The sequence below is a fragment of the Pristiophorus japonicus genome, chromosome 4 (assembly GCF_044704955.1).
Source record: "Pristiophorus japonicus isolate sPriJap1 chromosome 4, sPriJap1.hap1, whole genome shotgun sequence".
NCBI classification, from domain to species: Eukaryota; Metazoa; Chordata; class Chondrichthyes; family Pristiophoridae; genus Pristiophorus; species Pristiophorus japonicus.
This window is the reverse complement of record NC_091980.1, coordinates 31,182,903-31,254,991: the sequence shown is the minus strand read 5'-3', so window position 1 is coordinate 31,254,991 and position 72,089 is coordinate 31,182,903. Positions and strand designations below refer to the sequence as shown.

General features: G+C 43.4%; 1 protein-coding gene and 1 non-coding gene across 2 annotated transcripts; one reads left to right on the top strand and one right to left on the bottom strand.

The window, feature by feature from the left end:
• Window positions 1-13,327: 13,327 nt before the first annotated feature.
• sparc (secreted protein, acidic, cysteine-rich (osteonectin)) lies at window positions 13,328-42,063 on the bottom strand. Its single transcript, XM_070878080.1, has 10 exons — window positions 41,957-42,063; window positions 30,275-30,347; window positions 29,670-29,717; window positions 27,644-27,734; window positions 26,554-26,675; window positions 23,749-23,869; window positions 20,625-20,761; window positions 18,858-19,006; window positions 17,755-17,903; window positions 13,328-14,053 (listed from the first exon to the last, which is right to left on the bottom strand). Exons 2-10 carry the CDS (start codon window positions 30,329-30,331, stop codon window positions 14,025-14,027), a joined length of 903 nt encoding a protein of 300 aa, XP_070734181.1. The 5' UTR covers window positions 30,332-30,347; window positions 41,957-42,063; the 3' UTR covers window positions 13,328-14,024.
• Window positions 42,064-65,772: 23,709 nt separating this feature from the next.
• Window positions 65,773-65,845, top strand: trnav-cac (transfer RNA valine (anticodon CAC)). Its single transcript has one exon. It is a non-coding gene; the product is annotated as a tRNA-Val (tRNA).
• The last annotated feature ends 6,244 nt before the right edge of the window (window positions 65,846-72,089 follow it).

Below are 72,089 nucleotides of genomic sequence, written 5' to 3'. Positions count from 1 at the left end.
GAAATAGGTTTCAAAGTCTTTTTAGATAATGTTATTACCTGTTGGTAGTCAGGCCTAGGTTGCAGAGTGGAAACTTTTGATTCTTCGGTTTCTTCCTTGTGGAGTTTTGTTTCGAAGTTGGTCGATCACGGTGCTTTTGGTGGTACCACGTTGGCTGTGGTCGGTTGCTGCCGCGATGGTGATGTTCTTCCTTCCTTTTCGATTTCAGGACGTCGTGGTTGGAGAACCTAGTTAAAACTGCTGTGGTGGTGTTTCTCCCTTCTTGATCTCTATGATGCTATGCTGCTGTGTGCATACCTTCTGCTAAGCATCCTTAGCAGTGTCTTCTGAAGCAAAAGCAATAAGCATTGCATTGCCTTTGTTAAAGCAGGGCCCAGTTATACCTTTGGAGCTGTTCTAACCTTTGCGCCAAATCAGCCCCGATTCTTTGTTTAATTTTGGCAGGCCTGATATTTCTTTGTCATATTTTGGTGGGCCCATTAAAAGTTAACCTGTCTCGGATGTGTCAATCTTCTAAATCTGTTTTCTTGATGGGAATATTAGCTTTGGTATTTGCAATATCTGTCTGTGCTTGGATTTTTCATGCGGACTGAATGTGTTATTATGTATGTGCTTGAATGGTTTTCCAGATCAGGAAGATGGTTAGCTATCTCTGGGTTAATTGTTGCTATGTTAATGTCTCCTGGGGAGAAGGGTTTTCGAGTATCCACAATTCTCCAGACAATTTGCTTTAGTTTCCATACCCCAGAAAGCTTCAATACTCAAACTGGCTTCTTTGAAGGATAGTTCCTTTAGTTCTCAGCCCTGCCCACACAAACTCAATCTGCTTTGTAAAATCTCAAATTCGACTAAAGTTCGTAGTTTCTTCCATATGCACTTTAGGATCTCAAACTTTCTGGTAGATAGTTCCAAATTAAATTTCCTTTATAATGAGTCCAAACACTAGGGGGGTTCTGCTAAGAATTTTGCAATCCTTCAGACGGGGGCATCTCCAGCGCATGTGTCCACAACTGAGCAAGCGTGCTGCGGCACACCATGTGGAGGATGATGACCAGTATAGCGCAGATCTGAATATGGAATCCGAGATACCAGAGGAGGAAGTGTGTGGACTGTATTAATTCCTAACAAAGAACATAAGAACATAAGAACATAAGAATTAGGAACAGGAGTAGGCCATCTAGCTCCTCGAGCCTGCTCCGCCATTCAATAAGATCATGGCTGATCTGGCCGTGGACTCAGCTCCACTTACCCGCCCTCTCCCCGTAACCCTTAATTCTCTTATTGGTTAAAAATCTATCTATCTGTGACTTGAATACATTCAATGAGCTAGCCTCAACTGCTTCCTTGGGCAGAGAATTCCACAGATTCACAACCCTCTGGGAGAAGAAATTCCTTCTCAACTCGGTTTTAAATTGGCTCCCCCGTATTTTGAGGTTGTGCCCCCAAGTTCTAGTCTTCCCTACCAGTGGAAACAACCTCTCTGTCTCTATCTTGTCTATCCTTTTCATGATTTTAAATGTTTCTATAAGATCACCCCTCATCCTTCTGAACTCCAACGAGTAAAGACCCAGTCTACTCAATCTATCATCATAAGGTAACCCCCTCATCTCCAGAATCAGCCTACTGAATCGTCTCTGTACCCCCTCCAAAACCAGTATATCCTTCCCTAAGTAAGGTGACCAAAACTGCACGCAGTACTCCAGGTGCGGCCTTACCAATGCCCTATACAGTTGCAGCAGGACCTCCCTGCTTTTGTACTCCATCCCTCTCGCAATGAAGGCCAACATTCCATTCGCCTTCCTGATTACCTGCTGCACCTGCAAACTAACTTTTTGGGATTCATGCACAAGGACCCCCAGGTCCCTCTGCATCTCAGCATGTTGTAATTTCTCCCCATTCAAATAATATTCCCTTTTACTGTTTTTTTTCCCAAGGTGGATGACCTCACACTTTCCATCTGCCAAACCTTAGCCCATTCGCTTAACCTATCTAAATCTCTTTGTAGCCTCTCTGTGTCCTCTACACAACCCGCTTTCCCACTAATCTTAGTGTCATCTGCAAATTTTGTTACACTACACTCTGTCCCCTCTTCCAGGTCATCTATGTATATTGTAAACAGTTGTGGTCCCAGCACCGATCCCTGTGGCACACCACTAACCACCGATTTCCAACCGGAAAAGAACCCATTTATCCCGACTCTCTGCTTTCTGTTCGCCAGCCAATTCTCTATCCATGCTAATACATTTCCTCTGACTCCGCGTACCTCTATCTTCTGCAGTAACCTTTTGTGTGGCACCTTATCGAATGCCTTTTGGAAATCTAAATATACCACATCCATCGGTACACCTCGATCCACCATGCTCGTTATATCCTCAAAGAATTTCAGTAAATTAGTTAAACATGATTTCCCCTTCATGAATCCATGCTGCGTCTGCTTGATTGCACTATTCCTATCTAGATGTCCCGCTATTTCTTCCTTAATGATAGTTTCAAGCATTTTCCCCACTACAGATGTTAAACTAACCGGCCTATTGTTACCTGCCTTTTGTCTGTCCCCTTTTTTAAACAGAGGTGTTACATTAGCTGCTTTCCAATCCGCTGGTACCTCCCCAGAGTCCAGAGAATTTTGGTAGATTATAACGAATGCATCTGCTATAACTTCCGCCATCTCTTTTAATACCCTGGGATGCATTTCATCAGGACCAGGGGACTTGTCCATCTTGAGTCCCATTAGCCTGTCTAGCACTACCCCCCCTAGTGATAGTGATTGTCTCAAGGTCGTCCCTTCCCACATTCCTGTAACCAGCAATTTTTGGCATATGTTCTTATGTTCTTATGAGAGAAAGCAGGAAAGGGGTACTGAGGTGAATGATCAGCCATGATCTTATTGAATGATGGTGCAGGCTCGAAGGGCCGAATGGCCTACTCCTGCACCTATTTTCTACGTTTCTATGTTTGAACCAGGCATCGGAAAATTCACGGGAACCAAGGTGCAGATCCACGTGGACTCGGATGCAAGAGCCGTACATCATAAAGCTCGTGCGGTTCCATACATGGTGAGGGAGAAGGTCGAAATCGAACTGGACAGACTCCAGTGTGAAGGGGTCATATCACCGGTCGAATTTAACGAATGTGCCAGCCCCATTCTTCCTGTGTTGAAGAATGGTGGCACTGTCAGGATTTGTGGCGACTACAAGGTTACAATCTACAGAGTTTCGAAACTGGATCAATACCCGTTACTGAAGGCTGATGACCTGTTTGCAACACTAGCTGGGGGGAAGACGTTCACTAAACTGGATCTGACATTGACCTACATAACACAGGAGCTGGTCGAGACGTCGAAGAAACTTACATGCATCAACACACATAAAGGACTGTTTATCTACAACAGGTGGCCTTTCGGAATTCGCTCGGCTGCAGCCATATTTCAGAGGAACATGGAGAGTCTACTGAAGTCCATCCCTAGAACCGTCGTGTTCCAAGATGACATCCTGGTCACAGGTTGTGACACTGCCGAACATCTGAACAACCCGGATGAGGTTCTAGTGCGACTCAGACTTAAATGTGCGAAGTACGTCTTCATGGCACCGGAAGTCAAATTCCTGCTGCTGCAATTGAAAATTGCTGCTGACGGCATCAGGCCTGCGGACTCGAAAACCAAGGGCATCAAAAATGCACCCAAGCCTCAGAATGTGACGGAGCTGCGTTCATTCCTTGGTCTACTCAACTACTTCGGTAATTTCCTACCTAGATTGAGCACTTCATTAGAGCCACTGCACATGCTGCTAAGAAAAGGCGACAATTGTGTTTGGGGTGCGTCTCAAGACAGAACTTTTGAGAAAGCTACTAATCTGCTTTGCTCTAACAAGCTGCTGGTCCATTATGATCCACGTAAGTGTCTAGTATTGGCCTGTGATGCTTTGTCATATGGAGTTGGTTGCGTGCTCCAACAAGCTAATGAGTCGGGTAAACTACAACCTGTTGCATATGCTTCGAAAAGTTGTCAAAGGTGGAAAGAGCCTACAGCATGGTAGAAAAAGAAGCATTAGCCTGTGTGTATGGGGTTAAAATTATTCATCAGTATCTGTTTGCTCTTCAGTTTGAACTGGAAACAGATCACAAGCCACTCAATTGATTATTTTCAGAAAACAAAGGAATCAATACCACTGCATCGTCCCGCATCCAGAGGTGGGCGCTGACATTATCTGCCTATGATTATATCATTCGCCATAGACCTAGCACAGAGAATTGTGCCGATCACTGAGCCATTTGCCATTGCCCACACCGAAGATGGAGCCGCCACATCCTGCAGACCTACTGTTAGTCGTGGATGCTTTTGAAAGTGAAGGAACCCCTGTCACGGCTCAACACGTTAAGACCTGGACCAGCCAGGACCTGATATTATCGGTTGTGAAACATTGTGTCCTTAGTGATGATTGGTCTGCCATACCCAAGCAAATGGGTGATGAGACCAAACCTTACAACCATCGCAAAGATGAACTATCCATTCAGTCAGATTGTTTACTGTGGGGTAATCGTGTTGTTATGCCGAAGAAAGGCAGAGAGAAATTTGTACATGATCTATATAGCACTCATCCCAGTATTGTCATGATGAAAGCCATTGCCAGGTCTCATGTGTAATGGCCTGGAATTGACTCTGATCTGGAATCATGCATGCATCAGTGCAACACTTGCATGCAGCTAAGTAAAGCACCAGCAGAATCGCCGCTGAGCCTGTGGTCGTGGCCATCTTAACCATGGTCCAGGATCCACATCGACTTTGTAGATCCCTTCCTGGGAAAGATGTTTTTAGTTGTGGTGGATGCATATTCCAAGTGGATAGAGTGTATAATCATGTCATCCAGTATATCCACAGCTACCATTGAGAGCCTTTATGTCATGTTTGCCACTCATGGCCCGCCCGACATTGTTGTAAGCGACAATGGACCTTGTTTCACCAGTCTGGAGTTTCAAGAGTTCATGAAACTCAATGGTATCAAACATGTGAGGTCAGCACCATTCAAACCCGCATCTAATGGTCAAGCAGAGTGTGCTGTCCAAACCATCAAGCAGAGTATGAAACGTGTAACTCAAGGTTCACTGCAGACTCGCTTGTCACGCATATTGCTTCATTACAGGACAAGACCCCACACGCTTACCGGGATTTCACCTGCTGAACTATTGATGAAGAGAGGTCTTAAGACCAGGTTCTCCCTTGTCCACCCTGACTTAAACGATCATGTTTAAAACAGACGTCAAAGTCAGCAGTGATATCATGATCGCGCTGCCGTGTCACGTGACATTTCTGTTAACGATTCTGTGTATGTATTAAATTATGGTCAAGGTCCCAAGTGGATCCCTGGTACTGTTACGGCCAAGGAGGGTAACAGAGTGTTTATCGTCAAGCTCAAGAATGGGCAGACATGCAGGAACCATGTTGATCAGATAAAGCTGCAGCACATGGATGAACCGTAACAGTCTGAGGAAGACACAATCAGTGACCAACCAACCTACCCTCAGTCATCAGAGGACTCCACTGTCATCAATGAATCTGGACTTTCAATCCCTGACATGGTCATTGTCACTCCCATCAGATCGGCTACCCAGCCCCCAGTCATAACAGACTCAGAACACTCGCCCAAGGCTGGAGTTGAACTGAGACGATCAACTTGGGAGCGGAAAGCCCCGGAGCGTCTCAATTTGTAAAAAGACAGTTACTAATATCTTAAAGGGGGATATTGTCATGTATGTATGCTTGGGGTTACTAGCCACCAGGTGGCGCGACTATCGGAGGTCATTGGGATGTCCGTACATATGTACAGCCCGGGTATAAAATGCAAGCCATCATATAATGTGATCACTTTGGGCCCTAATAAAGCAGAGCCAGGTTTGTACCTGTGTTAGTTTACAGTATTCAGTCTATCAAGTTATTACATAAAAAAGAGTCTAGCTCACATAATAGAATAGATACAACACAAACACCATATGGTGTAGTTTACTGATGGCTCAGTGATTTTACCTAATGATCTGCTGAGCTATGCAGACCAGGGTCAGTCCCAAGTTTCTGGAATGTTAACTCATCTCAGTCAGAGTGGCAACAGGAATGCGACGTTAACTTGGGTTAGGCAGAGTTAACTTGATCAAGGTTCCTACTTCTGGTTGACTATGGGCTGGATTTTAAGGAGGAAGACGGATTGGGGGCAGGGCGGCGGGGCTCTGAGGCGGTCAGGGTTCCCGCAGACCCTGCCGACTTTAACGGCAAGGCCCGATTTGCATTTGAGGCCTCGGTTTCCTGCCCGCAGTCAGCCTGAGGAAGAGACTGCAGGTGGGTAGGCCTGTGGCACTAGGCCGCACAGAGGCTGAGGGTAAGGGGGGGTCAATGCAAGATCGTCAACATCGTGGTACTGGGGCCGTCAAGAAAAGATCGCTGACCGTGACACGGGGAAGGGGGGTGGGGGGGCGGGGAGGGGAAGTGGAGAGAGAGAAGATCGAGGACATCGAGAGACCAAGAAGGTGGGGGGAGGAGGGGGGGCATCAAGAGAAGATTGGGGACTAACCCATGCTCCAAACCCATCCATTTTTTATGTTAAAGTTCCCCCCTATCTGTTTGAAGCAAACATTTTGCCTCAATTTTAATTCTGGGTGGGCTTTGGGCAGGGTGGATGGAGAGGAAATTCCTCTGTTGCACAAATCAGGACCCAGGCTAGTTTAACTCCCAAACCTTGTTGACATGCCACTACTCCACTGCCCACCTGTTCTGGGCGGGATGTGGCTGAACAACGCATGGAGCAGAAGTCACTTGACTACCCACGGTAGGTGGTGAGATTGGTGTCCGGAAGTGTCTTGCAGGGATCCCACATTCGGGAAAGGGGGAGAGTGTGAGGCAGGATAAGCATAAACTTTCCTTGTGTGGCCCATAGGAGCACTTCTGCTCATCCTGACCCCACAAAGAAAGAAAAGGACTTACTTTTAGCGCCCTCTTCCAAAGGCTGATCCTCTGCTGTCCCAGGTTCACCTGGAGGGAAAACCAACGTAGCTACCAGGCACAGACCTGAGTTAAAATTGTGGGTGGGTCCTGGTGATGTCATTGGGCTCCGACATACATATGTCCAATGACAGCCCTACAACCTCCAAGATCTGTGCTCTCCTCCAATTCTGGCCTCTTGCACATCCCCGATTTTCATTGCTCCTTCAGCTGCCTAAGCTCCCTAAACCTCTCTGTCTCTCTATCTCTCTCTCCTCCATTAAAACTGTTGTATGTGCATGCCTGTTTACTGTGTGATGTCTATAACACTGTATGCAACATTGAATGTGCCCTTGTACTGTACACACCTTACCGGTACACTAGAGGGTGCTGTTGCTGGAGACCCAGGGGTTACCTGCACACGACAGGTAACCCAGTATAAAAAGGAACACACAGCTTGTTGGCAGGCACTCAGGAGCTGCTAATAAAAGACTGCAAGCCTGCAGAGTTTAAGACCATACCCTGCCTCGTGGAGTCATTACTAAAGGTGCCGACATACACTACAAAAATGCTCCTACCTGTTTGACCAAGCATTTGGTCATCTGTCCTAATATCTTGTTATGTGGCTCGGTGTCAATTTTGTGCCTATTATGCTCCTGTGAAGTGGGATCTTTTACTATGTTAAAGGCGCTATATAAATACAAGTTATTGTTGTAAAGAAGGATCCTGCCAGCTTTGGGTTGGTGAACTGGCCGCCTATGGATAGTGAGATCCTGGAGACTCCAGGGCAGATAAGTAGGGGCATTTTAACTGGCTGCTTGTGCAGTTTACCAGCCAGGCAAGGTTAAAATCCCCCCAATGGATGAAGGCAGGACTGACTCACACATGAACAATGGCCACTTGGTACCTGTGGTACGGTAATAATACCCGCCCTCCTGTATGGATCAGAGGCATGGACGATGTACAGAAGACACCTCAAGTCGCTGGAGATATATCACCAACGATGTCTTCGCACAATCCTGCAAATCCCCTGGGAGGACAGGCGCACCAACATCAGTGTCCTCGCCCAGGCTAACATCCCCAGCATTGAAGCACTGACCACACTCGATCAGCTTCGCTGGGCAGGCCACATAGTTCGCATGCCAAACACGAGGCTCCCTAAACAATTGCTCTATGCGGAGCTCCTTCACGGCAAACGAGCCAAAGATGGGCAGTGGAAAGGACACCCTCAAAGCCTCCCTGGTAAAGTGCGACATCACCACTGACACCTGGCCGAAGACCGCTCTAGGTGCAGAAAGTGCATTCGGGTGGGCGTTGAGCTCTTCGAATCTCAACACCACGTGTGTGAAGAGGTCAGGCGCAGGCAGCGGAAGGAGCATGCGGCAAATCAGTCCCACCCCCCTTCCCCCGATGAATGTCTGTCCCACCTGTGATAGGGTTTGTGGCTCTTGCTTTGGACTGTTCAGCCACCAAAGGACTCACTTTAGGAGTGGAAGCAAGTCTTCCTCGATTCTGAGGGACTGCCTATGATGATGGGGTGGTACTGTACCCCACCAAGGACTCAATGCCTTCAGAACAGAGATAAAATCATAACACAATACAATACATGAGAAATAACACAGACCCTGCACAGTGTATATCACGTCATGGTGCTAACAAATTGCACTGGTTTTAATGTTGCAAAGGAAGTTGCCAGTGCCAAGCTAGCGAGTTGAATTTTCCAGCCTAGGAAAAGTATCTATTCTAAGAATGTGCTTCAGTTTTAGACAAACAGACACAGGTGAGTCATTCACCAGAGGCTGCACAAAAAGAATACCAGCAATAGCTGTGGTTAGTGACACTTCCAAGGTTATAACCAAGCTGACACTGTGTGGTATGTTAGCCGCTAGTAACAGTGCTGAGAGCACAGCAACAGACTGCTTTATGGTACAAAGGAATAAATCACATGGCCAATTCAGAATGGCCCCTGCAGTATTGCTGTTTATTAGTATGCTGAATTTCACATTCCTTATCTTGCTCCAAAGGAATTGAAATGATTGCCTTGTGGGGGTGTTAATGAAACAATTGTTGGAATCATGTTTGCAGTGGATTTAATTTCATTATAGGTTGGCTAAGGGTGGTCTTCAATAGGTGGTCACTGCTGGCAACAAAGAAACCCTTGCGCCCTGTTCTAATAAGTTTATTTGCTTAAAAATTATTTAATTGAATGAGGTTTAATTACAGAAAAAGACAAACAGAATGTGTCTTTCGAAATCTGTCCCTGTGCAGATACAAAAAATCAAAGAGAATACAGAAGAGAAAAGGGGTTTGGGTCTTTTGTTCAAAAAAATATAAAATCATTGGTTACGTATCGTACGTAGCTTACGTAAACATACAAAATTCTTACAGGGCTTGACAGAGTAGATGCAGGGAGGATATTTCCCCTGGCTGGGGAGTCTAGAACCAGGGGTCACAGTTTCAGAATAAGGGGTCAGCCATTTAGAACTGAGACGTGGAGAACTTTCTTCACTCGTAGGGTGGTAAATCTTTGGCATTGCCTACCCCAAAAGGCTGTGGAGGCTCAGTCGTTGAGTATATTCAAGACAGAGATCGATAAATGTTTGGATATTAAGGGAATCAAGGGATTTGGGGATAATGCACTACAGCATTGGAGTGCTGCAAACACTGGCAATGGCTGCACAGAGGCAGAGGGCTGCACCCAGGTTTTCCAGATGCTTATGGAGGGAGTCCCAGCATGCAGGGAGGTCCTCTTCCATTCCGATGGATGGAAGAGACCTCCTTAGGAGAACAAAACAACCTGGTTGCAGATTGCACAGGAGGTCACAAGCAAGGATGTTGTCAGAAGGACTTGGGTGCAAACCTTCCAATATTCTCATTAGATCATGAACCATGAGTACAAAGCCACATTCACCTTCATCCACCTGTGTCTCTCATCATATCCAAATCACTCTGTCTTCCCTACCCTACTCCTGCACATCCTTACTCACCATATTACCTTGTACTTCCACCCATCCCTCTCTCTCTGTCTACATTATCACATCCCCATCTCACTAGCTACCCCTCACACTCATCCTCAACCTAGTGCAATCATACCACCTGACAACACACAAGGGTAGCTACTTGGGTGTTTTATCCAGTTTCATGTAACGTTTCTGTTAATCTGCTGTCAAACATTGAAACCTTTATTTTCAACATTTTCAGTTCTTGGGCAGATATGTGTGCGCCTTTGGAAGTGGCTTAGTGAGTTGCAGTGAGTGGTGAGACATAACGGTACCTCCTGCAATGGTGATGAGCGTGAAAGGAATGGCTTGGTCATTGTAGAGATGCTTTATGGTGTTGGTGTGCGGTGGTGCCAACCTGGCGCAACACATGGCAGCCAGGGTGTACAGTGTCAAGTAAAGTAAATCTGGCCATGGTGAGGCCATCCCTGGCCTCCCGGACAGCAATGTGCTTGGGTGCTGACGCCCTTTCTCCTGTACAGCATCAGGTCATTGCGAAGGTTGGTGTTGTTGTTGGTACAGCTGGTGTGCCTGGTGCTGCTGTGTTGGGGCTGATCGTGGTGGGATTCTGAGGGCCAAGGTGAGACAGTATAAAGGGCACCCATGTTGATGGAATAGATGGCAGGTGAAGTAGAGAGGACAGAAGCATTCTGTCAATGGTGAGAGAGTTCTTCCAATGAGGTGAGAGTGGATGTGGAAAAACTATAGAATTTGCGCTGGAAATGGACTGAGAAACAGCTTGTGGCTGAGGAAAGTGTTGATCTGTCAGGTGGGAGCTTTTACTGTACATTTGAAGCTGTCAAGTAATCAGCTGGAGCAATCGCCACTGAACTCCTGCCTCAGGTTGACAGACGTGGCCCCAGAACAGCATAGTTACTGTGGCCATGAAGTTAAAGTTAAAATGTATGTTTAAAAAGACTATTAAGGGTTTGTTGAGTACATTATAATGAGTTTAATTGGGTCACCCGCCACTGCCTGTCGGGTCTGCTCAGCGCTGACAGACCCGACATTGGGAAAGGTGCGTTACACTGGGTTCCCGACCTGCTGTCAACAAATAACGTTCCCAGCCGACCCTCCACCAATCCCGTCTACTGAAACCACCCCAGAAAATTCTGGCCAAGGTGTACAATATCAAGGACATATATTTTTATGCCCCATCATTGACAGCCATGCCTTTAGCTGTTTAGGCCTTACACATTGGAATTCACTCCCTGAACACCTCCCTTATTTGAGGTACAGTAGCTTAGTGGTTATGTTACTGCAGTAGTAATCCAGAGGCCTGGACTAATGATCCGGAGATGTGAGTGCAAATCCTACCACAGCAGCTGGGGAATTTAAATTCAGTTAATTAAATAAAACTGGAATTTAAAAAAAAGCTACTGTCAGTAATGGTGACCATGATTGTAATAACAATCCATCTGGTTCACTAATGTCCTTTAGAGAAGGAAATCCGCTGTCCTTACCTGGTCTGGCCTATATGTGACTCCAGACCCACAGCAATGTGGTTGACTCTTAACTGTCCTCTGAAATAGCCTAGCAAGCCATTCAATTGTACCAAACCATTACGAAAACATCACAAGGGCTTCAATGGTTCAAGAAGGCGGCTCACTTCCACCTTCTCAGGGGCAATTCAGGATGGATAATAAATGCTGGCCTTGCTAGCGACACCCACATCCCATGAACTAATAGTTTAAAAAAGTCTTTGAAGACCCTCCTTAAAACTCACAGCTTTGACAAAGTTTTTAGTCACCCTCCTAATATCTCCTTTGGCTTGGCATGATTTTTTCCTGATTATGCTTCTCTGAAGCACCTTGAGATGCTTTTCTGCGCTAAGTTCACTTCTTAAATGCAAGTTATTATTGTTACTGTAACTTGCAGCTGTGTGTACCATAAAAGCCATCTCTTACTGATTTCACAAACTTAATAAAAATTCTTCACATTGCTGACCCATCACTTTCCCATTTCCCTTGATTCTGCCATTTTGTAATTGGTCAGTTTTTGTTATGCCCATATTGTAGTGCTCTGAATGATTCATTCATTTGTTTGCAATTCCGCTTACATAAGAAGATTGACAGCCCTATTTACAAGAATATTGGTAACATCCCACTTATAGGAGAATGTTGTTTCAATCTTATGTGGCTTGGATTATCGTATAGTATAAATTATGCTCTGTATTGTTTATAATGCGATGCATAGTTTGTATCTTACTGTTGTTAGCATCATACAGTAATTTGTATTATACTGTGTACTAAGAGGAAATGTTTCCATTGGCTGAAGGGTTGATAACCAGAGGTCATAGATTTAAGGTGATTGGCAAAAGAACCAGAGGCGACATGAGGAAAACTTTTTTACACAATGAGTGGTTAGGATTTGGAATCCACTATCTAGGGTGGTGGATACAGATTCAATAATAGCCTTCAAAAGGGAACTGGATAAATACTTGAAGGAGAAAAAATTGCAGGAATATGGGGAAAGAGCAGGGGATTTGGGACTAATTGGATTGCTCTTCGAAAGAGCTGGTGTAGACTCAATGGGCTGAACGGCCTCCTTCTGTGCTGTATTATTCTATGGTTCTACTACAGCTTATACTGTACAATAGTCTATCCAGTATTGCACTGTGAACTTTACAGTTGGTATCGTACTGGACAGTGCCTTTTTTATTATATATTGTAGTTTGTATTGTTTGTATATGAAAAATTGGTACTGCAGTCTATGGTTCAGAAATTATTTTGTACCATATCATACCTTGTTGACATTGCAACATCCCAAGTTTGTATGGCATTGTACAGCTTATATTGTGTGAGATGCAATTTGTACTATTTTCCATAGTAAATTTAATTTGTATTGTATAATGCACAGGTTGTATCAGGCACAGTTTATATTGTACTGCATTGCACAGGATATAATAAAAAGGACTATATGGCACACTGTATAAGGCACAGTTGTTTTTGTACTGAATCATAGTTTATAATGCATAGTTACTGTCGATTGCATAAATCAGGCACTGCTTGCATGGTACTGTTTAGAATACAGTTTATATTGCACTGCACTCTGAATAGGTCGCATTATAATTTACAGTGGCATCTGTTGCATTGTACTGTGCATCATTAGAAAACAGAAAGTAATACTGCAGTGTAAATTGTTACTGCATTGCACTGTGCAATGTGGAGTTAAGAAGCACGGGTATGCAATATATTGTAGTACTGTTGTGTTGTTTTATTGCATTGTACAGTGAACAATTAAGAAGCACATAACAGAAAATATTTTAGCTCCCTGACCAGGTACAATGTACCAAAGATAAGATACAAAAGTTGGAATTAATATGGATCTCTGCAGTGAAATAAAACACTTCCAACATCTCAACTGCATGCAAGAAAGATTTTGTTTTAATTTTTTTTATTAGAAAGAAGAAATATTGAAAGTGTGCTTCTCACGTGTTAGCGAATAGCAAAAGGGTACACTCGAGGTAGACTTTCTCTAATTGTACGATCACATCCTCATTTTCTAAGTTCATTTACACTTTCTTACTAACATTTGGTGTGTCCTTTTTTTTGCTTTACAATCCCTTTCAGGTGCAAGACGCATTACAACAGCATCCCTGCCTTAAACGCAAATCCAAAACAACTTTTGACAGCATACTGAAATTAATTCTCTAACACCCAGCCATCAAACTACACCAATCACTGTCTACCTGTACAAAGAAGAGAGAAGCTATGAATTTCCTGGTCTCTGGATATTAAAGGGCTAATTTAATACGCGGGTGTTTTTTTTCCATGGGCAACAATCCAGATAATACTGTTATGTTAACACATGCAAAGTTACTCTCTAAACCGACAAGGACGCTTAAAAAAACACAACAAACAAAATTTGATCATGTTTCGACAATTGAAGGAAGGTGTACGTCTTTTTTTTTTATGACAAGATGTTATTGGAAGCACATGCACTGTGTTACAGTGGTATAGATAATAAATGAGAGTAGCACCATTAACGTAGTCAGACTCTACACAGCACCACCACCTGAAGGTAGCAATGGGCAGCAATAGGCGAAGAAACACAAGAGTTTATATCAGAAGGTTGCCATCAATGTCCTCTGTAAGAAAAAGAGAGAAAAAATATATACAAATTAGCTTATAGTCCATCAGACTAAATATCTAGCATTACAAAACATAATTTAATATTTAAAAGTGGCAGCTTATTGTAACAGTAATAATACTTGCAACTATTTAGGGTCTTATCATGTCCAAAGGCCTCATATGGAGGAAGGGGTGGTGGTGGTGGTGAGGGGGGGTCTTATTTTCAGCTTACCGCCAGAGTATCAAACCAGCATTGCTGGTCGAGCGACTATTATAGGAATTGACTTCAAAGGAAAATTGGATGATTTCTATAACAGGAGTCTGATCTGCAAAACCAGTTTTATGAGCCAGCGATAAGTTGAAAGCGACCCCCATAAACTTCACGTAATCATCTATTTTTTGACTGCAGTTACTTGTTCCGCAGGCAAATGAGGCAGCCATTCTGCTTCAGCAATAATGAAATAAATGGCCAGTCAATCTGGTATTTAATTCTTTTGCTGCTATTGCACAAGGAAGGAATTTATTGGCCAGGAAACTGGAAGAACTCACTGTTTTTCTTTAAATAATGATTTTTTTTCTCACCTCCACCTGAACCACTAGAATAAGTAGACAGGACCTTGGTTTTGATGTCTTATCCCAAGAGCAACATCTCTAACAATGCAGCCTCCCTCAATGTTGCACTGGAGTGTTATCCTGGCCTCTACACTCCTGGATATCCCAGTATGGGCCACAAACCCACACCATCTGACTCAGGGATAAGAATGCTACCATCTGAATCAAGCTGACTCTAGTTTAAACAGAGGTCAAATCAGCTCATTTTTAAGTGATGAATCCATGAGGGCAGACTTTCAGCTTGTCACCTGGGTGTAAAACTAATGCTGCAGTCTGCTATTCTAGAAGCTGCACAATTTTAACTTCCATCAATATCAGGCACTTTTTTATAACAAGCATTCAATTAGTATTGCCAGCTTTGACATTGACGACGAGGTCCAACACCGCCTTCAGTGTGCCAGTGCAGCCTTCAGTCGCCTGAGGAAGAGCGTGTTTGAAGACCAGGACCAAGCTCATGGTCTACAGAGCAGTGGTGATACCCACCCTCCCATATGGCTCAGAGACATGGACTATGTACAGCAGGCACCTCAAAACACTGGAGAAGTACCACCAATGCTGCCTCCACAAGATCCTGCAAATCCACTGGCAGGAGCGGCGGACCAACGTCAATGTCCTCGCTCAGGCCAACATCCCCAGCATTGAAGCATTGACCATGCTCGATCAGCTCCGCTGGATGGGCCACATCGTCTGCATGCCTGACACGAGACTCCCAAAACAAGCGCTCTACTCATAGCTCCGACATGCTCTAGGTGGGCAGATGAAACGCTTCAAGGACACCCACAAAGCCTCCTTGAAAACATGTAACATCCCCACCGATACCTGGGACCACCCAAGTGGAGGAAACACATCCAGGAAGGTGCTGAACACCTCGAGTCTCATTGCCGAGAGCAAGCTGAAGCCAAGCGTCGACAGTGGAAGGAGCGTGCAGCAACCGAGGTACCCCACCCACCCATTCCTTCAACCACCATTTGCCCCACCTGTGACAGAGACTGTAGGTCCCGCATAGGACTCTTCAGTCACCTGAGAACTAATTTCTAGTGTGGAAGCAAGTCATCCTCGAATCCGAGAGAGTGCCTATGATAAGTGCCAGTATTTGCCTGGGTAAGTTGAAAATCTTTTGGATACTTAGAAGTTTGTTGTTCAGTTCATCATCCCCACATCTTCTGTACTACACAAATACAAATGCAGGAGAAATAGGGAAAGGGAATGCCCATCCATTTTTGGTCCTCACCTCAAGATATCCCTTAATCTCCTCTTTCTCCTAATAAACCATTAGATCCCTCTTGAATCTATTTATACTATCTGTGTCAATGAACAACTTATTTCATACTTTTATTACGCTTTATGTGAAATAGTTTTGCCTGAACTCTACTTATTCCTGACATTTATTTTTGTAAATGATGTCTCCGATTTATGAATTATTTGTCAGTGTGAAGAATTCCCCTTGATCACGTTTCTCAATGCCCTCAATAAGAAATAGGAGCAGGAGTAGGCCACCTGGCCCCTCGAGCCTGCTCTGCCATTCAATAAGATCATGGCTGATCTGATCATGGACTCAGCTCCACTTCCCTGCCCGCTCCCCATAACCCTTTATTCCCTTATCGCTCAAAAATCTATCTATCTCCGCCTTAAATTCAATGACCCAGCCTCTACAGCTTTCTGGGGCAGAGAATTCCATATCTTTACAACCCTCTGAGAGAAGAAATTGCTCCTCCTCTCAGTTTAAAATGGACGGCTCCTTATTCTGAAACTATGTCCCCTAGTTTTAGGTTCCCCTATGAGTGGAAATATCCTCTCTGCATCCATCTTGTCGAGCCCCCTCATTATCTTATGTTTCGATAAGATCACCTCTCATTTTCCTGAACTCCAATGTGTATAGGCCCAACCTACTCAACCTATCTCATAAGTCAACTCCCTCAGCTCCGGAATCAACCCAGTGAACCTTCTCTGAACAGCCTCCAATGCAAGTATATCCTTGCTTAAAAAGAGAGACCAAAACTGTACACAGCACACTAGGTGTGGCCTCACCGATACCCTGTACAGTTGTAGCAGGAATTCTCTGCTTTTATACTCTATCTCCCTTGCAATAAAGGTCAAGATTCCATTTGCCTTCCTGATTAATTGCTGTACCTGCATACTAACTTTTTGTATTTCATGCACAAGGACCCCCAGGTCCTTTAATATTATAGCACTTTGCAATTTTTCTCTATTTAAATTTTAATTTGCTTTTCTATTTTTTCTGCCAAAGTGGATAACCTTACATTTTCCCACATTATATTCCATTTGCCAATTTTTTTCCCACTCACTTAGCCTGTCTATATCCCTTTGCAGATTTTTTGTGTCCTCCTCACAATTTGTTTTCCCACCCATCTTTGTATCATCAGCAAATTTGGCTACATTACACTCGGTCCCTTCATCTAAGTCATTAATAGAGATTGTAAATAGTTGAGGACCAAGCACTGATCCCTGCGGCACCCCACTAGTCACTGTTTGACAACCAGAAAATGACCCATTTATCCTGACTCTCTGTTTTCTGTTAGTTAGCCAATCCTCTAACCATGCTAATATATTACCCCCAACCCCATGAACTTTTATCTTGTGCAGTAACCTTTTATGTGGCACCTTATCGAATACCTTCTGGAAATGCAAATACACCACACCCACTGGTTCCCCCTTAACCATCCTGCTCATTACATCCTCAAAGATCTCAAATTTGTCAAACTTAATTTCTCTTTCATAAAACCACGCTGACTCTGCTTGATTGAATTATGCTTTTCCAAATGTCCCACTACTGCTTCCTCAATAATGGATTCTAGCATTTTCCCAACGACAGATGTTAGGCTAACCGGTCTATAGTTTCCTGCTTCTTGTCTGCCTCCTTTTTTAAATAGAGGCATTACATTTGCAGTTTTCCAATCCACTTGGACCGCCCCAGAATCCAGGGAATTTTGGTAGATTACAACCAATGCATCCACGATCTCTGCAGCCACTTCTTTTAAGACCTTAGGATGTAAGCCATCAGATCCAATCACTGCTCTAGGAAAGTTAGTTTAAACCTCAACTAGTAACTGGGTCAGTTTTCTTTCCTGCAGTATGTGATGCTCACCCTCTTTGATACCGAAGCACATGGCCCACTCCTCGAGGGCGATGTATTTGTCATTGTCTGCATCGCATTCCTGGAAGAAGCGAGTGGTGCAGTGCTCCATTGGGACGAGGGGAGCACGTAGGGGAGCCAGCTCAGAGTGAGAAAGGTACCTGGTTTCAAAACAAAGGCAGGGCTTAGATTCATTAACAACATAACTTAACATTGTTGCAGCACACAACTAACTGTAAGGTGACCTAATATACTGAATAAGTTGGACATCAGTTTTAGGTTCTCCGCAAAGATTCCCCCGATTAGATATACAGTTAGGAACATAGGAACAGAGAGTAGGCCATTCTGCCCCTCAAGCCTGTTCCACTATTCAATTAGATCAGTCTGATCTGTGACCTAACTCCATATACCTGCCCAAAGCTCATATCCCTTAATACCATTGGTTAACAAAAATCTATCAATCTTAGGTTTAAAATTAACAATTGACGTAGCATCAATTGCCATTTGCGGAAGAGAATTCCAAACTTCTACCACCCTTTGTGTGTAGAAGTGTTTCCTAACTTCACTCCTGAAAGGTTATGGGGAAAGAGCAGTGGAGTGGGACTAATTGGATAGCTCTTTCAAAGAATCGGCACAGGCACGCTGAGCTGCATAGCCTCCTTCTGTGCTGTGCTGTATGATTCTATGTGGTTATCAATCTCAGATGGAATCATCTGGGCCACATTGAGCAGTCAATGAAATCCTCTAAGATACAGAAGAAATTTAGAAAAAGTCAGCACCACTCATTTACACCCCTAATTCATATCTGCAGGTGATGCTTGGAAATACAGTTAGAAATGAGCATACGGTGTAGGAATAAAATAATGAAAAATGTGAGAGAAAATTATTGGAAAGTTCAAACTAAACCTGCACTGCATGGTTCAAAACAGGACAGGTGGGAATCTTAGTGTGCTTCAATCATCCTCAATATTTGGATAGTTTTTGTTGTATGTACAACTGAAAAACCTCAAAAATAAATATATTTTCCAAGACCTGATTGACAGTAAGGTATCCAGAAATTAGAAAATTCACAAGTCCCTGCTCTACACATGTCCGGTGTCACTAGAGAAGCTTACTTGTCGGCTGGGTGTTGATCAAGTTGTCCAAATTGCCAGTGAACAGGGAAGACGAACATATTGTAGTTCTTCTCAAAGTCATGAGCCAGAAGGTCCAAGGAGTGTTCCCCAGCCTGCAGACGCTTTTCATTTTCATACATCTTCCTCACCTGTTAGACAGAAGGACAACAATCATCAGGCATACTGCAGTGATGCCAATAGAGAGAGAGAGAATTGTGAACCTGTGAAATTCTCTAACACAGAAAGTTGTTGAGGCCAGTTCATTAGATATGTTCAAAAGGGAGTTAGATGTGGCTAAAGGGATCAAGGGGTATGGACAGAAAGCAGGAATGGGGTACTGAAGTTGCATGATCAGCCATGATCATATTGAATGGTGGTGCAGGCTCAAAGGACCGAATGGCCTACTCCTGCACCTACTTTCTATGTTTCTATGTTTCAAGGGATTCTGGAAGGAGATGACAATAATTGCTGAAATTATCAGATGTCTGTATTCTCTGTAAGTGTTCATTTTTCAACAGATTTGTGTATGTATATATATATATGTGTGCATGCACTATGAGTGTCAGTATTTTCAGGGGGTCCCCAGGAGTGCATCAATATTTGCAGAGGTACTTCATATAGAAATATTTGAAAACCACTGCCATTCAGAATGCTGTACTTGGTCATAGTCACATTGTGAATACAGAACCAAGGACATGCACCATGTTGTAGATATATAATGCACAGGTTGAATGTGAGTTTGCACAGGCATAATGGGCCGAAAGGCCTCCTTATGTGCTGTAAGATTCTATGGGGTACAAATTGCCCCCCCGTCCATTTTGGTTGTTTTTACAGCAGCTGCAGTTCAGATCGACTCTTTCGCGAAATTCTGCTCTTTGGTTCTTTTTTGTTTTGATCCGGAAGTTGGTGTAAATGCGGGCGGTGACTATACCTGAGGGGCGGTAGTTGGGGACGGTATGGAGTCACCGCTGCGATGACATCATCACGACGCTGCATCACCACAGCTCTGCCCTTCACTTAATGGGGAGTGCCTTCGCGATTTTTAAACTTCAGCCCAAGAGGGGGTGCCAGGCTGCCTGGCTGAACCCGGGGGCACAATTGTCGGGCCGACATGTCAGTCCGCCGACACAAAAGAACAGGGCGGCAGTGGCAGTGAGCCCTCCCCTTTAAGAAAAGCCTCACCACTGCTGCAGAAGACCACAGCCTCACTGGGTCACCGGGGAAAAGCTTGTTTTGGCACCGCCAGTCGGGCTGGAGATTTTCCGAGGAGACTGTCACTGTCGGAGGATTAGATTGGCGTTGCGCATGGTGATGACGTGCTTAACACCAGTTGGAAGCAGCGGAGCGGTAAGGGGGGGATCGGGGCACCGCCGGAAAAAGTCTGGAGAGCAATTGGGCTAGCAGCGGCCGTTCCACCAAATGTCGGTGGCCACTCCACTCCGTAGCGTGGCCGCTGATTTGCGGTGGAAGCAGGTCTTAAGGAAAGGGACAATTTCGGCCCGTATGATTCTTCTCGCAGTCACTGGTGAATTCCTGGTCTCTGGCATAACATCATAGAGGCTTGGCAAACAGGAGGCAGATAATTTCTCAAAGGGATAGAGGTAATCAGAAGATGAGTGATCCTGGGCTATTTTTATACACCTCCTACTAGTAACTAAAGACCAAAAGAAGAGGAAATAAATGAAATAGTTTTTTTTTTTAAAACAGTTAGGCTGACTTTTTGCCCATTTTAGCTTTAATGATTAAAAAACATTTATGATTTCTTGCCTTCATCTTCTGCTTCTCAGTCAGGAGGTTGGTTTCCCCATCGTCACGCTCATAAAGGGTCACCAGCACATTCTTCAGCCAGTCACGCATGCGCAGGGGGAACTCAGCCAGCTCACTATCCAGGCAGGCTTGGATGACTGCAAAGGAATCCCACGGAGAACATTTAAAGATATTAAAAACCCTGTAGAAAGTAATTACTTTATTTCATTCTATCCTGGATTAATTAATTTCCATTCTGTCCAAACCTTTAAGAGCGTACAGATGGAAAATTAGAAGCAATTCCACACTGATATTACACACAGACTAGGATGAGAATAAGACAGTGTACAGACAAATAAGCTAATGGAATGGTACCAGAGATGCGGCACTTTGGGAACGTGAAGAGATTAATGAAGCTGGGATCGTTCTCCTTAGAATGAGAAGGTCAAGGGGAGATTTGTTAGAGGTGTTCATAATTAGGAAAGGTTTTGATAGAGTAACTAAAGGGAATCTGTGAAATATGAAAAATGTACTCAGTTATCAAGCCAGAAATAAACAATGGAATGACTTCAGTTATAAAATAATTTTCTGCAAGGAACTCTCTCAGCCCTGAAGCATCTTTTGCATGTTTATAGATATAACAGACATAAATAATGTAACGTGAAATCAAATATTTGGGCTGAACCTAAGCATTCCCTGAGTGATAGTAATCATGGAATAAGCTAGTTTGTATTTCTGGTTCTGGTGCAGGAGATCTGGTACAGCCTCCATTGGGGGAAAGCATTTTTCTGGTTAAATATTTAATGGGCTTTGCAAAACAGATTAAAGGCTGCTTTTTAACAATGTCCCTCTTTGTATGCTCCTGTTATAAACCTTTGCCTGTACTCTATTGAGGTTTTCCTTGTTGGAACAGAGTGTGACACGGATTGATAGACTGGCACTGACAAGTGTGGGCCTGTTACAATGCTAAGCGTTCAAAGAAATGAATGCTCTCCTTCCCCCGCAACCCCCTACCCTCTCATTCATTATCTTGGCCTCATGACAGCTGCTGTCTTGATGGGAAAGCTGACTATGTGAAAGCCTTTGTAATATCTAACAGTAAATCCCCATTCTAGCCTCTATAGTCAGACGCTGTTTGTAATGTGCTCAGACTATGAACGCAGGGAATAAATTGCTGTTGTGAGTTACATAATACACTGTATACGACTCTTATTGAGTTTTCTAGAAGTATCCAAAGCAGACATCTCTCTCTTTCTTGTTTTCATCCTCACCTCTGTCTACTCTCTCCCACTCATTTTACCTGGCTGCTTAGTTATCTATTGCTCTCTTTACTCCCATTTCTTTTTTCTGATACCTAATCCTTTCAATTAATTACTTATTTGAGGTTGTACTCTATATGAGTTACAGAGAAATATTTAAAATGTTTAAAATGTCCCCTCTTTACTGGTGACTCCTGCAGTGCTCATCAGAACATAGGAACAGGAGTAGGCCATTTACCCCTTCAAGCCTGTTCCGCCATTGAATGAATTCATCGCTGATCTGTGACCTAACTCCAAACACCCATCGATCAATCCCAGATTAAAATTAACAATTGACCTAGCCTCAACTGACGTTTGCAGAAGAGAGTTCCAAACTTCAACCACCCTTTGCGTGTAGAAGTGTTTCCTAACTTCATTCCTGTAAGGCCTGTCTCTACATTTTAGGCTATGTCTCCTAGTTCTAGATTGCCCAACCAGCAGAAATAGTTTCTCTCTATTTACCCTATTAGTTCCTCTTAATGATCAAATTTCCCTTTAATTTTCTAAATTCCAGGGTAGTTTGTGTAATCTCTCCTTGTGATTTAAACCTTGGAGCCCAGGCATCGTTCCAGTAACTATACTGCACGCCCTCCAAGGCCAATATATTCTTCCTAAGGTGTGGTGCCCAGAACTCAACAAAGTACTCCAGATGTGGTCTAACCAGGGCTTTGTATAGTTGCAGTAAGACTTCTACCCCCTTGCATTCTAGTCCTCGAGATATAAAGGGCAGCATTCCATTAGCCTTTTTGATTATTTTCTGTACCTATCCATGACATTTTACTGATCTATTTACATGGACCCCTAAATTTCTTTTGAACCTCTACTGCTTCTAGCTTTTCACCATTTAGAAAGTACTCTGATCTATCTTTTTAGGTCCAAAGTTGCCTATATTGAAATCCATTTTCCATAGTTTTGCCCATTCATTTAATATATTAATATCTTTGTAATTTGATTCGTCCATCTACACTGCTTACATGCTGCCTATCTTTGTGTCATTGGAAAATGTGGATATGTGGCTGTCTATTCCGTTGTCTAAGTCATTAATAAATACAGTGAATACTTGAAGCCCCAACATAGATCGGCAACATCCTCTGCTACCTCTTGTATATACTGACTCAGGTGCTCCTCTGCTACCTTCTGTATGTGGTGCCTCAGGTGGTGCTCCAATACCTTGCTTAATTGAACATACTTTATGTGTGAGTCTAAACTGCAAGTGTTGGCAGGATATTCACTTATGGGAGTATCACAACTGATCCAATCCTGTGCTCACCCGATGTCCACACAACAAGTTTTCCAGCAAGGGTCACTCAATAATCATTTTTTTTCCACCCAGTCTAGATACACTAGGGCCAGCTTTGGTGACCCTACCGCTAATCCAGTTGTAATTAGTTAACTCAGTGCAGACCATAGATTGAACCTGGGATCTTCCTGGTTTGTAAGGCTCAGTATTACCCTAGATGATGCATTATTCAATTGAGATACCAGAGGAGCCTATGTTTAAAAGTTCTATTCATACTGACTGTAAATAATCAGGAGACCACAGCTCTTCATCTAAGCAGCACCCCTTTAACAGCTGCTTCCAGTTTCTTTCTGAAAAAGGCTTTCATGGCTTTTACTCTGCCTCCAGTAGGAACAGAAAAAGATCAAATCTAGGGCAGTTCTGTTGATGAACTGTGGGACCACAACATGAAATAAACAATCCAATAGGGTGAGTACACTGACAAGAGTTCATACAGCAATACGGTACAATCAATGAACAGCATTGGTAAGAAACCATTTTACTTTCTGCAAGATTTTATCGCCCTCTCTCACATGTAATGCTCACTAAAATAACTCATTTCACATACATTTGCATGGTCCAATGTAGTCCAAGTGGAGCTTGTGGCCCTTTTTGGTTCCCTCCAATGCGCACTTAGTAGAAAAGAGCTCACAGGCACTGTCGTAGGTCTTGTTGTCGGTGCCACAGACCTGGGAAAGGTTATGGAACACAGAGATGTTACTATCTGTTTTTAATAGGAATGTAAAATAAACCTCCTCAGCACCATCATCACCAAAACATTTGAGTGGCCGAAATTTAGCCTCCCAATAAGGCCTGTTACCGCCGGAAAGCGGTGGCCACGCGGCAATGTAGACTAGCCGCCGATTTTTAGTTGAATGGCCGTCACTTGCAAAATTCTCCCCGGTGGTTTCTCCGCGGTGACCATATCCACCCCGCTCCCCCCCCCCCCCATTTCTGCCCCACTGCTGCCGAAGCTTCCTAAGTGCATCATCAAAGAGTGCACCACCGATGTACCATCCAGCAAGCTAAATTCAGCTTTAAAAATCTTCCAGCCGCCGCTTGGTGTCCCCGACAGGTTTTTCTGTTGATGCACAGTGTTTGAAATGGCAGTGCAGCCGCCGCCATCTTATTTTTTTTTGTCGACCGACTGCCAAGTCTTGGGTGCCAGGCCACTGGCCTGGCGGAAACCCTCCCTGGTGGCCCAGTGGACCTAACTTAAAAAGCTGCAGAGCTCGCTGTGGCTCTCTCATTTAACGGAAGTGGGGAGACGTTGTGATGCGCCAACGCGATGACGTCACCCCCAGCCCGGCGTTGATGACTAACAGCAGCGGAGACTCCATCGTCCTCCACTTCCACCCCCATTATGACGGTATCTCCGTTCCCATCCCCACTTCTGCCCCCATTATGACGGACTTCTGCCCCGCTCGAAAAAAAAAAGAGTTGAATTTTGCATGATGGGCCACACCATCTATTACAATGTAAAAACACACCAAAAACGGTAAGTGTGACCCTTTCCGGCGGGGGTGAATTTTGGCCCTAAACACCTTCATCACCAAAACACTTGTTCTTTATGCAATGTTTTTCATGCAGTTTTCAGCAACTATAATTCCTATCCAATCTAAGCTGACAAAATAAATATTGCAAATATTGACTTTTATTGAGCACAATCGTGCTGGTCTTATATAATGCAACCATTGTAAATGTCATATAGCAGCATCGCAAGTGACTTGAATTTAACTTAGCCCGCCCTGTGGGAATGGGGCGGGTACGAGTGGTTCGCCAACTTCCCCTCCCCCCGCCTAATTTTATGCTCCATTGACTTTAATGCAATATAAAATTGGGCATGGTAAAGCAGGTATCCAGCCTGAACCTGCCCCATTCCCACTGATGGGTTAAGTTAAAATGACCTCCCTCCCCCAGATGAGAGATAGCCAGTGGTAGGGTGTAACTTTCAGATAGTACTGTGGTGATGGTGAATTTCTGGCTTTGAGTTGCTTTACATGGTCTTTATTATATTCTGTGATGTCATCTGCAGATAACCTGGCCACATAGGCAGACACACCATTAATGGCAATTTACTCAAGTGCAATTTTATATTATTCCAGTAAGTGGGCACTTGGCATTGGATGTTGACTATAGGACAGTGAAAACAACACTATTCCCAAATATCACCACGTGCAAACATAGCAAATGTTATCAGGTTGACAGATTTAATCTTGGAAACAGGTTTGATATTAATCTGAGAACTTTAGCATTAATCTGAGAATTTTAACACGAAAGCTGACAATTCAAATCCACCCAACTAGAAGTCTTTTATGTAGCTAACAAAATGAGCAGCCTTCAGTCTCTTTATTGTTGCTGAAAGGCTGGCAAGGTCTCCCTTTTAGGAACTCTTGTTTGTTACTATGTGGGATATTGGTGTCTCCACAGTCTGCTATTTGTTACTATATGAATTGTCACCGATGGCCCTTTACAATCCCCACTTTGTTACTTCACTGGGCCTCAATTATCCTCTTTTATAGTCTTCTCTTTGTTTTTATAGGCTGTTGTGATTCTCCCTTGTCAATCCTGTCCCACCCCACCACAATCCTGTCCCACCCCACCACAATCCTGTCCCACTCCACCACAATCCTGTCCCACTCCACCACAATCCTGTCCCACCCCACCACAATCCTGTCCCACCCAACCACAATCCTGTCCCACCCCACCACAATCCTGTCCCACCCCACCACAATCCTGTCCCACCCCACCACAATCCTGTCCCACCCCACCCAACCACAATCCTGTCCCACCCAACCACAATCCTGACCCACCCAACCACAATCCTGTCCCACCCAACCACAATCCTGTCCCACCCAACCACAATCCTGTCCCACCCAACCACAATCCTGTCCCACCCCACCACAATCCTGTCCCACCCCACCACAATCCTGTCCCACCCCACCACAATCCTGTCCCACTCCACCACAATCCTGTCCCACCCCACCACAATCCTGTCCCACCCCACCACAATCCTGTCCCATCCCATCACAATCCTGTCCCACCCCACCACAATCCTGTCCCACCCCACCACAATCCTGTCCCACCCCACCCAACCACAATCCTGTCCCACCCAACCACAATCCTGACCCACCCAACCACAATCCTGTCCCACCCAACCACAATCCTGTCCCACCCAACCACAATCCTGTCCCACCCAACCACAATCCTGTCCCACCCCACCACAATCCTGTCCCACCCCACCACAATCCTGTCCCACCCAACCACAATCCTGTCCCACTCCACCACAATCCTGTCCCACCCCACCACAATCCTATTGTGAATGATTTCAGTGATGGCAATGTTTCTCTATTAGGAACAGCTTGATCCTGACCTTCTCAAATTCAACTGTGCTGGGTGGGCAAGTTGTTGGGTTCTGGCAGACGCACATGGGTTCATTGTTCTCATCAGCCTCACAGACCTTTCCTCGTTTGCAGTGGAAGTCCTCACATGGATCTAGGAAGGTAAGGTCAAATCTCAAAGTTACATTAAGTAAACACTTTGATGAAAGATCAGATCTGTGGCCCTCAAACGGATTTCCCTCCCAGTTATTTTCATTTGGGATTTCTTGAATTTCAAGGAGTGATTTAAACTCACCACAATTGCAGGAAGTACTCATTAGAACTGAAGAAACTGTTTGAAGCACCTCTGAAGGCAAATGCTGGTGTGTTTCTCATATTTACAAATAATCCAGCTACTCTCACCTCTTGGTGAATAGGTTCAGATTAGTGAAAGGCAAATTGAGGACTGATGTCAGGAAATAGTTTTTCATGCAAAGAGTGGTCAGCACTTGGAATGACCAGTGCAGTCAAAAATGTTGGGAGTCATTTAAGAGATAGTTGAATGGTACAATGGAGGTTACTTTTATTTTAGATGGATAAACTAAGATCAGCTGAATGGCCTTTCTTATCCGTAGTTATCTTGTGATTTACAACTGGAAAATCACTCCAGAAAATAACTGCACCTCAAATAAAACCCCTAACTAGCGCTTTAAGGCAATGATATCCTTATTTTTATTTATGTTAACGGTGATATGCTGTAGCTTTATTCCTTACTTCCCTGTCCATGTGTATGCAAATGCATAATAAATATCAAAACAAAATTAAGAGTTAAAAAGAAATTGAAAAATACTGTAGAGACCAGGCACAATTCATGTGTATAGCCAAGGTAGATGTGTGGAAAACCATTGCGTGGAAGAGTTGGAAATGGGAAGGTGTCAGCAATCGAGCACAGTGGTGCCTATGTTGTTAGTGTCTATTTCCTGCCCAAGGTTCTCAAACTGTTCAAATCTCAAGCTAAAGTCTTCACAACCGTTAGCTTACAGAGCCAAGATCTGATTTGTTGGAATTTTTGGTAAATTAAATTTCAGAAACAAATGGGGTCACCCCACAAAGACGAGAATATCCTGACACCACTTTACTTACTCCCACTTTCGATGTCCCTCTTGGTGTCATCTTCAACATCCTCAAAATCTCCTGCGTCAATCTGGACTGGATTTGCTCCAACTGGCAACGCCTATTTGAATATAAATTGCTTGTTAACATATTTGATATTCATCCCGCTTTAAAGGGAACAAAGTATTTTCTAAAAGTCTTGTATCCACAAAATACTTAAAAGAGACAAAATAAATTCAGTGCACAGCATCTGACCAAATGGGCTTGCATGCTGGGTATAGATATTTAACATATGTTTCACACACAGGTTTCACCTGTTAGATAAGATTTAGATTCAGAGATGAGGAGGTGGGAAAAATGGAAGTGCGGGATTATAGGGGTTGGGTATGAGGATAAGATAATCACATCATGTCCAATCCACATGCCATTTTCCCCTCTGGGGTACACGAATGACTATTTTGAAGTGTTTAGTCATGATGCTATGTCCATCATGGTATGGGGCAGGCTAGATGAACCAACTGATCATTTCCTGTCTATCAATTTTGAATGTTCATATATATAAGTTTTCAAATAACCACTAAGGGTAGTTGCGAGTGGCTTCATATTTGCAAAAATGTGGATGGTATTATGCTGTAGCTTTATATGGAACATTTGTGTATAGATGTAAATGGAAGCTTTGTGTGTCTGATTTTCCCCTAGACATCTGTAAGTATTCACTTAGACTAAGTTGAGTGCTGGGCGAAGTGTCGGCTATTTTAAGAGTTTCTGCCAAGGGTCTTTGATCCTTAAAAGCACATCAACCAAGCAGTATTACCAGCAGCAGTTAACAAAGTATTCATGTTTGGCAATATTCATTGGAATTTCAGTCTGATTACTAGCATAAATCAGGTGCCAATCCTGCAAGCCTTGAGGTCGCCAAAAAAAGTAAATTAAAAATAAAACACAGGAAAAGCAAACACAACTGTTACAAATGCACACTTCAGGATTCTCTGTTGCATCCTCAACAACAACCTCTTTGGTTGTTACCTGTAAGTCAATCAAAGGACAGATGTCAGAAACAGTGTCAAAATCTATTGACAACTCATCATGAAAATCCACTGGCATGAACAGAGTTATCAAGAGATTGGCAAAATGCTGTATAGAGATAAACTCCTTCACCCACAGGGCATTACCAGCCCAATAATGGAAAGCCCATTACTACTCCTTCCAACAGACTGGATAACATTTTATTATCATGGAATCTCCCCAACTTAACCTCCTGAGAGAAATAAATGACGATGGTTAAAACACCAAAGAAGAAAATATTACAATTGTTAATTGATAGAAAACTCCAGTATAACATTACGAAGCTATATTTATCAACCCTAACAGGTTAGGTTCAACAGGTGGTATTACCATTTTTCCAAGAAGATAGAGACCATGGTTTCCTTAAAATTGTCAATCCAATCCTATTCTCAACCAGATTTGATGTGTAATAGGTTGTGTAGCCTATAAGTCTTGAAGCAATGTGTAATTTTGCTGGGTAGCAATGCTGATAGTAATGGGATTCACTTTCATATTGAGGGATTTTAAAGCTCCGGATATGTTCTGGGAAAGGCAGTCTTCCAGGACCTAATAGAGATATCCATAATGCTGATTAGCTACTGAAGGTTTGAAATTAATTAGCTCTCAGGTATAACTGTGATATCAGTATTAATGTCTTGCATAATCTCAATAGATGAAGCACAGCAAGATGTTATTGCAGGGGATCTTAAGACAGATACAGTTGAATCAAATGCAACTCTCCTTAAAAAGGAAGCAACTGAGCTTAGGACTCAGAAAATATGGAAATCTGTAAATTGAGATGAGGATATATTTAGAAGCGGGAATAACTACTACCTTCATATTAACTTCCAATCCTGTAACAGCTGTTACAGATCATAATATAATGGGTTAAGGACACAGTCATTTTTTTAGCCAGTTACTTCTGGAATTCATTATTTACAGGACTTATTTTGCTTTTCTCTGGAAAATCACTTCATATCAAACTCATCATTACATCAAAATTTGTTTTTACCTCTTGTTCTGCTTCCTCAACAATCTCTACTTCAGCCACAAGACCCTCCTGTGAAATAGTAGAGGAAAAAGGGAAAGCTGTCAGAAGCTCAACAAAGCAACAAACATTCTTCAGATCAGTAAAGCATCGCTTTCAAAACCTCTGTCCTCAATGCTCGCATTCAAAGTGTAACTGAATGTGCCTTGCCAGGGCCACCACTGCATTGCAGTGAATCAGAAAAAAGGCAAATCATTATGGAAACTCCTTTCATTGAAAATGAAAAGGAACGTAATGTACTAAAGGCAGCCATCTGAAACTATCTTCGTGTGATTAGCAAATATATTCACAGTAGTGTAGCTAAATAAGAGGGTGTTGTTCTGAATGCCTGCTTGTGTCACACAAAGAGCCCGTTACCACTTTGATTTCTACTGTGTTTACCTTTAGAGAGAAACCAGTTAATGACTCAGCTCTGAATACTAAGTGCAACCTAGTTCGGGCAAGTAGTAGCACATCATGACACATACACTTTGCCAGACTGCACAATCCCTTTATGCTATATGGTGCATGCAAGATCATAACAGCTCCCAACTTGCCCTATATCACAAGTGAATACAGCAAGTACTTACAGGAGCGGCCAGTGCCTTGCCTGCAAGGCACAGGAGAAGAATGATCCAGGCCCTCATTTTGGTATTTTGAGATCTGAGGAGGTACAAAAGCAAACACAGTTTCAATGAGTGAATAAGTGTTAGTTAAGGAATTTTATTAAACAGCGCAATCTGTAGGCAATCTGTAAGCATTACTCTTTAGGTCAATGAGGTATCTGAATAGTTTACCTGTCTAAATATGATTCTAAACTTATAAAAGTTGAGGTTTTCAACTAAACCTCTCCTGGAGGAACAGAATGGGATTTGGATGGTGATGTTGGAATGGGCCAAAGGGACATGGAATAGTTGGTGATCAGGTTGATGATGAAGGGAAGGGGAAATGGGAGGGTTGGGGTTAGAAAGTGGGTGGGGGAGAAACAGTGAATAAGTGGTTTTGTGACCAGAGAATTGCGATGGGGTGGTGGTACCAGGAGTGGTTTCAATTTCCCAATTCACTAAATAGGTGCTTGTGCCTTGCGTTTCACTGTTGCACACAGAAACCTTGTCAATTCAAATCCTTGACGCTAATCTCTCACTACAAATGATCTGGGTTGTATGGTCTAATTACTTTTTCAAAGTGCCATTTTCAAAAGAACAATGTTAAAGCTGTATCTCTCCCAATTTTGCCTCTGAGTCAGAATGTTGTGGATTCAAATCCCACTCCCGAGACTAGAGGACATACTCTGGGCTGACAGGTTAGTGCAGTACTGAAGGATCAGTGCAGTTCTTGGAGAGATGCTGTCTCTGAAATTAGACATTAAACAGAAACAAAAGCAAAATACTGCGGATGCTGGAATCTGAAATAAAAACAGAAAATGTTGGAAATACTCAGCAGGTCAGGCAGCATCTGTAGAGAGAGAAACAGAGTTAACGTTTCAGGTCAATGACCCTTCATCAGAACAGAGACCCCCTCTGCTCTGTCAGGTGGATGTAAAAGATCCCATGGCACTACTTGAAGTAGAATAGGGAAATTTTCCCAGTGTCCTGGCCAACATTTATCCTTCAGCCAACATCACTCAAACAGATTATCCTCCCATTTGTCTCATTAATCTTTGTGAAGCCATGCTAAGTGAAAATTGGCTGCTGTGTTTTCTACAACAGTGACTACCTTCATTGGCTGTAAAATGCTTTTGGACATCATGAGGTAATGAAAGGCTTTTTTATCAATGCAAGCTCTTGCTTTATGACTTCATTATTTTATGACTTCATTATTTTATTTCTTGAATTTTTTTGATTTAGCCTCATGCCAACCAGGAAAAGCTCAATTCACAAAAAGTCTCTGTTTAGAATGAAATGGATTTTTTTTGGTGAATCCAGGTATGAAAAATTCAGACGATAACTCCAGGAAGATAAAGGAAAGCACATCTCAGAAGGTTGTAAATCTGTGGAATTCGCTGCCTCAGAGAGCTGTGGAAGCCGGGACATTGAATAAATTTAAGACAGAGATAGACAGTTTCTTAACCGATAAGGATTTAAGGAGTTATGGGGAGTGGGCAGGGAAGTGGACCTGAGTCCATGATCATATTAAATGGCAGAGCAGTCTCAAGGGGCCGTATGGCCTACTCCTGCTCCTATTTCTTATGTTCTTATATATAACAAATAAAATTGCCGATCCCTGAGGAGGCAATCAATGTTGGGGGAGGTTAGAATAAGAGGTTTGTGAAATATTCTATAGAAATTAAAATTCAACTCTACAGAACAAGCCCATCATCAAGAGGCAAAACATGTGAAGAGTATCCAGAGATGGAACTCGGACATATAATAGATTTAATCGGATTGCTGGATAAATTGAAAATGCGCCGACACTTTTATGAGCCTTGGCTTGTGGGAGGATCACTGCCGGGTCACAGCTTTTAGCTTGGAGTCAGTGTTTGGATAGCGAGGATATCACTAAGTGACTCCAGGGTCATTTTCCGTTGTGTTTCGTCTGGCTTATTTAGGAAAGGCTTGTTTTACGTTCATAACGGGGTTTTTTTTGTGCTGCTCAAGGGGGGGGTTGGCAATTAAGAGATTCAGTAGCATTTGAAAGCAGTCTTAATAGCTAATAGAATGGTACCATGCAATACTTTTAGTAGTCATTAAGATTTATAGCTTGGAAACCAGAAATTCGGCATATCAATGTTTCTTTACTGCTTCTTAAACACCAGAAATAGCCAAGATAAGTAATTAATTCCTGTGTTTTCTTTCTTGCTTTCACAGCACAGTTCACTAATGTTATGCACAATCTGTGCTGCTACCCAGTGTCTTTATGTGTGCTTCAATACAAAAACTAATACATTTCACATATGGTTATTTGATATTTAAAAGAATAATTTCAGAAATGTTTGGAAGTGTAATGATTGCAGAGCTGGACTCTAGTGAGAGAGAAAGGGAATCATAGAATCATAGAATTGCTACAGCACAGAAGGAGGCTATTCGGCCCATCGAGCCTGTGCTGGGGCTCTCTGCAATAGCACTTCAGCTAGTCCCACTCGCTTGACCTTTCCCTGTAGCCCTGCAATTTTTTTCCTTCAGATACTTAACCAATTCCCTTTTAAAAGTCATGATTGAGTCTGCCTCCACCACCCTTTCAGGCAGTGCATTCCAGATCCTAACCGTAAAAACGGTTTTCCTCATGTCATCTTTGGTTCTTCTACCAATCACCTTAAATCTGTATCTGGTTCTTGATCCTTCCTCCAATGGGAACAGCTTCTCTCTATCTACTCTGTCTAGAACCCTTGTGATTTTGAACACCTTTATCGAATCTCTTCTCAACCTTCTCTGCTCCAAAGAGAAGGATGAAATGAATTCACAATGGTGAGAATAGCAGCAGGGTGAATTGGACATTTTCAGACATAACAGTACTCCCCGCCACTATACATGTACTAAAGCAATATCTAAGAGAAAACAATGAGCTCAATATGATTTTACTATTATATAGTTAGCAGGTACACAGATACATTGCGATCCACACTGGGTGCAGTTTTTGACTACTGAGCTAGACTCATGCACTTATTCGCTTAAGTGGGCTAGACCAGACATATTTATTTTCGGTTATGTAACCTCTCCCTCCATCCAATAGTCTGTTATTTCAACACTTTGTGTGCGAGAATGGGCTGCACTGACAGGATTACCGCACCCACGGAAATAGGCTTTGGGTCTGTTTACGTTGGAACAGCAAAACGTCAAACTGTGTTTAGAGACGAGGACATCAAGTGGAATCCTTGCCAGCTGTTCATGTGTAGGGTAATACACCCGCTGCCACGTCTACAGATTCACTGGCTTTACGAAACCGTTTCAAGCCAAATATTTTCAAAACAGGTCCATTAAAGCCAGTCCTGACGAACCCTATCTGTACAGTGTATTCTATGTAACTCTATCCGTGATGTAATTACAATGAACTCTGGTAAAATCAAATCTTATTTAATATGAACTTTACAGCTTATACTTATTTAAAGACACATTTCTTCCTCTCCTACCAACTTTTTTTTGACAATAAAATCACCGAATACTCTTGCTGCCTCCAAACTCAATCCAACATATTCTTTACAAAAGAATAAACACGGCGACTGTATATTACTATTTAGCTTGAGATGGACTATAAGAACATAAGAAATAGGAGTAGGAGTAGGCCATACGGCTCTTCGAGCCTGCTCCACCATTCAATACGATCATGGCTGATCCAATCATGGACTCAGGTCCACCTCCCTGCCTGCTCCCCATAACCCCTTATTCCCTTATCGTTTAAGAAACTGTCTATTTCTGTCTTAAATTTATTCAATGTCCCAGCTTCCACAGCTCTCTGAGACAGTGAGTTCCACAGATCCACAACCCTCAGAGAAGAAATTTCTCCTCATCTCAGTTTTAAATGGGCGGCCCCTTATTCTAACATTTTGCCCTCTAGTTCTAGTCTCCCCCATCAGTGGAAACATCCTCTCTGCATCCACCTTGTCAGCCCCCTCATAATCTTATACGTTTCGATAAGATCACCTCTCATTCTTCTGAATTCCACTGAGTAGAGGCCCAACCTACTCAACCTTTCCTTATAAGACAACCCTCTCATCTCCAGAATTAACCTTGTGAACCTTCTCTGCACTGACTCCAAAACAAGTATATCCTTTTGTAAATATGGAAACCAAAACTGCACGCAGTATTCCAGGTGTGGCCTCACCAATACCCTATACAACTGTAGCAAGACTTCCCTGTTTTTATACTCCATCCCCTTTGCGATAAAGGCCAAGATTCCATTGGCCTTCCTGATCACTTGCTGTAACTGCACACTAACCTTTTGTGTTTCTTGCACAAGTACCCCCAGGTCCTGCTGTACTGCAGCACTTTGCAATCTCTCTCCATTTAAATAATAACCTGCTCTTTGACTTTTTCCGCCAAAGTGCATAACCTCACACTTTCCAACATTATACTCCATCTGCCAAATTTTTGCCCACTCACTTAGCCTATCTATGTCCTTTTGCAGATTTTTTGTGTCCTCCTCATACATTGCTTTTTTTCCCATCTTTGTATCGTCAGCAAACTTGGCTACATTACACTCGATCCCTTCTTCCAAGTCGTTAATATAGATTGTAAATAGTTGGGGTCCCAGCACTGATCCCTGCCGCACACCACTAGTTACTGATTGCCAACCCGAAATTGAGCCATTTATCCCGACTCCCTGTTTTCTGTTTGTTAGCCAATCCTCGATCCATGCTAATATATTACCCCAACCCCATGAACTTTTATCTTGTGCAGTAACCTTTTATGTGGCACTTTGTCAAATGCCTTCTGGAAGTCCAAATACACCACATCCATTGGTTCCCCTTTATCCACCCTGCTCCACTATGCTGATGTATTATAGAGGGCTTCTGTCAGCAGGGAGGTAGAACAGCTGGAAAAAGGCTGTGCAGCATTTTCACCATGACAACATCACTTGCAAGTAATGCAATGGGTTTTCACTGTGTTGTGATGTATTTAGGCAGGAGTTGTAAGATTATGTCACAATATTTTGTAAAAATGTTTCACAACATCATACAAATATCCACCCCCCCCCCTAAAAAAAATTAGCCAGACAACCGTCAGCACCTACTTGGTAAAAATGAATAATTAACATCCAAACTGACATCAAAAATTAGGTCGTATTCTTGCCTGAGTCAGTTAATCTGTGGATTCAAGTCATACTCTTAAGATTTTCTCGCATAATCTACGCTGATATATTCGTGCAGTACAGTAGCCAGAGGTGCCATCTTTCAGATGAGATGTTAAATAAAGGCTCCATCTGTCTTTTTAGGTGGGCATGGCATTATTCAAAGAGTAGATAATTCTATCTCCTGCCAACATTCAACCCTCAACCAACACCACCAAAACAGTTTAAGCTTGTCATATGTCTTGCTTATTGCTTGTGGGACCTTGCTGGGTGCGAATGTTCCTATAAAACACAAGTAATTGTACTTCAAAAGGTAATTCATTGTCGTTGAAGCACTTTGGCAAATCCCAAGGAAATGAAAGATACGCTATGTAAAATGCACGTTCTGTCTTCATTGCTACACAATTACGACTGGAAATTATTCCCAGGGAAGAAATAAAAATTAAAACATGCAAATTAGAAACAAGATCAGAATATGCTGGGAAATATAATGCAGATCAGTCAGTAAATGGAAAAAATAGTTGGATTGTTGTTTTAGCTGGAGACCCTTGGTAAGCGCTCCAGAATATGAACTCTTAGTGACCTGATTTTGACTGTATAACTAAAGCTTGCCGTCTATCGCACTCTGGGTCTGGAAAATTCATTATTCCACAATGCCTCAGTAATACATTCACAGTATTCCACTATGAGCGCTATTGGCATCTAGTGGCAGATTAAAGCCCACACCAATTTCAAAAATCAAAAAGTATAAGCCTCCATTTTGACCGAAATTAAGAATTCCTGCCTTTGTTTCAGGAAGCCCAGCTCCCCAGACCTGGTCACGGTTTTCTTTAATATTTCGGGGTCCAGAAAAGATCGCCCTTTGCTTTTGCCTTCTCTCAGCTTTAGATCTCCCCTCCCAGCCGTAACAGGTATCACTAAAAACCACAGAAGTCTGCTTCATCATGAACGAGATTCAAAATACACAAAGTAAAATAATAAATCTCCCTCCCTCCATTTGTTGAATGATTAGTGTTGTTATTCCAGCTCATTCTGTTGATGTGTGCTTTGAAGTCAAAATGGAAATGCATGGGTAGCTGCAAGTGCGTTGGGTGATAAACACAGGAGTGAAGATGAAAACAATCCAAAATCAAAGGTAACATTCAATAAATCAAGTGAGGTTGCAACGCATGCTTGCAGTACTACACAGTACTGGTCTGTACTTGCTGAATCAAAATAGAATGCACCAACATGTCTCACATTTTATTCAGCACGTGAACTGTAATTTTTACCTGAAATATTTGCCAATATCTGGATCTAAAGGAGTTGCCCTGATGACTTAATTTACTGGTACCAATATTCATTGTTAATGGTATACAAATGGCAATAAGAATTTTTCAACCGGGCACACCCCAAAAAAAGTTTCAGGACCACTAAAGAGTTTCACTGAGCTCAAATTGCTTAAGATCAATGTCTTATTCATTAATATTAATTTACTGTAACGTTCCATGTGATTTTTAGATATACGTTGTAGCACCATCTGATGACATTATTGTTGTGTGTGTATGAGATGTTTGGCACGTTAACTATATAAATTGTTGTGGACAATGAGCTGAAAATAATGTTTAACGTATCAGAGGTGTTAGTGCACTTAATGGTTTCTGGGTCATACTGCCACTTTTGCCTTAATGCATGATCAAATTACTTTGGATAGACATGAAAGTTGCAATAAAACTGCATCCTTATATAACAGGAAACATATCTAATTAGTTGGTATTTATTATTGCTGTTACTGTTCTGTCCATTAGTGCTTTATCCTGTTAAATTACTGTTAGCCATTAAAGCAAAGAGCACCATTTTCTATTGGGATTTGTAATGGTCTGTTTATCCTCGCTGAAGGCATGTTTTGTATTTTTAATGTTATAATAATGAGGTGTGTGCAGTGTAATTGTTTACATCCATCTCATTTGTGAGACTGTACCACCGTGCTTTGAGCATTATCTCTTTTTGTGTTACAAGGTGTACCTATCAGAAGAAAGTAGTGTAATCAGTAGTGAGCCTGAAAATCAGTGGCAGAACCATGCATATGGAGAGGGAGGAGTGAGTACATCGCCCCCAGGCCTTACCAAAGTGTGCTGCCTGATCTGTAAAGTACCATCTTTTTGAGGGGTCAGATTATTCCTTTGTGGGTATTTCTTCATTAAAGCACGATACTGGTCAATATGAAAACATACTGTATCTCAATAAACCCTAAAATACAAAAAAGGTTCAATAAAATAGAGGATGTTTTATTCAATAAAAATGTTTGGAGCATGATGTGAACTAACGTCAATTACGAAACCAGAAAACAAAGCTCTTCAAGATCTGAGACTTTGATGTCTGGGTGTGGATTTGACGCTCTGTTGCTAGGTGCCCTAGGAGCTGAGATGCCCCCTCCCATATACAAAGGGGATGCCGTCACACGTCAGATGTGTCCTTCTCTGAAGATGGCCGACAGACTCTGGCTGCTAATGTTTTTTCTCTCTCTGTTAAAATGGCTTCAACTTTCTTGGAAGAATTCCAACAACAAAAAACTAGATCCACCGGCACTTTCACAGGTCTGGACATTGTATTGTGCAAGTGTTTGTTGCTGATTAGGTGTTTGTGTGTATGTGTGTGTGGGGAAGGGGTTAATACACAAAACAATTTGAAGATAAAATGCCTATTTCCAAATCATCTGTGATTTAGCAGGACAGGCACCAATTAATTATACAAGCAGAACACCCAGGCAAGTGGACAGACAGCCTCACATCCCGATGGAAAGTCTGTAAAAGCTCTTGTCCACATTACAGTCAAGGACACTGAGAGAACTCCTCGTTCTAACATCCTTCTTTATTTGAGCTGGGAGGCTTTGAACAAGGAGCGGCCTGTGAACATCGGCCATGACTAACAACTTGTACTTTCTTTGGAATCGTGTATGACACAAATACAGGGAGAGGTGCAAAAACACACACACATACACAATGACCATCCTGTCCGGTCTTTTGTATCATTTGGAAATTCTTCCGAAGATTCAAACGAGACCGATGCGCGGAGAGATGTCAGTATCAGATGTGACAGAAATACTTTTCTTCTGCCCTTGTTTTCTTTGGGAGACAAGGATGTTGGCATGTCTGAATTCAAAGTCTAAATAAACACCAAATACTGACCTGTGAATGGGTTTCATGTGGTGGAGTCGTACAGGAAATCCTTGCGTTTCCCTCGGTGTTCTCTACCCCCCCTCCCAAAGCCAACATGCTCGTTTCGGAAGTAAGTGGGAACGGACAGAGCAATAGTTCAGTTCAACAGTGATACTGCAACCACTTATTGCAAATAACGGCCTGAAAGCACGTTACTGATAAATAATGAAAACGTACTGCATCTCAATAAATCTTAAAATACAGAAAGATTCAATAAAATAGAGGACATGTTATTCAATAAAATTGCCTGAGGGTATGTTTTTATATTAAACATAAAAATTAGTTTCCAGATGTTTGGAGCATGATGTGGGGCAACTTAAATAACATCAAATCCAACATCAGCAACCAGTTACCCTGTGGAATTCTGAAACAAACTTCCCACTTCTTATCCTGTAATGATCCCTGGTTCTGCTCTGTCCTGCAGAGCAAAATCACATCGTCCAGATTAACAGATGCTGCTGGATTTAATAGGATCTGGTCTCTGAAACCGATAGGGATATTGCGGGATTCTCCCAAAGGACATGCCATGTTGTTTGTTTCATTGAAACTCGAGGTGTTCCATATTCAATGATGGAGCCAAAAAGGTAGGAAATGGGAGGAGCTCATTTGAGAGGAGTTGAGTCATTTAATGTCATTTTTAATAGTTCTGACCTTTGTTTTGTAGCCTTGGGTAATACTGACTCCTGCCTCCCTCACTCCGACTTTTTTCGCCCGAGCCCTTGTATATAGTTTTCAATATATCGTTTATTTTGTAAAAAAATATATTTAATATACAAATCAAATAAATCAGATCGTACCTCCTCGACCAGTCGACCTGCTTCGGGTTTTGAGACAGTGTTTAAAAGTCAATTTTAGTTTAATAAAACAGCGACTTTTCCTGGTAATTCATGTCATGCATTTTCGTACAATGAAATACATAATTTATTGAGTTAGCAAACTTAAAAGCTCCAGAATAATATTGTACTGCTCCGTTTTCCCATCGAGCTGTCTATGTCCATATATAGGGTACCAGTATAGTATGTACACTGGGTGCACATGGATACTTGCCAAAAATGTATTAGTCTGTAATAAATGGTGTGTTATGGAACGCATTAAGCTTCACCCCAATATTAGCTATTTTGCTTTAATTTTAACCTGCTGGGTCAGGGGCATTACTCCCGTATCATCTTCCTGCACACTCCCTCCCGCTTGTGATCTGGAATGCACTGCCTGAACATAAGAACACAAGAAATAGGATCAGGAGTGGACCATTTGACCCCTCGAGCCTGCTCCACCATTTAATAAGATCATGGCTGATCTGATCATGGACTCAGCTCCACGTCCCCGCCTGCTCCCCATAACCCTTTGTTCCCTTATCGCTCAGGGTGATATAAGCAGATTCAAAATAAACTGGATATACACTTAAAAAGGTGTATGTGTGTGTGTGTGGTGGGGTGGGGGGGGGGGGGGGGGTTGGTCAGGGCTATGGGGAAGGAGCAGGGATGTGGGACTAATTGGATAGCACAACACAGGCACGGCGGGCCGAATGGCCTCCAGTCCCCATCTTTCTGATGCCTCTCATCTCCCCATTCTCCCCTCTCTTCATGGTGTTTTCTCATGTCAATACGTCAGCCCCCCCGCCCCCCTTGAGTTGAGAAGATAATTACTCTCGGCAGAAGTTGAAAAGCGCCGCTGGCATCAAGATGCCTGCACCTGCCGTGATTCCCCATCGACAGGAGGTGGGTGGGATTGGTGACCCATCCACCTCCACGGAGGTGTGTGGGGGACCTGACCCATCCACCTCCATGGCACGAACCTGGTATTGCAGTACTTCCAGGAACGGTGCAGTGGCTCTAGGCCTTTTGGCTAAGAGCATTGGCGCAGAGTGATCCTTGACTGGTGCAGGGTGACCTCTGGCGTTTGACAAAGAATTGTAACGATTGGATAACGATTGGACATGAATTTAAAAAAAAACATACCCCATAACCAACCCACAGGAGCCACACAATGTCTCATCCGACCTACACACCCTCCATGTAACCGAGGCTGCTAAAATAAGCTTCTAAATGCTGGGTTACAAAAGAATTACACTCAAACTGCAAATTGGAGATGGTTTCAATATACTTGAAACCGTCCCTGTGAGTGTTCGTTGGGCAAAGTGTAGATTTAAAGAGGAATACACTTCAGGGTTTTACTCCAGTTGATAAACCTTTATCTTGAAAAGTTTCAGATTTACTTAAAATTATTCTACACTAAAAAAGGGACAACATTACAACAGATGGAACTTTTTTTCCCATTTTGTTGAGAAGATAAAAGTGAGGATTTGAAATACGTTCATTGAATTAGATATGCATACACTCATTTACATAAATCTGAATAATGCCTCAGGTTAAACTTTTTTTTAATTTAAAAGAGATTCGTTGAGATTAGATTTTTTTTAAAACACAGATTAGTGTCAAGAGCAAGTTAAACCAGCCAGGGACGGTTTGGAGGCTCATTGCTGCTATTGCGGCCTGAGCCTCTCCCACCACTTCAAACAGAAGTTTTAATTACAACTGACAGTTTCCATAAAAAGACAAAAAGGGAGTGGTCTCTTTGTTGTCGGGGGGAAGGCAATGAGGGTTCAGGTCCTCCTCCACCTCGCCCTCTCTTGTTTGTCTATGTGGCAACAGATTACATTGGATTCCTCGTCCGATCTGCCACATACACAACTACATCTCAGTTACTGTACCACAGACCTTTATCACTTGGAGCCAGCCGTCAAACGTACTGTCTTACTCGCTCTCTCTGCTCCGGAGTTCCCAATACATGTTATAATCGGAACAAAATAAAAGAAAGCCCACCTCTGAGAGTTAAGTTCTCTTTCCTAAAACAAAAGAACCCTACTCGCCAATGGGCCAAACCACCTGTTTTCTAACGGAAGGTTGAAAAAACATAATTAAAAAATAATTAAGTACGGAAAACGATCCTTAAACTTCACAGCCTCCAGATCGATTTCACCAAGAAAACACTAAACGTTAACGAATCTTACACCCTTCCTGCAGACAACAAAGGGATTGCTTTAGAAAAATTCCGTGGACCAATAGCAGTGATAACATACCTGTTAACAGTTACATACACTTAAAGATCGCTAAAGAACGTTGCATTGTAAGTGAGTGGAAGTTTATTTCCGAGATGCAGAAGTGACAGTAACAGTTGTAGATAAGCGCCAACAAAAGACTAGATTGTCAAGAAAAGATAAGCAGTGGATAAAGGCAGGCAATCTCCAAGCAGGCAGTTTACTTTTGTAACTTATCACGAATCATAAAATATTGGCAGAAATTCTAAAAGAAATAGCCTTGGAAAACCAACACAAAAATGTATAGTTCATACCTCAGAAGAAGGTTGTGTGGCAGTGAGAGAGCACCAGGCTGACTGAGGCAATGGAAGAGACTGAGTCTTCAGAGTAGTCTGGCAGGAAATGAAGCAATGGTATCCCTGGTGGGCTGGCTCTCTCTCTCTCAGTCTATCCCTCCCCCTTCAAATTGTTCGGGGTGGAAAATCAAATGCATAGTTTTCTATTGGAATGCACTCTCTGTCGCAGACCAGAACAATCTATCGACAGCGTCTTTTGGGCAGATTTATCTCACTATTTTCAAAACTCTGCATGTTAATATGAAGCAACGCGACTTATGTTTCTGTTTGTGGATTATATCAGAGTTCATTGATTTATTGACAAAGACCCATCCGTTGCTTCATTAATCGGTTCTTTGTGCCTTAGCTGATTATCTGGCAGTGTCTTAAGAACAAAAACATCTGGATTTGTTTTATATGTGAAAAAAAAACTGTCAACGTGGCAACTGCATCTCTACGTGGTCCAAATTTGAATTTAAACAAACCAGATGATGAAGGGAGTGCAGATAATTACCACGGTCCTTCTCAGTAGACGTGGCTCTCAGCTGCACCCTTCAGAAACATGCTCCAGCATAGCTCGGGCAATGGAATTCATAGATTACCTCCTCAAAAATGTACTGCAGTACTATTTGTTTTATACATTTCTGCAATAAACAGTTAGGTATTTAAAAAAACTATATATGTCCTTTAAAATCAAATATTGAAAAATGTATCAAATCTGATCATTTTTGATAAAGGATTTAAATGAATCAAAACAGAGCTTTGTTCAAAATTTAACCTGGATCGTTCCAGGATCCTTGCTGTATGTTTCTTCCTTTGCATTTGCTGAGATCATTTCATAAAATTATAGAATCATAGAATGGTTATAACACGAAAGAAGGCCATTCAGCCCGTTGAGACTGTGCCCACTATCAGCTAGTCCCACTCCCCTGCCCTTTCCCTGTAGTCCTGCAATTTCTTTTCCTTCAGATACTGACCCAACGCCCTTTTTAAAGATAAAATTGAGTCTGCATTCCAGATCCTAATCACGCTCTGTGTAAAAAAGTTTTTTCTTATGTCGCCTTTGGTTCTTTTGCCAATTACCTTAAATCTGTGTCCTCTGGTTCTCAACTCTTCTGCTAATGGGAACAATTTCTCTCTATCTACTCTGTCCAGACCCCTCAGGATTTTGAACACCTCTATCAAATCTCGTCTCAATCTTCTCTGCTCCAAGGAGAACAATCCCAGCTTCTCCAGTCTATCAACGTAACTGAAGTCCTTCATTCCTGGAGTCATTCTCGTAAATCTTTTCTGCACCTTCTCTAATGCCTTCACATCCTGCCTAAAGTGTGGTGCCCAGAATTGGACATAATACTTCAGTTGGGGCCGAACTGGAGTACTGTGTTTTATACAGGTTCATCATAATTTCCACACTTTTGTAATCTATACCTCTATTTATGAAGCCCAGGATCCCGTAAGCCTTTTTAACTGCTTTCTCAACTTGCTCTGCCACCTTCAGTGATTTATGCACACAAATCCCCAGGTCTTTCTATTCGTGCACTCCCTTTAGGATTGTATCATTTAATTCATATGTCCTCTCCTCATTTTTCTACCAAAATTTCAGTAATTCTACCTAAATCAAACCCAATAGAGTATACTTATTTATCTGCATTATTTTACCACTAACAAGAGAAGGGGAGTTATAGAATCATAGAAATTTACAGCACTGAAGGAGGCCATTTCGGCCCATCATGTCCGAGCCAGCCAACCAAGAGCTATCCAGCCTAATCCCACTTTCCAGGTCTTGGTCCGTAGTCTTGGAGGTTATGGCACTTTAAGTGCACATCCAAGTATTTTTTAAATATGGTGAGTGTTTCTACCACCCTTTCAGGCAGTGAGTTCCAGATTCGCACTACACTCTGGGTGAAGGAATTTCCCCTCAGATCTTCTCTAAACCTCCCCTCAATTACTTTAAATCTATGTCCCTGGTTGTTGACCCCTCTGCCAAGGGAAACAGGTCCTTCCTATCCATTCTATCCAGGCCCCTCATAATTTTATACACCTCAATCAGGTCTCCCCTTAGCCACCTCTGTTCCAAAGAAAACAGACCCAGCATCTCCAATCTTTCCTCATAGCCAAAATTCTCCAGTCCTGGCAACATTATTGTAAATCTCTTCTGCACCCTTTCCAGTGCAATCACATCTTTCCTGTAATGTGGTGACCAGAACTGTACATAGTACTCCAGCTGCAGCCTAACCAGTGTTTTATACAGTTCAAGCATAACCTCCTTGCTCTTTTATTCCATGCCTCGACGAATAAAGGCAAGTATTCCATATGCCATCTTAACCACCTCATCTACCTGGCCTGCTACCTTTAGGGATCTGTGGAGCTGCATTCCAAGGTCCCTTTGTTCCTCTGCACTTTTCAGTGTTGTACCATTTAATGCGTATTCCCTTGCCTTGTTAGACCTCCCCAAATGCATTACCTCACACTTATCCGATTGAATTCCATTTGCCACTGTTCTGCCCACCTGACTAGTACATTGATATCTTTCTGCAATTCGCAGCTTTCTTCTTATCAACCACACAGCCTATTTTAGTATCATCTGCAAACTTCTTAATCATACCTCCAACATTCAAGTCCAAGTCATTGATATATACTACAAAAAGCAAGGGACCCAGCACGGAGTCCTGCAGAACCTCACTGGATACAGCCTTCCAGTCACAAAAACACCCATCAACCATTACCATTTGCTTCTTGCCTCTGAGCCAATTTTGGATCCAACTTGTCACTTTGCCCTGGATCCCATGGGTTTTTACTTCCGTGACTAGTCTGCCATGTGGGACCTCATCAAAAGCTTTGCTAAAATCCATATACACTACATCATACGCATTGTCCTCATCGACCCTCCTGGTTACCTCCTCGAAAAATTCAATCTAGTTAGTCAGACATGACCTTCCCTTAACAAATCAATGCTGACTGTCCTTGATTAATCTATGTCTTTCCAAATGAAGATTTATCCTGTTCCCCTCAGGATGTTTTCCAATAATTTTCCTATCACCTGAGGATAGGCTGACTGTCCTGTAATTACTCAGTCTATCCCTTTCTCCCCTTTTAAACAAAGGTACAACAAAGGTCACAACTTCATGATGTCCCAAAGCGCTTTACAGATTAAGGAGTTGTCCCCATGCCAATATTTATCCCTCAACCAACTACAAAAATAGAAATTGGTCATAATTACATTGCTATTTGTGCAACCTTGTTATGTTCAAGTTGCCACTGTGCTCCCTACATTACAACAGTGACTATTCAAAAGTACTTAATTAGCTGTAAAGCACTTTGGGACATCACGTGGTTGTGAGTGGCACTATATAAATGCAAGTCTTTCTTTTTTTTCTTTATGTCTCCCCATGCCCATGCACCATGCTCGTTTAGGATCTGTGCGGAAGCCAGTGTTGGTTTATGTCCAGTATAAGATGTCTGCTTATGTTCAATTCTCAGTGCCTGCTTATATTCAGTGCATTGATCTTACTCTCATTCAAAGCCTACTCATGTCCAATGGGATATTTCTTTTCATGTCCATTTCCAAGTTCATGCCTTTGCCTATATGTCATAACTGCTCATCAGTATCCTGTCCATAGGAACAGGAGTAGGACCTTGATATGCATACCTAACAAAAATCTATCGATAATCTTCAAAATTTCAATTGACCCAGCATCTGCACCCAGATTTCCACTACCCTTTTTGTGGACAAGTACTTCCTGATTTCACTTTTAAAAGTATATTCACTGAATCTTCACTACACATTATTATACCACATGCTTTCCAGTACTTTGATACACCACACCTCTCACTTTCTGTGACTTGCCAGAATCCTCTGTATGCTCTAAAATATAACATTGCTCTGTGCTGATGTACCACACCATCAGTAGGCTAATATAACACTCCCTTACTATCTCTAAAATTACTTTCCATCCTCAGATCCACTTTGACCCTCTCTATACTCTGACATCCTATGAATTGCTCTCTGATCCCTGATATACAACATCTGTCCTTATAATATACTATGTCCTGCACTGATTCATTACATCCTGTTCTATACTTTGTTGCAATTTTGTGTATTCTATGATATTTCACATAATTCTTTTGATTTACACTTGTGTAAACTGTCTTTCTCCACTGTTATCTTAGATTTCGAAACTTATTTGGAGTTCATGCCTAGTTGTCAAGAACGATTGGCATAAAATCTATCACAATGTTACAGAAGAGGGGGGAGAGAGAGAGAGGAGCTATTACAGAGAGAGAGAAGCTATTACAGAAATGTCGTCGAGCAGCACAGTGATAAACACTTGAATAATATTAAAAACATCTATTTTGTACCATCCCCATTTATTTTGAGCAGTCCACAACAATTTTTGTATATTTTTCTGGCCAAATAATGGAGAGAGAAGGCAAGGGAAAGGGAGAGGTGGAAAAAGAGGTAGGGGGAAGGAGGAGGGCGAAAAGATTCTCGTTGGATGTCCAAAAGGCTCTGGTCCACAAGGTGGAATCTAGATGGGGTCAGTTGACCTGGGTGGGCGTGCGTGGGAAACCCGCCCCAGCAGTATACCAACAAATTTGGACTGAGATCTCGGAGGTGGTGTCCTCAGTCGCGCAGGTCCATCGGGGGGCAAACCAATGCCGTAAGCGATGGAATGACATAGTTTTGGCTGCGAGAATAGGTAATAACTTTAATCATGCACTGACTCATTACTTAAAATGTAAATCTGCCGCATTTTAATGCAGGTAAGCTTGGTGTCACACATTATTTGCCATCAATGATCTTATTGTGATCATTTTCTGTATTTATATGTGTTCATCATGCACCACTTGCATCTTAATGGTACATTAATGGGACATTGAAGAAAGAATTGGGGATGGCTTATTGGGGATGTCTATCTGTGTGTTCCGTAATAGTAGCTGGGCAATTAGGTTAAACATTGCTGTTGTCAGCTTTGCAGAAGAAAATATCCAGTAATCATGCTGAGTGGCGGCGCGCGGGTGGAGGCCTACCAAACTTCGTAGAGTTGTCCGACCTGGAGTAGAATGTTGCAGCCCTGGTCTGAGCACATAGTCGCTCGGCTACCCATGGTGGTGCTGATCCGGTGGCAGTAGAGGGTAAGTCCTGCATAATCCCCGGGCTGTGTTGCGGTTATGTGATGTCAATATAATGTCGAAAATATGTAATGTACGGAAACATAAAAACTGACTGCAATAGCTTCTATAGATATGTGAAGAGAAAAAGATTAGTGAAGACAAGCATAGTCGGATTTGGGTGAATTTATAATGGGGAACAAAGAAATGGCAGACCAGTTGAACAAATACTTTGGTTCTGTCTTCACGAAGGAAGACACAAATAACCGTCCGGGGACCGAGGGTCGAGTGAGAAGGAGGAACTGAAGGATATCCTTATTAGGCGGGAAATTGTGTTAGGGAAATTGCTGGGATTGAAGGCCGATAAATCCCCAGGGCCTGATAGTCTACATCCCAGAGTATTTAAGGAAGTGGCCCTAGAAATAGTGGATGCATTGGTGATAATTTTCCAACAGTCTATCAACTCTGGATCAGTTGCTATGGACTGGAGGGTTGCTAATGTAACACCACTTTTTTAAAAAGGAGGGAGAGAGAAAACGGGTAATTATAGACCAGTTAGCCTGATATCGGTGGTGGGGAAAATGTTGGAATCAATCATTAAGGATGAAATAGCAGCGCATTTGGAGAGCAGTGATAGGATTGGTTCAAGTCAGCATGGATTTATGAAAGGGAAATCATGCTTGACAAATCTTCTGGAATTTTTTGAGGATATAACTAGTAGAGTGGACAAGGGAGAACCAGTGGATGTGGTGTACTTGGACTTTAAAAAGGCTTTTGACAAGGTCCCACACAGGAGATTGGTGTGCAAAATCAAAGCACATGATATTGGGGGTAATGTATTTACGTGGATAGAGAACTGGTTGGCAGACAGGAAACAGAGAGTCGGGATAAACGGGTCCTTTTCAGAATGGCAGGCAGTGACTAGTGGAGTGCCGCAGGGCTCAGTGCTGGGACCCCAGCTCTTTACAATATATATTAATGATTTAGATGATGGAATTGAGTGTAATATCTCCAAGTTTGCAGATGACACTAAACTGGGTGGCGGTGTGAGCTGTGAGGAGGAAGCTAAGAGGCTGCAGGGTGACTTTGACAGATTAGGCGAGTGAGCAAATACATGGCAGATGCAGTATAATGTGGATAAATGAGAGGTTATCCACTTTGGGGGCAAAAACATGAAGGCAGAATATTATCTGAATGGCGGCAGATTAGGAAAAGGGGAGGTGCAGCGAGACCTGGGTGTCATGGTTCATCAGTCATTGAAAGTTGGCATGCAGGTACAGCAGGTGGTGAAGAAGGGAAAGGGTATGTTGGCCTTCATAGCAAGGGGATTTGAGTATAGGAGCAGGGAAGTCTTGCTGCAGTTGTACAGGGCCTTGGTGAGGCCCCACCTGGAATATTCAGTTTTGGTCTCCTAATCTGAGGGAGGACATTCTTGCGATTGAGGGAGTGCAGCGAAGGTTCACCAGACTGATTCCAGGGATGGCTGGACTGACATATGAGGAGAGACTGGATCAACTGGGCCTTTATTCACTGGAGTTTAGAAGGATGAGAGGGGATCTCATAGAAACATGTAAGATTCTGACTGGACGGGACAGGTTAGATGCGGGTAGAATGTTCCCGATGTTGGGGAAGTCCAGAACCAGGGGACACAGTCTTAGGATAATTGGCAGGCCGTTTAGGACTGAGATGAGGAGAAACTTCTTCACTCAGAGAGTTGTTAATCTGTGGAATTCCCTGCCGCAGAGAGTTGTTGATGCCAGTTCATTGGATATATTCAAGGGGGAGTTAGATATGTCCCTTACGGCTAAAGGGATCAAGGGGTATGGAGAGACAGCAGGAAAGGGGTACTGAAGGAACGACCAGCCATGATCTTATTGAATGGTGGTGCAGGCTCGAAGGGCCGACTGGCCTACTCCTGCACCTATTTTCTATTTTTCTATTTAATGCTGGGACCATGAAATGTAATGTCATGCAGTTTCTGTCCATTTGGTTTGGGCTAATTTCATGTATTGTCTCTCGGCGAAATATAATGCGGTAGTGGTGGTCCTCTCGATAAGCCTGCGCAACGTATTCATGTCACCCTGACCCCTTCCCTGTTTCTAACCACTCATATTATGTTTTCTAGTTGCACAGGAGGAGCAGCAAGCTGTCCAGGCCACTGGCGCATCCACCTCCGCCTACGTCCATCAAGTGTGGATTTCTAAAGATGACTCTACTGAGGAGGAATACGTTCGCCCGGGGGACCCACTTCAAACTGCTGTGACGGTGGTGGGGGTGGGGGGGTGAACATTGTACAACAAGTGCAACTGGTGGTGGAAGAGGGGGAGGAGGAAGTCAGGGGTCTCCGATTGTCGGAAGTAGTGGGACAAAGCGGTGTGCAGCAGTGCACCCCAAGTGTTTCAGCCCCTGTGCCGAATCTGGGGAGGTTGATCCGGCAGAGCAGGTATGCTCCATGATAGGCAGACGTTGACCTGGACATGGTGGGATTGTCTAGGGCGAGCGTTGATGTAGGTCGAGAGCTCCTCCAGGCCATTAGTGGCTTAGCTGGGAACATCGCCGCACAATCTGCACGTCTATCGGCGGACATGATTGCGGTGGTGCGGTGAACCGCCGATTCCGTCGATGCCATGTGGCAATTGATGGAATCGGCATATGACACTGCATCCCAAAGTGTCATATCACCCATGGCGACAGCACCTGATTGTCGGGAGGAATTAATTGCTTCCAACTCTGAAGCCGGGTCTTCAATACCCCGAGCTTCTCCAGTACCCCCTCACATGGCGCTGCCATTGTTGCGCCCCCCCCACCCCTCGACGTGCTCTGCTGCACAATGCCGTGGTCCCAACGGCGGGGGGGGGGGGGGGCGCAGGTAAAATTCTTTTCAGGTGGGGGGGTGCTGTGTGTGTTTGTAGTTTTTACTGTTCGATTTCAATCAAAAATTGTTGCTTGTTGGGGGGGTGTTGTGGGTGTTTGCTGTTGTTGTTATGGTTTGTTTTTTGTTATAGTTCTAAGAAAAAGTTTATTTCTCACATTTTATTTAAAAGGATATATTTATTATTTAATTTTAACTCTTACAAACTTCTTCCAAATTTCAACTTTTATAAAAATATTTTATTTAACTGAACCATTCTTGTGCAGTGTCTCACTCACTTTCAGAAAATGAGGGGTAAGAATCATTATAAGGGTTGCATACAATGGCCAGGCAAGGGTGAAATGTAACTCTCATCGCTCAAGCAAAGCATTCATTTATAAGCTGCTGATGTTGAAGTTTTGCAGTTGCAAAAGTACCATGAAGCTTCCCCTGCGGTGTTGGGGCGGTGGGGGGGGAGGCAGTGGCAATGGGTCCATCGCCAGGCTCCTCGTCCTCAACTTCCTCCTCCTACCCTCTCTCCTGAGGTGGTCCTGCAGTGCTCTGTGGCAATCCCTGTCCCCTCATGATGGCCAAGTTCCAACGCACCACAATGAACTCAGCGACCTGCTCAGGGTGGTATTGTAGGCTGCCTCCAGAGTGGTCCAATTATTGGAAGCGCTGCTTCAGCACTCCAATTGTCTTTTCGACAATATTGCATGTGGCTATATGGCTGTTATTGTAGCGAAGCTCGACATCTGTCTGAGGCTTCCGGAGGGGGTTCATGAGCCAGGTGGTGAGGCCTTATCCTTTGGCTCCCAGCATCCAGCAGTGACCTTGTGGCTGATTCTTAAACAGATCAGAGACAGTGCTCTCACACAAGATGTACACATCATGGATGCTCCCTGGAAAATTGGCATTTACTGCAATGATGTATGGTCGACGACGAGCTGCACGTTCAAGAAGTGGAATCCCTTTCGGTTTTGGTACACCTCTGGCTCCTCTAAAGATGCTCACAGGGTGATGTGCATACAGTCTATGGCACCCTGGGTCTTGCAGAAGTTAGCAATTCTTGAAAAACCCAAAACTCTCACACTTTGTGCCTCCCTGATCATTGGGAAGTTTATAAAGTCTATCCTGCATGTGTAAAGGGCTTCAGTTACCTGGTGAATGCAGTGATGTGTGACATGCTGAGAGATGTAGCATATGGCACCAGCTGATGCCTGAAAGGAGCCCGATGCATAGAAGGCAAGTGCCGCAGTCACCTTCACCTCGACAGGCAGTGTGGTCCTGCTGGTGCTGGTAGGCTGCAGGTCTGCCTTTATGAGCTGGCATATCTTATTGATGACCTCTTTTCGGAAGCACAGCCTTCTAACGCACTATGTATCAGACAGGTGCAGGTATGAGTGCTTCTCCCTGTAAATTCTTTGGGGGTAAGGCCTTTTCCTTCTCAGAAGTCTGCAACCTCTTTGATTGGGCACATAATGCTCTTTAATAAACCTTCTTCCAGCTCTATTCCACAGCATGTAAGTAGTCATCAATATTTGCACAGAAATTACAGGCCCCATTCCTTTTAATATCCTAAAATATCCTCAAATGTTCTCAAATAACCACAAATGTCCATTAAATTGACCACAATGTGCTCAGATTCTCTACAATATATTCAAACACCCTTAAAAGCTAATCACAAATAACTTTTAAGCTCTCACCATCTTCAAACAGCCTTTCTTCAAGATCCTCAGATTTAAAAAATGGCTGGGTTAAGGTCATGGATTTTCTGGGCGGTATTTTAGTCTGGCGGTAAAATGGGCGATTTGCTGAATTTATCGCCGGCTGTATTTTTGGACAGTATTTGGGCGTTGCACAAAATATGACGTCAAAATACCTATAAAAAAATGGGTGGGTGTATAGTTTATCGCTGGCGGTAATTGACTGACGAATTTACCGCCGGCGATATTTGGGCGGTAATTTCAAGTTTGGCCATCATTTGGGTGGTAAACTGTTTCCCAGCGGTAAGTGGATGGTGAAATGGGTGATAAATTGGTGGAAAGGTGCTGAATTTCCAGCCCCAAGTCTTTCACAGAACTTCCTTAACATTAGAGTGAAGAGAATTGTAGATATACTCTGTTTCCATATTAAGTTTGTAATGTTCCTCAGCATGTCATTCTTCATCACTCTGTTTATGTCTCTGATCACCTCTTTGTACCTTTCTCTGTTGCTCTATGCATTGCTTTCTTTGTCATTCTTTGCATGCTGTCTGCATTCCCTTCTATATATCTTTATGTTGTTGTGTGTATAGCATTGTGTGTGTACCTCTGTGCAACAGTGTAAAAATGTACCTAATGGAATAGGACAAATATGTCACCATTACTGATACTAGCTTTTTATTCCAAATTTATTTAAATAACTGAATTTAAATTCCCCAGCTGCCATGGTGGGATTTGAACTCATGTTTCTGGATTATTAGTCCAGGCCTTTGGATTACTAGTCCAGTAATATAACCACTACGCTACCCTTCCCATGTTTAGCCATGGGAAGGCAAAGGGATTACTGACATTTCTAAATTTGTTTTGTAAATTCATTTTATATTGACCTTTCTTCTCATTTGAAAATACAAAGCCTCTGTTTCATTTCAAATTGCTATGTTTCATGAGAACTGTTTTCACAAATTTGACAACTATTTAAAAAGGTAGCGTACAATGATTGATGGAAGTTACTGAAGGAAGCAGTCAATTTTAACATATTATAAGTATCCATTCCTTGGGGATAATATGAGACTCATCACTACCTGTCAGTAATATCCTTTAATTTACTATGAAAATGATAGGGTAGAGTACCCTCTGGGTGTGATAATTGATGGGTCACAGTGTAAAGGGATCAATGTAACAAGGTAAGAACTGTAATGACTGACCAAGAATCACTTGTATGGTTATTTCATAATTAAAAGAGGCACAAAAGTCAAACTCTAGGTTTTTCTGCTAAATATTTTCTTCTCTCTTTCATCTCTGTCTGCTACTTTATCCATTTATTTCTCGTTCAGCTTTCTTTGTTCCTTCTCTATCTAAAGGATTTGGTTGGGCTGCACACACAACGGCACTTTGCCTACCTTGCAAAGAAAAATACTATACTGCAGTAATCTTTAAACCAATCACAACAGTGTGTATAGTGCTCAGCCAGCTGATCTAATAGACTAGTTTTTCTTGACAGAGAGCTTCAAAAAGATTTTTTTGCTGCCTCCAGCAAATCATTTACTTTAATGCATCTTCCCCAGTAGAGAGGTGGAATCACCCATCACATCTTCCTTCAGTATAGACTGTAGAATCACTTGCATATATTTTCATCAACAGGAGCTCAGAATCATTTGCACATCGTCCTCCATCTGGAAACATGGAACCACTCCCATATACGTATGGGCCTGAGCACATCTCCCACTACCTAGAAGCTTAGGACTAGTCCAGCACATTGTTATCCAGTATATCCCATTAGCTGGTAGCTCAGAACCACACCTCTGCAGTTCCTTTATGTGGGAGCTCATGGCTACCCTTACACATCCTTCTCTTGCTAGCACCATGTTAGCATCACTGCACATCATCTTTAAGTCAAGACCACTCCAGAGCGCCCTCAGTCAGATAGGAATGTAAGTCCTTTCGTTCCTATCCCCTTCAAGTAGGATCTCAATACTACCCTTAACAGTCTTCTTCAGTCGGGGTAGAGAACCATTTTGACCTCTCCCCCTTCAGTTTAGAATTAACCAATCCATGTTAGTATTTATTCTCCACATGAATGGCCTCCTCCATTAGGAGTGAAGGATCATTTCAATACGTGCTTCTTCAACTAGAAGGTCAAGACTAACACAGTGCATCCTCTTCCAGTCAGGAATTCAAGAGAACATTAACACACCCTCATTTTATTAGGAATTTATCACTGCCTCAATTATATCCACCTCCATCTGGGAATGCAAGACAGCCCAGTATATCCTCCTCAGCTGGATGGAGAACTCACAACTTTCTAGCTGGATCCAAGTGCTGCTACTGCACAATACTCCTCTTTCAATTGATAAGTGGAAATTGCAATTTGTATTTGTTTGACAAACCAAAATGTAAATGTTACTGAGTACAAATGAGTGTGTTACAAATAATATTGGAATGCTGATTTGTTTTTTTACACATGGTCTATATCATATACATATGAGGCCCAGCTGTCAGCCACATGTATCCAGTAGTGTCCTGCCATCAAGAGCCAGAAAGCTAGGAGAATAAACCTTCTAGAACAAAACCATGTGTTGAACACTAATGGTTCTGCTATTTAGTTGGTTTTGGCTGCAGCTTAACAATTATTTGTGTGGATAATTACTTCCTAATGTTACAGAGATCCTTTTTGAATTGTGGTACACCCAAGAAGCCATGTGCAAGGTACAGCATATCAACAAAATAGCACAGTAACAATGGCGATAAAAGTGTGGGTTAACAGCTACCAAGAGACTTTTCTTCAACTAAATCAGAGGGCTTTGATGCTCAAATATTGAAAGGCAGTCGTTACCTGAGTGGACAAATGTAATGTTTTTTTTCCTGCTGCCTAATTTCTCACATTTGTTGTCACACTAGACTTCTTTCTGATGAGAGGGTGGAACAGACTATGTCATAAATATCCCCATCATTATCCTCAATGATGTTCTATCATAGGTTGGTACGAGTGATGATTATGAAGGGCATGGCTGGTCCCGGTGATCTTTCCTCACCGTGAGATGCAGCTACCACATAACATGAAATCAAAAATTGTGTGGACAATATTCCTCCTGGTATCATTCAATGAGAGAACACATGTTTGGTCAAGGTTAGGGTCTGGCTTGCTGGCTTACAGCCTGTCTTACAGTAAGACATTTCTGCTTATGCTGAGCCAATGCTCCAAAGACAATCACCTAAATTCAAATTAATTTGATTCGCTAGTGAGATTGTTGGGTTCACAATTGCCACCTTATATTACAAAGCCCAAACCTGTATTTAGATTTGGGTAAACACAGAACTATAATTGGGTTTCTTGATTTACTTTAAAACAATGGGACAATGGAGTCTCTAAAATTGGCTTTGTACTACTTTATGGTTGCGGTATTCTTTACAGTTCTGGCATTTTCTATGATCCTGGTATTCTATATTGGTCCTGCATTCATCATGGTCTGAACATTCTCTTTTACACTGATGAGACCTGTACAAGGAATCAGAGTTTGAAGAAATTGTACTCGCAGATCGAATCTCAGCACAAGGTGATTTACTGGAATTTAAACCCTTTGAATAGTACCCCTCCATTAGCCTCTCGCAGGTGTGTTTTGGTGGGTCGACTCTGCAGAACTCAGACAGTAGAAAATAAACATAGTTATTATCTTTTACTGCCCAGTTCAATAAATTTGGTGAAGCTCAGCAAATTGAGCATATTGGGAGATCTTATGATCATCAGCGCATTAACATCACAGGCTCTACAACAGCTTCCACCTCAGGCTGATCTTCTCCTGTGTAAGCCAGTAATCTTTTGCAGGTGTAACTGGTGCACCTGCAATGGAGCCTGAGGCAAAGGAGATCTGTATTGCCAAAGATCAATGTGAGATAGTTTTTAATTTAGAGCAATAATAATAGCTTGTTGAGTCTTATTTGGAGACCTTTGATAGCCAAATCTCAAAATAACACATCACTGATACTGGGATAGCCAAACTAGTAGCAACTTGTCACTGGCACTGGGTTAACTAAAGCTAGCAACGATCCTTCAATGACAAAGGGCTCTGAGACAGCTAAGGCCAACAAAGCCTTTTCACAGGACCTCAGGATAACTAAAGCTGTAATAGTACTCATTAGTCCTTCTGGCATTTGGAGTGCTATATAAATGCAAATTGTTCTTCACTTGCATCGTGCTGTAAAATAAATAAGATTGTTTCATTGAAAAAAATGCTTCGCTCAGTTGGTAGACTCTGAGACAGAAAGTTGCGAGTTCAAAGACTACTCCAGAGATTTGAGTATAACACTTCAGTAAAGTACTGAGGGAGTGATACACTGTCGGAGATGCCGTCTTTCAGATGAGAGATTAAACAGATGTCCTGTCTGTCCACTTCAGTAGATGTAAAAGATCTCATGGCACTATTCGAAGAAGAGCAAGAGAGTTGTCTCCAGTGTCCTGTCCAATATTTATCCCTTAACCAACATCACTAATGAAAAAATGATCTGGTCATTATCACATTACTATTTGTGGGACTTTGCTGTGCATAAATTGGCTGCCGCATTTCCTACATTACAACAGTAACTACACTTCAAAAGTACTTCATTGGCTGTAAAGCACTTTGAACATCTTGAGGTTGTGAAAGTCTTTCTATTTGTCTGCTTTACTGAGGTGATGCTGCATTGTCAGCGGTGCTGTCTTTTGGATAAGACAATAAAATTAAACACCTTTCAGGAAGAAATAAAATGAGACTCCTTTCATGGCACTCTAAGAAAAGCAGGGAGTTCTCCTGGCCGATATGCATTCCTCAACTAACACTACCAAAAACAAGAGTGGTCATTTATTGCATTTGCTGTTTGAGGGACCCTGCTATGCATAAATTTGCCTAGATAACAACAATGACTATACTTCAAAAGTAATTAATTGGCTGTGCAATGGTTTGGAACATCCTAAGGACATGAAAGGCACTATATGAATGCAATTTCTTTTTCTAAAGCCTTGGAAAAGGTACAATAATACTCCTACCCCATTCTATGGTGCAGGGTCCCAGGAGAGCTTTGCCCAGATTAATCCCTTCACTGACACTTTGGGGGCCTGGCATGATTGGGAATGGCAATACCCTTCATTGGTACAGAATCCCAAATTAATGAAAACTAGCTTAACCTAAATGGTCTCACTGTGTAGCATTATTGCCTGTTTTGGCAGGCATGACTTTTAATATTAATGAATTTCTCTTCGATGCTGTATAAATTTTCTGTTGTATCCAGGAAGAGCTGCATTATAAATGTAGAAATGCACCTGCAATTAATATGTCTGAGTAACAGAAGTTCATAAAACCCACAGCATGCTGGCACACTTAGTAAATTACAAAATTAATGACACCAGAGGGCTCGGAACTACAGATTAGTTCCAGGTGAATTTAGTGACTGTGGTAGTGATAAAATTGAAACTCATTCCAGGCACAGAAGAGATTTCATACAATGCCTCCTTTTAACATTCACTTACTCAATAGATATTTGATACCGTTTTGCTCAAGCCTCTGGAGTATGTTCTAGTCAGGTCAGGGCAGAACATCTGCAGGAGGAGTATTTTTTAAGTTCATACTGAGGCCCATTTTACCACGTGCTTACTCCCCCAAGGACTCCACTTACAATTCTACTGGTCAGTCTCTACTTTTTCCCATATTTACCATTTCCCCAAACTGTTTCTCCCCACTCTCACCCTATCTCTCAGTGCTAATATTTTTTTAAGCAAATGTCAAATGTTCTCCTCACCAGCCCAAATTAATAACGAATGGTAAAAAGATCTGAATGGCATCGTCAGTTTGCATACTCGGATGAGACGTTAAACCGAGGCCCCGTCTGCTCTCTCAGGCGGACGTAAAAGATCCCATGGCACTATTTCGAAGAAGACCAAGGGTGTGCTCCCCGGTGTCCTGGCCAATATTTCCTCAACCAACATCACAAAAACAGATAATCTGGTCATTATCACATTGCTGTTTGTGGGAGCATGCTGTGTGCAAATTGGCTAATGCGTTTCCCACATTACAACAGTGACTACACTTCAAAAAAGTACTTCATTGGCTGTAAAGCATGTTGAGATGTCCGGTGCGTGTGAAAGGTGCCATAGAAATGCAAGTCTTTATTTTTTCTATTCTTTGGCCTCTGGGATATTGGTTAGAATCCAGCCCAAATTAATAGAAAGAAAAAGAAAGACTTGGATTTATATAGCGCCTTTTGTGACCACCAGATGCCTCAAAGTGCTTTACAGCCAATGAAGTACTTTTGGAGTGTAGTCACTGTTGTGATGTAGGAATCGCGGCAGCCAATTTGCGCACAAGCAAGCTCCCACAATCAGCAATGTGATAATGACCAGATAATCTGTTATTTTGTTATGTTGATTGAGGGATAAGTATTGGCCAGGACACCAGGGATAACTCCCCTGCTCTTCTTCAAAATAGTGCCATGGGATCTTTTCCGTTCACTTGGGAGAGCAGGCGGGGCCTCTGTTGTATGTCTCATCTAAAAGACGGCACCTCCAACTGTGACTTCACTTCAAAAGTACTTCATTGGTTGGTAAAGCACTTTGGGACAACCTGAAGTCTGAGGTTTATTATCTAATGCCAATTTTATGCTAGTCAACAAGGGTTTGTGTGGTATCCTTTAAGTATCTGAGAATACATGTTAGAACTGATTCACATACCATCACAGAGTCCTTACACTTCACAACAACAACTTGTATTTATATAGCGCCTTTAACGTAGTGCAACGTCCCAAGACACCTCACAGGTGTATTATGCGCTAAAAATTTGACACCGAGCCACATAAGTAGAAATTAGCACAGGTCAAAGAGATATGTTTTAAGGAGCGTCTTGAAGGAGGAAAGAGAGGTAGAGAGATGTAAGCAGGGAGTTCCAGAGTTTAGGGCCTAGACAACAGAAGGCACTGCCACCAATGGTTGAGCGATTACAATCAGGGATGCTCAGAAAGACAGAATTAGAGGAGCGCAGATATCTCAGGGGTGTTGTGGAGCTGGAAGAGACTACAGAGATAGGGAGGGACGAGGCCATGGACGGACTTGAAAATAAGGATAAGAATTTTGAAATCGAGGTGTTGCTTAACCAGAAGATAAGGTAGGTCAGCGAGCACGGGGGTGATGGGGTGAGCAGGACTTGGTACAAGTTAGGGCACGGGCAACCGAGTTTTGGCTCACCTCTAGTTTACGTAGAGTAGAATGTGGGAGGCCAGTCTGGAGTGCGTTGGAATAGTCAAGTCCATTGTGCCCCTTAGTGGGTAGAATCCGCATTGCGATTCTGGGAGGAGCTCTTCAGCTACAGGGAGAAGGCCGTTGAGGAGGATTCTTGTGATGACTTTCCCTGTGGCAGACAACAGGGAAACTCCTCTGTAATTACCGCAATCGGACTTGTCACCTTTGTTGAAGATGGTCACAATTACGGCGTCTGAAATCCCCTGACATGCTCTTCTCCTTCCAAATAAGAGAAATGAGTTCATGGATTCGCGCCAATAGTGCTTCTCCACCATGTTTTAGTGCTTCGGCGGGGATTCCATCTGCTCCTGAGGCCTTGTTGTTCTTCAGTTATCAGATGGCCTTTTCAATCTCATGCCGGGCTGGGGTTGTGCTGAGGTGGTGACGGGGAACATGCTGCAGGATGGAGTCGACGACACTCACGTTGAAGACAGAGTCTCGGTTAAGGAGATCTTCGAACTGCTCTTTCCAGTGGGTACTGACTACATCTCTGTCCTTGAGAACCTCTCCATTCTTGGCCCTCAGTGAGGTAGGACCTTGGGTGCTTGGGCAGTGGGTGGTCGTGGCTGCGCTAAAGAATCCACGCACGTCGTGGTTGTCAGCTAGTTGCTGGATCTCCTGTGCTTTCCCCACCCACCATCTGGTCTTTAGGTCACGAGGTTTTTGTTGGACCTCGGCCTTCAGATGTCTGTAGAGCTGCTTTCTTGCTCTCGAGTTGTGTTGGTGTTTCCAGTTCAGGAATGCCTTGCGCTTGCGGCTTACTAGTTCCTGGATCTCCTGGTCATTCTCATGTGTCTTGATCTTCACTGCGTGTCAAATTCAAGAGAAATGCAGGAAGCCCTGTACATGGTCTTCTTTGACCTCACAAAGTCCTTCGACACTGTCAACCATGAGGGATTATGGAGCGTTCTCCTCAAATTTGGTTGCCCTCAAAAGTTTTTCACCATCCTCCACCTGCTTCATGATGACATGCAAGCCGTGATCCTGACCAAAGGATCCAGCACAGACTCAATTCATGTATGGACCGGGGTCAAGCAGGGCTGTGTCAGCGTACCAACGCTCTCCTCGATCTTCCTTGCTGCAATGCTCCACCTCACCCTCAGTCAGCTCCCTGCTGAAGTGGAGCTAATCTACAGAACAAACGGGCAACTGTTTAACCTCCGTCGCCTCCAGTCCAGATCCAAGGTCGTCCCATCCTCTGTCATTGAATTACAGTATGCAGACAACGCTTGCACCCGCGCACACTCGGAGGCCGAACTCCAAATCATTGACAACACCTTCACCGAAGCGTACGAGAGTTTGGGCCTTACACCAAATATCCGTAAGACAAATGTCCTCTACCAACTTGCTCCCACCACACAGTACCGTCCTCCAATTATCAAAACCCACGTCGAGGCCTTGGACAACATGGACCATTTTCCATACCTTGGGAGCCTACTGTCAACAAGGGCAGATATTGATGACAGTGTGCCAGTGTAGCCTTCGGAGAGTGTTTGAAGACCAGGACCTCAATTCCGGCACCAAGCTCATGGTTTACAGAACTGTAGAGATACCCGCCCTCCTACATGCTTCAGAGACATGGACCTAGTACAGCAGGCACCTCACAACACTATAGAAGTGCCACCAATGCTACCTCCACAAGATCTTGCAAATCCATTGGCAGGATAGGCGCACCAACATCAATGTTCTCGCTCAGGCCAACATCCCCAGCATCGAAGCATTGACCATGCTCAATCAGCTCTGATGGACAGGCAACATCGTTCGCATGCCTGATACAAGACTCCCAAAACAAGCGCTCTACTCGGAGCTCTCACACGGCAAGCGAGCCCCAGGTGGTCAGAGGAAATGCTTCAAGGACACCCTCAAAGCCTCCTTGAAAAAGTGCAACATCCCCACCGACACCTGGGAATCCCTGGCCCACGACCGATCAAAGTGGCGGAGAAGCATCTGGGAAGGCGCCGAACACCTCGAGACGCTTCGGTGGGAGCAAGCGGAGGCCAAGCGCAAACAGCGGAAGGAGTGCACAACAACTCAAGCACTCCACCCACCCATCCCCTCATCCAAAGTTCCTTCAACCACTGTCTGCCCCACATGTGACAGAGACTGTAGGTCCCGCATCGGACTCATCAGTTACCCAAGAACCCATTTTTAGTGCGGAAGCAAGTCATCCTTGACTCCGAGAGACGGCCTAAGAAAAAGAAGGAATAGTCAAGTCTACAGGTAACAAAGGCACGGATGAGGGCTTCAGCAGCGGATGATCTGAGGCAAGGGCAGAGACGGGCGATGTTACGGAGCTGGAAATAGGCAGTCTTAGTTATGTGTGGCTATGTGGTTGAAAGCTCATGTGACACCAAGGTTGTGAACAGTCTGGTTCAGCCTCAGACAGGAGTTGGGGAGAGAGATGGAGTCAGTGTCTAGGGAATGGAGTTTGTGGGGACGGAAAACAATGGCTTCAGTCTTCCCAATATTCAATTGGAGAAAATTTCTGCTCATCCAGAACTGAATGTCGGACTTGCAGTCTGACAATTTAAAGACCGTGGAGGGGTCGAAAAAATTGGTAGTGAGGTAGAGCTGGGTGTCATCAGCATACATGTGGAAACTGATGCTGTGTTTCTGGAGGATGTCGCCAAGGGGCGACATGTAGATGAGAAACAACGCCAAAAATGGGGTGTAAACCAGTTAATGACAGATCAAAGTGATCTCTAGGTAGGGCTGTCTAATCCCAGCACCTGGGGGTTTCAAGACTGAACGTGCAGATCTCAGATTGCAATATAAAGATGTTGGTTTTCTACAATTCAGCTCCCAAAGAGCAACTTTCAACAGGGCTGGTAGGGAATTTTAACTAATCTTGAAATCATTGCTTTGTTGGTTGTCCCTCCTGGGATAAAGTTAAAACAATATTAATGCCACCAAAGTGTACCTTTGGTGCACATGCATCCTGATTTCATGCTGTCATAATGTCTACAAAGGAATCTGGACGAGCTCAGATCAGGTTTTGGAGCTGTCTGTATGGATGACATCTCCAAGTCCAAAATAAACTCGGGAGGGATTCACTCGAAATTCCATCGCTGGAATATAAATATTAGCCGATTCATCTTTTCCCAGAGAATAGCGAGCCTCTGGAATGTGTTACTGACTGGTGCGGAGAGTGCTGACTTTTTGTATGGCTTCAAGAGGGAGCTGGACCAATTCTTGATTGGAGCAGAGATCACATCATATAGATGGTCCATGTGATCTCCCGGCTTGGGTTTAGATCAACCGAGAGGTTCCAAGAAGGATTTACTAGATTATTTTATCCCTGCTTTTTTTTTCTTGTTTCTTTGCCTCTCCCAGGAGATCAGGTGATGTGGAGTGAGGTTGGGGGGCACGGAGAAGGAAGTGCTTAGTCATGATGCTCTGGCCATCATGGTGTGGGGCAGGCTTGATGGACCAGCTGGTCTTATCCTGCTTGTTAGTTGGGTACGTTTGTATGTACACATACAGATAATGCATATCAGATTGTTAATAGTTATTGCGTTTATGAAATGTAGTTAGCGCATCTACAATATAAAGTGGTGGAGTGAATGTACTTTTTTGTAATCAAACCAAGCTTTTGATTCTATTGTAGACACGTTATATATGGAATGCATGAAGATTGCTTATAATTAGAGAGAGCATGTCAAAATTATAGCTGCAACTCAGACTTTAATCTAATTTTATATAGAACTGCTACTGCTAGCAGACAGAGGAGACTTTCATCTTACTAGTCTGGGCTGAATTTCAACTCAATTCCATTGAGGGGCACTTATGCAGTTGCCTTTCTGTTCATGGCACTGGGGCCATTTAAAATAGGCAACTCAATTCCAAAAGGTAAAGGGTCAATGTCTAACCCACCGCACCATCCTTTTTTTAATGAGCCTCTGTCATTTTTGTAAAGACTCTGCGTCTCCTGGGGATTGCCATAGAAACCAGTCCATCTCGGTGCAGAACTCCAAGTAAATAGCAAGCATTACGTTTATTTGTGGCTAAAGATGAAAAACAAAACATCCCAGATATCTGAAAATTCTGGAAGCGCACAGCTGGTTTGCCCACACCTGAATGAGAATGACAGATGAACATTTTGGGTGTGATACTTTCTCAGAACAAAGTTTAATGCATGCCCAAAACCATGACAAAATATACGGACAACATTATGAAATAGACAAAAGTTAACCTCACACCAACCTAAATCCCATAATTAACTCAAAGTCAGGCCATCTCACTCCCTAATCTTCATGGAATAGGATTCTCATGGGTATTCCAGTTTAATCCTCTTAGGAACAGGGATACTTTGCAAAGAAATGTTATTCTTAGATCATGATTTCTATAAACTATGACCAAAATAATTTCCAGATTTGTGTCCCAAAGGTCTAAACCAAAACTGAAAACACCATAACAGGACATAGTATTCAGAGAAAGCAGTTCCAATCTGAAAATGCTACTTTTTCCAGGTGACAGCAACAAAACGATTATATTCAGTGAGGCAAATGTTAAAAATCATGGAACATTTTGTAGTTGGATCAGGAATTACTTAAATATTATGCTTGGATCAGGCATTCTATACATAGGGGGTGAATGGGAAGTGGTTCAACACCCTAGGATGCTACGGTTGGCTGATAATTATGCTTGGATCAGATATGCATTTGTCTGGAGTTAATAGTATAGGATATTCTAGACTGTACTACATGAAAAATTATAAACCTTGTTGAATCTTACAGGAGGTCACTAATCCCAGTGCTATTAGGCAAGTGTAGTCATTTTCCAGAACCCTTTATTGTCTTTAAAGTATCTTTTTTTAATTGATGGAGAAATGTCTTAGTTTTTTAAGCATTTTTTTAAATGTTTCTCCACTTTTCTCCCATCTTGCTCTCCTGCGAACATCAACCACAAACTGTGGCATATTTTTCATAGGTGCTGAGCAAGCCCTGGCACCTCACCCAAGTGGTCACTCCACACGTGAGCCCAGAAGTTAGTGTTGGCAAGTTATTCAACTGTACAAAGCATGATATCATAAGCTGAAACCATCTGAATCTGACATCCACACACTTGAGTGTAGATCTTGACATAGGGCTGAATTTCCTATGGCTTACCGACCGGTTTCTGGGTGGTATTGGCCATTGTGGGCGGTAAATTCCTTACCTGAGTTACGCCAACAGTTTCAAGGTACCGCTGGGGAGTGGACCGCCGGCACGCACCGTCCTCAGATCGCCCTGGCGCAATATTCGGCTACACGGTGACCCGTCGGTAAGTTTTTAAAAAATGCCCACGAGGATCAGTAGAGCAGGGCGGTAGTTGCGTAGCTCTGCAAGAAAAAGGTTAGTAATTGTTTTTTTGCTAATTATTTCAAAAATGTGTTGTGGTGAATTAGTTTTAAAGTGTCTTAAGAATGTTTTATTTGATTTTTTAGTTGATGTTTTTTGAAAAATTATTTTTATTGTTTTTCTGGTGTTAGACCCAACTGGCAACCTCGGGGTAAATTTTTATTGATTTTTTAAATTTTTTGCCCATTTTGTTTACGAACCGCCCAATCGACCCTAAATTGCACTTTTTTCCCCCCAGAATGGGGGTGCAAGGCCCATGTTTTTCGCTCAGCACATTTTTAAATTTTGGGGGGAAAGTTTTTGCCGGCGATAATCTTCCCAGTCTTAGCGGTCTTTTGGGTGGCGATGGGGCACTGGCAGGCTGATAGGAAATTATAGCCCAGAGTCATCTTCTTCCCTTCTTAGGCAGTCCCTCGGCGTCAAGGATTACTTGTTTCCACATTAAAATGAGTTCTAAGGTGACTGATGAGACAAATACGGGATCTGCAGTCTCTGTCATTGATGAGACAGATGGGGCTTAGAGGGACGGATGGGTGGGGTGCTTGATTTGACGTACACTTTTTATGCTGTTTGCACTTGGCTTCCTCATGCTCCCGGCGAAGAGACCGAAGTTTTCGGCGCCTTCTCGGATGCTTCTCCTCCACTTTGAGCGCTCTTGGGCCAGGGATTCCCAAGAGTCGGTAGGGATGTTACTTTTTTTTTTAAGGAGGCTTTGAGGGTGTCCTTGAAGTGTTTTCTCTGCCCTCCAGGGACTCGCCTGCCGAGACGGAGCTTGGAGTAGAGTGCTTGTTTCGGGAGTCTAGTGTCGGGCATGCGGACAATGTGGTCTATCCATCGAACATAAGAACATAAGAATTAGGAACAGGAGTAGGCCATCTAGCCCCTCGAGCCTGCTCCGCCATTCAATAAGATCATGGCTGATCTGACCGTGGACTCAGCTCCACTTACCTGCCCGCTCCCCGTAACCCTTAATTCCCTTATTGGTTAAAAATCTATCTGTGATTTGAATACATTCAATGAGCTAGCCTCAACTGCTTCCTTGGGCAGAGAATTTCACCGATTCACAACCCTCTGGGAGAAGAAATTCCCTTTTAAATTGGCTCCCCCGTATTCTGAGGCTGTGCCCCCTAGTTCTAGTCTCCCCAACCAGTGGAAACAACCTCTCTGCCTCTATCTTGTCTATCCCTTTCATTATTTTAAATGTTTCTATAAGATCACCCCTCATCCTTCTGAACTCCAATGAGTAAAGACCCAGTCTACTCAATCTATCATCATAAGGTAACCCCCTCATCTCCGGAATCAGCCTACTGAATCGTCTCTGTACCCCCTCCAAAGCCAGTATATCCTTCCTTAAGTAAGGTGACCAAAACTGCCCGCAGTACTCCAGGTGTGGCCTCACCAATACCCTATACAGTTGCAGCAGGACCTCCCTGCTTTTGTACTCCATCCCTCTCGCAATGAAGGCCAACATTCCATTCGCCTTCCTGATTACCTGATGCACCTGCAAACGAACTTTTTGGGGACACAGTGTTTCTGTAGTGTAGCGGTTATCACGTTAGCCTCACACGCAAAAGGTCCCCGTTTCGAGCCCGGGTGGAAACATTACACGCGGTGTCCACCGGTACGCTTGCGGCCTTCCGCGAGAGGTGGGCACCGGAGGGACTGGAGTGCATCATCACGCCCGGCAACCAAATTTTAATTTGATTTTACGTTTTAAAGTTTAATTTGTTTAAATTGCCGGTGTTTTTAGTGTCCCCTTCCCTTTTATAGGGGGCACTGTGGAAAAATTGTGATTTTAGTGCCCAAAAAAAAACAAAAAAAAGAAAAACAAAAAAAAAACAAAAAAAAACAAAAAAAAGGAAAAAAAGGGCCTTGTAAATGTCTGGTGTGTCACCCAGGTCAGGTGGCACGGTTTAATGTTTTATGTTTTGCAGATAAACTCCAAAAAGAGTTTCAAGCATAAGGAACCCCAGGTCCCTCTGCACCGCAGCATGTTGTAATTTCTCCCTATTCAAATAATATTCCCTATTTTTTCCAAGGTGGATGACCTCACATTTTCCGACATTGTATTCCATCTGCCAAACCTTAGCCCATTCGCTTAACCTATCTAAATCTCTTTGCAGCCTCTCTGTGTCCTCTACACAACCCGCTTTCTCACTGATCAAAGCTGATCGAGCGTGGGTAATGCTTCGGTGCTGGGAATGTTGGCCTGAGCCTATCCTGCCAATGAATTTGCAGGATTTTGTCGATGCAGCGTTGTGGTACTTCTCCAGTGCTTTGAGGTGACATTGTGCCATCGTGTAAAACACCATTGACATAATGCCATAACGTAAAATGGGCGATAGAGAATTGGCAGCCCTTTTTACATCTCTCCTGATTTTTATTTCTACCCCTTGGATTTTTCGGCGGAGGTATCTCATTGGATAGTGACCAGGAGCAGAACCCATGGGCATGGATAATCTTTAAGGACATTCATTTCATTTTACTACAGTTTTTATGTGTGCCAATTTCTCTTTTGTTCCTCCTCACTTTTGGGCATTGATAGCTTGCTGGGGTGCAGTTCTAGTCTTGCCAGGCACCATGTTATATAAAAAGGAAAAATAACATATATACTGAAAATCTGAAATAATGAGAACTTTCTGAAGCTACAAGGATACATAAAGACTGCTATCTGGGGGGAAGGTTGGGAAGGTGGAAGCTGCGGTGGAATGAGGTTACAGCGGACCTTTTTTATGAGTTGTAAAATTCTGCCAGAAGTTAGGAGTAGCCGCTCCTTGCATCCTCTCCCTTCCATGTAGATGTCGTTAAAGGAAGGGGGATTGGAAGATGATTTCATCTACTGGAATTCCTATCAGTTTCACCCCCCCCTTGCCTCCAATGAAATGTGCAGCTACATGAAGAAGGGAAACGTATTTGCAGGGTCCTGATAGAAGGGTTGGTGAAATTTACAAAGGGTAGCTGTCAGCCTTGGCTCAATGGTAGTGTAAAGTCCTGTCCCCTCAGTACAGATTCACACGAGGCATGTAGTGAAGTCAAGGTCACTCTGGACCTGCACCTTTATTTCACAGCTCTGGAATGCTGCACTTGCCTGAGACCTGTCCTTATATACCTGTCTCTTGCAAGTGCACCCCTGGTGGTAAGGTATGCTGGTGGTTACAGGTCATTTCTTATTACAGTCATGTATAGCATGTTAGGATACAGTTATATATAATAATGTAAGATACATGACATCACCCTCCCCCAAGGTCTTATTGTCTTTATAGGTTCAGTCTCTCAGGTGGTCTACGCTCTCGCGTGGAACGTCCGAGTTGTGGTTCAGTTGTTTGCCTTGGTGTCTGTTTTTCTTTGGGTGTGGTTGCTGGTATCTCGCCTGGGCTGTCTGTTTCGATTAGTGTGATTGTTGTTGATTCGCCTGGGCTGTCTGTTGGGATTGCCCTTTCCTCAGGTTGTTCCCTCTGTCTGTCCACCAGGTGTGGTGCGAGTTCCACATTGTACTCTGCCTCTGGTTCCGCAGTGTTGTTGGTAAACCTGATTTTGACTTGGTCTACATGCCTCTGGCAGGTTTTACCATTGTCCATTTGTACTACCAGTAGCCTGTTTCCTTCCTTGCCCGTTACTGTCCCTGCAAGCTATTTGGGACCCCTGCCATAGTTTAGTACAAACACTTTGTCCCCTATCTCATTCCATCTCCCCCTCGGATTTCTGTCATGGTACTCAGTCAGCTTACGACGCTTTGCCTCAACGATTTCATGCATGTCTGGGAGGATTAATGAGAGTCTTGTCTTTAAAGTCCTTTTCATCAACAGTTGCGCGGGGGGGGGGGGAATTCCAGTCAATGAGTGCCGACGAGATCTGTATGCCAGCAGCAGTCGCGACAGGCGACCCTGCAGCATGGGACCTTGGATTTTAAGCAAGCCTTGTTTAATGATTTGCACTGCTCTCTCTCCGCATGGCCATTGGAGGTCGGCTTGAATGGTGCCGTCTTGACGTGATTTATGCCGTGGTCAATTATAAAGTCTTGGAATTCTGTGCTGTTGAAGCACGGATCATTGTCACTGACCAATATGTCAGGGATTCCGTGCGTTGCAAACATGGTTGCGAGGCTCTACACAGTGGTGGAGATTGTGCTCGAGTTTAAAATGGTGTATTCAATCCACTTTGAAAATGCATCTACAACTACAAGGAACATTTTGCCCATGAATGGGCCCTCATAGTCTACGTGCACCCGCGAGCACGGTTTGGTAGGCCAGGGGCTCAGTGGAGCCTCCCTGGAGGCATTGCTGAGTTGGGCACAAATGGTGCACCTTCGGACGCAGAGCTCTAAGTCCACGTCAATACCAGGCCACCAGACGTGGGATCTGGCCATGGCCTTCATGAGAACGATCCCCGGGTGCTTGTGGTGGAGCTCCCGGACAAATGCCTCTCTGCCTCGCAGAGGCATGACTACTCGGCTGCCCCACATCAGGCAGTCTGCTTGTAGTGATAGCTCATGCATGTGCCTGTGAAAGGGTTTTAATTCCTCGGGGCAGACATCGCGAGCCTCTGCCCAGTCACCGGTTAGGACACATCTTTTTACTAAGGATAACGTGGGGTCGCTGGCCGTCCATGCTCTGATTTGCCGAGCCGTCATGGGCGAACCTGTGGACTCAAAGGCATTGATTGCCATGACTATCTCACAGTCCTGTTCGTCAGACCCTTCCGTGGTTGCCAGGGGTAGCCTGCTGAGCGCGTCGGCACAGTTGTCTGTGCCTGATGGTATCGTCGTAGGACGCCAGCATGAGTGCCCACCGTTGAATTCGCGCCGAGGCGTTGGTGTTTATTGCCTTGCTCACGGTTCGGAGGGACGTGAGGGGCTTGTGGTCGGTTTCTAACGCGAACTTGGCCCCGAAAAGGTATTGGTGCATCTTTTTGACACCGTACATGCATGCGAGCGCCTCCTTCTCTACCATTCCGTACCCGTGCCCCGCCCGCGAAAGTGACCTGGAGGCATAAGCTATGGGTTGTAATTTGCCCGCACTATTGACATGTTGCAAAACGCACCCGACCCCATACGCTGACGCATTGCATGTGAGAACTAGCTTTTTACCTGGATCAAAGAAAGTCAAAACACTGTTGGAACACAGAAGGTTGCGTGCCTTATTGAAGGCGCGTTCCTGGGCGTCACTCCAAAACCAATCGCACCCCTTCCTGAGTAACACGTGGAGAGGCTCCAGCAGTGTGCTTAAGTTCTGCATGAAGTTCCCAAAGCAATTGAGTAGCCCGAGAAAGGCGCGCAGTTCTGAGACATTCCAGGGCCTGGGTGCCAGGCGAATTGCTTCTGTTTTGGACTCTGTTGGTCGGATCCCATCCTCGTCACCACTGTAAAGTCCTGTCCCCTCAGTACAGATTCACACGAGGCGAGTAGCGAAGTCAAGGTCACTCTGGACCTGCACCTTTATTTCACAGCTCTGGAATACTGCACTTGCCTGAGACCTGTCCTTATATACCTGTCTCTTGCAAGTGCACCCCTGGTGGTAAGGTATGCTGGTGGTTACAGGTCATATCTTATTACAGTCATGTATAGCATGTTAGGATACAGTTATATATAATAATGTAAGATACATGACAGGTAGCACCCTCCCTCGGGGTCAGGAGGTCATGGGTTCAATCCCCACTCCGGAGAGTTGAGCACGTAATCTAGGCTGACACCTCAATGCAATACTGAGGGAGTGTTGTACTGTTGGAGGTGCCATCATTTGGATCAGGCATTAAATGGAAGTTCTGCCTGCCCTCTCTAGTGGACATAAATGATCCCATAGAACTATTTGAAGAGCAGAGTTCTTCCCTGTGCCTTGCTCAATATTTATCCCTCAACCAATGTTACTAAAAAAGAGATTATCTGGACATTTATCTCATTGCTATTTGTGGACCTTGCTGAGCCCAAAACTGGCTGCTACGTTTCCTACATTCGTAGAGTGACTACACTTCAAAAGTACTTCACTGGCTGTACAGTGCTTTGGAACAAAGACATGAAAGGCACTATGTAAGTTCTTTCTTTCTTTAGTTTCCCTACACCTGCTGGGAAAGGGGTGAATTTAAAATTAGAGATTTTGCTAAGGGTTGGATTTTCGGGTCTTCTCCGCTCGGTTTTTCGCCCTGGAGCGGTGGCAATGGCAGTGGTGAGGTGCTTTGGCCTGGCAGTCAGCCTCCAGTGCCCCGCAGTGATCTCAAGTCCAGTTTAGCGGCGGCGCTGAGCAGCACCGGCCGGAAGAGATGCACCCAGAGTACAACACCCTTGATTCTTCCCCGACCCGTATGCCCCGAAGTGCGCCTCACATTGACCGCTTGGGAAATCAGGCGGTCCAACGATCCCGACAGTGGAGAGGTAAGTAATGGTCTCCTAAGGTAAATGTGATTGATTTTCTTTACATTTTTTTTGCGATTTGCGTTGTGGTGGCATGGGCACTGTTTTGGGAATGTTTCTGTGGTTTTTCTTTATGTTCCCCCCGCCCCAGGCATCTCTTGGAGTGTTCCTGTCCCGGCTCTTTAGCTCGGGAGTTTCCCATCCTAATGCCCTAAGAGAAGTGCACAATGCCTCTTTTAGCACTGCACTCCCTGATTCAGGGCCCAGCTGCCCAAACTTACTTACTTACTGAGGCGCAAACTATTCCCTGGCACTAACTTTACCGCCCCACTGCCATTATCGCTCCAAAATCATCAAAGCCGAAAATCCAGCCCTATAGATCTTCCAGCGAGATACCGCTGCAGTATGCCTCCCTCTTAATGACATGAGTGTCCCAATGATGCCAAAAATGGCTAATGCTCCTAACCCCGGGATTTGGGATAAGGTCGGGGCACATCCAGCGAGCGGGCAGCTGTTGTGCTCCATCACAGATCCAACCCCCAAATGGCCTCTTTGGGAATTTCTGGCCTATTATTTTCAGTTTTGAAGAATGATACATACCTGATATGTTAACCTGTTTTTTCTCTTTACAGTTGCTGACTGACCAGCTGTGTATTGTCAGCAATTTCTGTTATCATTTCTCTCTCCAGTACTTTGCCTGGAGGACCATTCTTTATACAGGAGTCTAAACTGTGAGTGTTGAAAGGCTATTTAAGTGTGGAGGGTATCAAATCTGAATCTGATCCTATCCTCACTCAACATACATATGTACGCACTTTCTAGCAGGGAGTCACCTATAATGATAGGACCTCTTCTAGCACTGACTAAAGTAAGCTAATTCAGCATTAGTCGGTAATGGTCTGTCAGATCTTCTGGTCTGTATGTCTCAGCAACATGGTAGCTTCACCAAATGAGGTGTAGCAGTGTGAATGAGGGATCTGGTCCCCAAGTCCCCAAAGATGATTTCACCTGGAGAGGGAGAAGACTTGCCCCAGCCAGGAGTGAGTGGGAGAGAAGCACTGACTGCCTCACCTCACCTCACCTTGAAGAGAAACTGGGAGTTGAAGAGCTAAAAGACGTACTGTGTGACCTTGCTTTGCATAGTGTGCGTTAAAAGGTGTTTGGAAATTGGATTAATCAAGGACTATTGTTTGTAAGAGAAAAGGTCCTAAGACGGCCGAGCCCTGTAACAGAGGCCTCTGGGAATCTCAGCCTTTTCTCTTTCAATGAATTTTACATATCAAAAGATTGCCCTGCTCATATCCATGACATCACCAAGCTTAAGATTTTGGCCTCGCAGTTGGTTAAGCTTTCAAACTGGTTTATAATCAGAACTCCAATTTCTTAACCTTGTGTCCACCTCTAAATGTGACGATGAGAGGCAGCAGTAAGTAGAAAGGTGGTAAATAAAAAGTTGAAGTGCTATTTTTAAAGTTGGAAAATAGATTAAGTTAGTGCACATAG

What these genes read in the sequence shown, in the direction of transcription:
- sparc (XM_070878080.1), bottom strand. Translation starts at nt 30,331, where the DNA reads ATGAGGGCCTGGATCATTCTTCTCCTGTGCCTTGCAGGCAAGGCACTG. An exon ending in TTGAGGAAGCAGAACAAGAG is followed by an intron (nt 27,735 to 29,669) that starts GTAAAAACAAAT and finishes ATATTCAAATAG; the next exon opens with GCGTTGCCAGTTGGAGCAAA. An exon ending in GTGCTTCGGTATCAAAGAGG is followed by an intron (nt 14,054 to 17,754) that starts GTGAGCATCACA and finishes TTTTTCTTACAG; the next exon opens with AGGACATTGATGGCAACCTT.